Below are 65,622 nucleotides of genomic sequence, written 5' to 3'. Positions count from 1 at the left end.
CTTGAAAGAGGTTTTTTTGGTAAAGACAAAACAATTCACATAGTTAAGTTAAACATTCACGAGGTCTTGGTTTATGGTTTCGAGAGCGAACAAGGTTGTTTGCAAACCCCAAAACAAATAGAAACTGTTTTGAGCACCCCATACTTGTGCTAGATTGAAACTCAAAATCCTTTGAAAAAGGTTTTGCTTCACAAAAAATCAAGAATTTTAATTTGTAAGGAAAGGTGTGTGAAATGGTTTTGCATTAGAAAAGACATAATTTGAGTGTGAGCTCTATTTTTATATATTAATTATCTATATATAAAACATAGGTTTAAACTTCTTTCAACATATCCTTCCAAAATAGGGTTAGATTTTTTCTAAGAAAATTTCCAAATGACAAACAAATGCAAGTTTTCTTGCTTCAAGTTCCTTCACTATAGACCAAAACGTACAACTTGGTTCAGAAAGAGTTTGAAAACAATATTAATTCAAAAAAGGTTTTGGCTCAAAATCAAAAGCCTTCCATGATTTTGTTTTTGTTGTCACTCTTCTGAAATAATTTTTGAAACAAATATTTTGAGTCAAAATTGGAACAAGATAAGATGGGAAGTTTTACTTAAGTTGGGTATGATCTAAATGCAAGCACAAGTTAAAAAATTAAGAACTTCATATTTTTACTATCTAATAACTTAGTACAATAGTCTAGGATGTTACAGCGGACATAGGAATTTTGAGTGTCTCAAGGGGGTCTCCATCCGTGGTAGGAGTGGAAAATGCAGCAAAATCATCTCATTGTCATCCTAGAGTGTAAGTGGGTCACGAGATGGTCTTGTATTAAAATCAGTTTGGCCAGAAGCAGGGACGGATTAGGATGATGCAGAGGGTGGATTCCATCCGTCCCTCTACCAACATGAACATAGTATAGGCCCCCATAAGTTTTGGATATAGGTGGAGTAGAAGAAAACAAAGGGGAGAGAGAGAGAGAGAGAGAGAGGGAGAGAAGAAGAAGAAGAATTAAAAAAGGAAAAGAAAAAGAGGAGAGGTGGCTGATCCTCTCCTATATTATTAGGTTGCGTTCGCCACTGATAGAAAAGGTTTTTCAATAGACGAAAAACCCTATTCATCATCAGCATTTCATTATGGCACAAACTAAAAAAAAATTAGGTTGGGATCACGATTTTGCGCTCTTCCCTCCCTCGAACCAACATGGAAGCACAGCATATAACTTCTCTTAGGGCTTCTCCAGTGGGAAGAAAAAAGCGACTCAACATCCTACGTGTCACCAGAATGAGTCGGTTTATCTACTGGAGTATATCAACTCAGGAAGGAAAAACAGAAGAGTCGATGCAAACTTTTGCATCGGTTCATCTGCGGCCATCAACAATAAAAAAATTATTTCTTCATCCGACGAAGGGCCAAGGCTGGCTGGAATCCTCTTTGCTACTGTCCCATCGGAGGGCCCCATGTCCCTGCTCAAGTCGACTCACCACTGCACGATAATAAATCGACTTTTGGATACACCAATTGATCGTGTATGTGGCACTCTCTCTCCTAAATAAATCGACTCACCACTGCGGATGCTCTTAGCCTTTCCACTAGCTAGATTCTGATCTTATTGCTTTTGTGACGAGAGCATGCATTATACTATTTCTCACCATACATTAATTCCTCATGCGATATAAGATCATATGCAGGGCAATAGCCTTAATTTTGTTATAGGGGGCTATAGGGCATGGTGCAGCGTGCACTGTTCCGAGTTTATTGTATGTGAGATCCATTATTAACGAATCAGCTGGCGCCTTTTGAATTAACAAAACCTGACACGAAGCTGTTGTCTTTTGCAGGTAACCCTAGCATGCGTGCTCCGCCAGTAGTGCAGCTTTGCATATTTTACGTTGGTCTTTGGCCCCTTTTATCTTTGGCGTATGCTCGATGGGTCACTGACATTATGGGAGCAATTGAATCTGCTGATCCATGCACAGGTCAGGTTCAAATAGGCATGCTGATGTATGGGTTATGGAGTAAAATACGTACTACGTGCAGTGTTGTTAACTACACACACTAGAAAAACAATAAGTGATTTGAAAACACTAAAAGAGCATGCTTTGCACACCAGGCTTGAGATTATAAAATAACAGGCTTTTCACTAATACAAACAAGCCAATAGGGCAGGTATCTTTAGGCGTCCTGATGACTGCATACCGTTCCAAATAAAAAGTGAGTGATGGCACATGCGTCGGGTAGACAGATACAGCCCAGGGCCGTGTCTTATACGCTACAGCACGCCATTTGATTAGTACTATTAGCTCTGTTCCAATTTATAGATCATTTTAGTATTTCTAGATATACAATTTTTAGTATGTATTTAGGTGCATAGCAAAAGCTATGTATCTAGAAAAAAACAAAATGATCTACAATTTGTGAATAGAGTGTGGTATTAATTTTCTACAACAATTGCACAAAGCTTTGATCCATTATTAGTATAAATCAGAGGGCATAAAACTTCAAATGAAATCTTCCCGTCGCCTCCTTTGCTTTATATTAGAGGACATGGTCTAATCAAATGCTACTTTATTTGTGATTTTGATGATTGGAAAGACAACAGAATCAATTGGACTAAATGTTTATTAGCTTCTAGAGATGCAAGAAAAAACAAGTGTGCAAAAGTCTAGAGAAAAAAACAGAAAAAATAATGAACATTGGAATGATCGATAGTGACATAATTGAATACGCCACACAATTGGGAGTTAGTTTGATGATGAAAACAAAGTCATGACCATTGTGGATGGTCCAGTGATAGAGGAGAAAAGACGTTGACAATCACGAAACAATTAAAAGAACTAGGACTCTCGAAGCTACCGAGCACCAGATATATAGTATGGTGGTAAGTTTAATACATTTGACAATTTGGAGTTCATCCACTGACGAAAAGAGAGGAAACATTATGTAAACTGCAAGCTCGTATGATCCGTTGATGTATGAACATTTGCAATAGACAAATGACGTGGTAGAGTTTGCAATGGCTAGTTCAATAGATGTCACTCATCGTATGGTTTGGTGACACCAAAAATTAGCACCACAACTTTGATTAAAGCAGTTTATGCCAGACTTTGCCAATGGCTAGTTTTTGTTGGAGATGATATAAATACTCCATTCTGTTGAGCATTTGCAGGGTGTTTTAGTCTATTGAAGCCCAAAGAAGATAGTGCAAATGTAGAACACTAAGAGCTTAAAGTTTTTATCTAAGGCTTATGTAGGTGCTTAATGCATGATCTATAGCTTGTTTGGCCTCACATTGAGAGTTTGAGAGGCGGTGCTATGTGCACCTAGTAACATAATCTTGGTGTGCCGGACCCTTAGAGTCTTAGATGATTCGCTGGCAATATTGACAACCCTCTAAGTTTGGTGTAGAGTGTGCCATGGAGACACTATTTATGGGAGACAAGGAGACCTCTTTTGGGGGGGGGGGAGAAGCTCTATGGTGGATGTAATCTTTGTGTCTGGGAGAGTAGTTGGCAAACAAGTGGTAAGCCTCTTGGTGATTTGAGGTGTGCTTGATGTATTTGTTGGTCAGAGCCTAGATGGCGATGTGATCAGGAGGGTTTGGTGGTCGGTATGGTAACTCTTGTGGATCTCTAACTTGGACAGAGGGTTGCCTTTAGCTATCAATACCACCGGATATATCTCGTGCCTCAGAAGTTAAGAAACTATCACTGCCGGTTGATCACTACTACATACATGACTTTCACTACCGGCTGCATCACTGCTGATTTTTGGCTAAAACCGGCAGTGATAGGACCAACCAACATTGATATTCGGGTCTTCACTATTAGTTCATATTACTATTGATTTTAGCCAAGAACCGACAGTGATGTAATATTGGGTCATCATTGTTGGTTTTATCCAAGAACCGATCGTGGTATGCTATAAGAAAACTTCACATATGGTGTCCGATAAAGATGAACTTTATATCATAATTATAGTACTCGATGAGATCTACAACTTTGTAGTTAACTTTTAAATTTGAGATCATTTAGATATCCAAATATACACTACAAGATTGCATAGAGTAAATACCAAATGAGTACCATATGCTCCATAGTTATAATTGAGTGTGGAGTGGTAGTTAAGGATCTCGAATGCAGAAGCGCCTAAAACAAAAGTTATAGATCTCAAAAGGTTATACAACTTTGTTAATTACAACTTTTTTATTTGAAGTTATTCTGATGTCTCTCTATTTGATTCGCAAGATTTCATATAAGTTAAGATCAACTAAGGCCATATGTTCCATGGTCATAAGTAAGTATGTAGTAATATTTAAGGATCTCGGATGAAGTGACCAAAACAAAAGTTGTAGATCTAAAAAAGTTATACAACTTGTAGTTGACAATATTTTCATTTGAAATCATCTATCTAACGAAAATTACGTTTAATTTCTAAAATTTAAAATTTTCAAACAACCAACAATAGAGAAACACCTAAAACAAAAGTTGTAGATCTTAGAAAGTTATACAACTTTGTACTCCCTCCATCCCAAATTATAAGTCATTCCAAGAATCTTCAGAGTCAAAGCATTTCAAGTTTGACCAAATTTATATGGTAGATAATAACATTTATGATATCAACTAAATATCATTAGGTTCTTCATTAATATATTTTTATAATATATCTATTTGATGCCACAAAATTTTGTATTTTTTTATAATTTTGGTCAAACTTGAGATACTTTGACTCTCCAAGAAAACTTATTTAGACCGATCGAGCATTAATTATTGTATCTCTGTGAGCTTGCAATAGTGTAATCTAATCTATACTCTCTCCATCCTAAATACGTTTGACTTTTTTAACCCTAAATTTGTCCACTTATCTTATTAAAAAAAATATACAAACATAGTTAAATTTAAGTCATTCTTGTGAAGAACTTTTATTAATAAACCAAGCCACGACAAAAGAATTAATATTTTACATAAATTTTTGAATAAGACAAGTGGTTAAACTTGGTGTTAAAAAAGTCAAACGTCTTTTAATTTATTTAGGATAGATTGAGTAGATATTTAGTATATATGTATGCTTTTGTGTGCAGCATGTATACACATCTTCTGAATTAAAAAGAAAACACCTCCCGGTGCAGGGGCATGTGGTTCGGACGATAGAGTCATTATAAAGTACAGCTCCGTTCATCCGGCCGATATTACTTTCTCATAGAGATATCTTTTTTGTTTTGTTTTTTTTTACCTTCATCAGAATCGCCAGAGGTCGTCTGAGATGAATGTATGATCATCGTCATCGTCAATCATATCCTGTGTGACCTCTTCACTCGGCGGCATAACCGGGTGAGGGGACCCGTACATGAAATCATCCAAGGCCGGAACAATATCAGCACCACTGTTCCCCATCCCCATCGAAGACGCCGGCATCGATGGCAATGCATCCATGAAAGACCAATCAAGCGCCTCGTCGTCACCGCAGACGGCAGCTCCACTGCCGTAGTAAGTGGACGGCGGCATTGACAAGGTCGTCCTGTCACTGCTTGCTCCTCCCGCAGCTGCTGGCTGCGACGACGACGACGCCGCCGGCGACGCAACCGGCGGACTAGGCAGCAGCTGGTTAGCGTGCCTTGCAGCTTCTGCCTGGATCTGCTCAGGCGTCAGCATCGCGCCAGGGATGTGCCGGACGTTGGGCGGGGACTCGGGGAAGTTGAGCGACCCGGCCCGGGAGCCGCGGAGGCAGACGGCGGCGGCGTCGAACGCCCGCGCCGCCTTCTCCGCTGACGAGTAGGAGCCCAACCAGATCCTCTCGCGGCTGTTGGGCATCCGGATCTCCGACACCCACCGGCCCCATTTCCGGAAGCGCACGCCCTTGTAGCGCCGCTCCGCCGGCAGCCGCGGCGATCCCTCGCCGTCGCTGCGGCTTGCTCCAGCGCCATCGTCCATGGCTCGTGATGTATATATATATGTCTGGAAGTATACTTGCCAAGCTTAGCTTAGCTTGTGATCGAGTGGAAGAAGCTTGGACCTGGCGACAGAGAGATTTATAGCATAGCACATGATGGAACGCGGGATAGATGACTTAACCATCCGTGTGGCAGCAGATGGAAAAATTGGATAAGACACGCGCGACGGTAATGGTGGTCAACCCCAACCCCGCCAAGGCGCCATGGCCCATGGGTGAGAGGGGAGGGAGGTTGATGGGTGTATCAGTATCAGATAGTTTGGTACAGATACTAGAATATTATTGTACAGCTCAATATGTCAATGGGACGTATACGCGACTTTGACGAGCACGTTGTGAAAATGGAAGTGCTCAGCTGATGCAATTAATAATTGATAGCATGCTGCATGCTGCTTTTCACTGTCCAGTTTGTCTAATCGTCACATTAAAGCATATCTTTTATATATATATATATATATATATATATATATATATATATATATATATATATATATATAGACACACACACACACACCAATGCCTCGCCTACAGGACTGGAGTATTTATTTATTTAAATTTGCACACATCTAATGAGAAGTGCATAATTGCGAGCATGCCATGCATGTGAGCACCCTGAACTCGATCTAGAACTTGTCTGGTCAGTTAATTAAGTTGAAGGAAAATTTGCGAAGTTAAAAAGAATCTTACGGGACTGGAGTATATGCAAGTAATGAACTGTCTACAAAGAAAAAATACAAGTAATGGACAACATTGCAATAATCTAACATTGGAGAGACGACGGCATATATACAGTAGCTGGCAACTCCATAGTACGGTCACCAGATGAGTGAATTTGGAGTCTCAAACTTCTTTGTCAAGCAGTCAAAAAGTAAAATATAGGCCTAGACCCCAAAGATCAACTCGAGCTTCTCCTCAAATGATTTAGGTAAACTATCCATGAATCAGCATGTGAACATATGGTTGATGTATGCCCCATGTGGGAGTGATCAGTGATTGTCAAGAAGATAGAGCTTTTGTTAAGTGAGTATAGGACAAACTGAGGCATGCACTACCAGAATCCAGCTCTTATGGTTTGCCTGAGTGTTTTTTTGACACTCAACATTGTCAAAAAAACACTCACAAATCAACACCGGTCTTTTTTACACACTTTGTCCTTACTGATGTGCATCCGGAAAGAACTTCCTGATCGATCATCCATCTCTAAATTTCTCCAGGCAAAGCACACTTAACTTTAGAGTTCTTTGAAGATGAGCTTCTGGAAAAAAAAGTTGTAACTTATTGGTATGAGTATCCTATTAATCCTATTAAATCCTGGGCCGGGATGTTACAATAAAAAAAGTGTTGAATGACTTCTAGCTTACTACAAAAATAAGAAGTCAAATCACCACTCTACCTCTGTGATAGATTGTATTTTTCTTAGAATAACCCTCTTTTAAGTAATCAAAGAGATTTTTTGTCTTCATAGGTATATTTACTCACCAAACTATTAGTGAGACCCTAATCCCGCTATCAACTCATTCTTCATAAGAAATGTATACATAAAGTTCACATAGAAAACATCAATCTTATGTAGTTGCCAAACAAATACATTAGTATTTTATTTACATTGGCCACTCTAGCAACTAAATTATGATGACAGATCGAAATAAAATGGATCTTGCATGATTTTTTAACATCTAATTAAAAACCTACAAGATTTTTTTGAGGTCCCTACACTAGTAGAGAAAGCCGTTGTAGTCCTAGTTTCCAACCCCCTTTAGTCCCATTTATGGGAACTGAGACCATTTAATCGGGACTAAAGGTCTCTATTTTTATTCCTGGTTCAAAACCTACAAGATTTTGTGAGGTCCCTATAGCTCCTTTGTTTTGGATCGACAAAAAACAACTTAATTAAGAACTCAAATATAGCACTGCAAGTAGAATTTGTCATTTCAAAACTACAAAATCTATAATACCAAATCCAAGCAAAATGGATAGTGCTTATTATTTAGCATCTACTCCCTCCATCCTGTAATGCAGTGTATTTTAGTATTCAAATTTGTCCTCAAATATAATGCATTCTAGAGAACGAAAATCAATTTTGCATTAAATACTTTCTATTTATCAATCAATCAACATCAAACACATTTCACATTGATGATAGCGTCTGGTTAGAAAATAAAATAAGAATACATATGTCTTTTGTGTTCTCTCTTAATTTGTCCTAAAATTCCTAAGATGCACTATTACAGGACAGAGAGAATGTTTAAATGATTACAAAGATTTTTGGTGGTCACTGGATCCTTCTCTTTTTTGATCAATTAGAAAAGAGAAAAGGCAGCCAAAAATGTGTTGACTCGGTGTAACAGTCACGCTAATCAAGATGGTGTGTGTGACCGAACCCCATACCTAGTCATTTGTCATACCATATATAACTACTTTCTGAAAATTTAATTGACACGTGTTATTATTAAAATACTATTGTTTATTGTTAAAATAAAATTTCTGTTAGCTAGCTAGGGCAGAACTAAAATTAAAGCATCTTCGTTGTACTGTACCTTGACGTTCGATAGTTTGTCTTTGGCTTATGGCCGCACCATAAAAGCATTTATGCTGGATCACATACCATAGCAAAATATAAAACCTATTAAAATAACTAATCAGTGCAGCCTTTTTGTTGTTCATCTCTGTGTTTGTGTCCATAAAGCACCACACTTGGCATCTGTGGGTGCCAATTAAATTAAACACAGGGGCCAGACCAAACCCTAGCTAAATTGACTGCCCTCGCCCTGTGACACCATGGAAAGTGTGCGCTTAGATTTCTAGTAAATGATCATTTCAGGCATGTTTCGCAGTATTGACTAATTAAAGAAAGTACGACCTAAAGTTACATGGAGTACTTTCTAGTTAATTAAGTCGTTTTCATCTTCTAATAAGCTACGACATGCAGTCTAGTCTCCGTGTGTGTTGTGAAATGGAGTGGGTGTCACAAGAGGGTTCATGTGGTTCTTGCCTAACCTTTCATATATATATTTAAACCGACTTTAGCATGAATACCCAGTAAACTAAAGTCAGACAGATTGACTTGCTGTACTATCTATAAACAACGGAGAATGATAAATTTATCTGTTTTGAATTCTTAATCGTTTTGGCTTTTCTATATATGCATATATTTTTTACTATGTATCTAGATATATTGTATATCTAGGCGTATAGTAAAAGTTATATACTTAAAAAAACTCAAAACAACTTATAATTTGAAACAGAGGGAGTATTAGCATTCTAGAAGAAACAAGAAAATTGTAATTTGATCTACATCTAAAATTTTCTACAGAAGATATCCTATATAAATTTGAAAAAATATGTTGTGGTTAACATCACCCAGTCCTTGTGGTTACAAGAGCCTTAGTAGCATCTCAGGATCTGGATTCAACTCTCTATGGGAGCGAATATTTTAGGATTTAACGACGTTGTGCTTTCAGTGGTAGGCAACATTGCAATGGACAATGAAGCGTCTGTGGTGACTTTATCAATATCGAGGATTTGCTAGCCAATCTTTGAAGATACTCATAGGGTAAGGTTTGTGTGTGTGCATTTACAGGGTAAGTGTGCGTCCGTTGTAAGTGTCGGAGTTGTATTGTGTAATTCGCAAAAAAAGGCATAATCTTGATCGCATTGCGTAATTCGCAAAAAAGCATCACCACTAAAACCATCATTAGCGGACGCTTAGTCCTGGTGGTCCCAAATCTACCCTAGATTTTAACCAAAATTACTAGTACTAGTTAGATTTAGAAAGTTCAAGTTAAAAAAGTCCAACGTTCTATCCCTAAATTTTAACCAAAATTATTCATACTAGTTATATTTAGAGAGATCAAATTAAAAAAGTCCAACATTCTAAAGTACTCCGATCTTTAGAGTATTCCTTCTATAAACCGGTGATCACGTGCTAGGTCTAAATTATGCCTTAGATAATACCATATCGAATGCGAGATATTTTTGCTAGCCATACACTACTAGATTTAACGGGTCTGGTAGTTTCTGTAACCGCAATATCAAGACATACACTGTCCCTAGAAATAGGGCACAAAATGCAGTATTATGGGATGTTTAGTTCCTCTTCTATTCTAAAAACTTTTGGGTTTTGCTCCATTATTTTGCATAATGGAATTAACCACCATGCAAAAATTTTAGCAAAAAGTGGTCATTCTTCATTTTGGATTTTGGCCTCAAGAGGCAAAAAAAAAAGCCACAAAGAGGCTCTTATGAGGGCAATAAATTCTGCATTTTGGATGAAACTAAACATAACCTTGAAAATTTTGGGATTTTGCATTCCATCATTCCAAAGTAGTTGCATTTTGGGAAACTAAACACTATTTCTTGGAGTGGGACATCATTCATTCACACCCTCCCTCACGTGGTATTCTCTGCCATTCACATACTCCCTCAGTCCCTAAATATTAGACATGCACAAATTTCAAATTTCAAAGTTTATTATCTTTAACTATCAATTAGCCTAATTATATCAAAAGTTAGTATTACAAAAGTAGTTATATTAATACATATCTAAATCGTATAGAGAAAAATATGGTTGAAAACGGATTCAAATGCACCCATTTAATCCATATTTGGAACAAATACGAATATGGGTGTCTATATTACAAGTTTGAACATATATGAATTCAGATAATTCGTCAGATTTCAATGCGTGCATTTCCACCCCTAGGAGCATTGGAACTCCTAAGTGTAGATCCAATGGAAGGCAAGACAGCCAATTCATGATAATTGCAATAGCATAAGACAAAGGGTATGCATATTAATCTACTTAAAGTGTTGTTGATAGCTCCGTGGAGACCGGTTGCCATTGACCAGATAATAGTTAACTAGAGGATGAATTCTCAGTGGGGGCAGTTGTTTAGATATACACTTAAATCTAGCAATGTATGAAGGGTGCATGCAAAATCCAGTCAACCCTGAGAAAAACTAACCGGCAACGCTGCCTACGTCGGCATGCATGGTTCGTGCGCGACAGCAAAAAGTTATGTCTCCCACTTCTATTCAATTGCCAATCTTTACTTTACTTTTGCAGGTAGTATATACTCCTACGTCCTCGAGCATGTCAACTGTTATTTGGGCTCTGTCTTTATAGGCACCTTTGTTACTAAGGCCTCTCTCATTCTGTATATACTCCTCAAAGGTCCAAATGTCTAGAGGGGGTGAATAGCCTATTTAAATTTTCTACAAACTTCAACTAGATAAGTTGATTAGTAAAATAAATGGCGAAGCAATTCTAGCACTAGCTCAACTAAGCTATGCAAGCCACCTATACAAACTAGTACAAGGCTAAACACTAAAGCACAACAACAAGAGAAGGCTAGTTACACTCCTAAACAAGAAGACTAAACTAAACAAGCTAAACAACTAGCAAGTTATACAAATAAGTAAAAGAGTGGAGAGTGATTGTTATACCAACGTTGTACAGTAGAGATATATCCAATCAATCACTCACAGTCACAAGAGAATCCTCGGCAAGAGATGACACAAGATTTTTACCGAGGTTCACTTGCTTTCCGGCAAGCTACTCCTCGTTGTGGCGATACACCCACTTGATGGATCACGAGCTAATTGGCAATCCAAAGCCAAACCCTCAGCGGGTGCCGCACATCCACTCACAAGATGGGGATCCTCCAAGCCACGAGCAATCCACTAGAGTAACCAATTTGCGATCTCCCGCGGGGAAGGCTCAAGAACCCCTCACAAATCACTTGGTGAGGCTCGAAACAATCTCCAATCACGAGCTCAACACCACCGCTGCTCCAAGCTGTCTAGGGCATCGGGGAACACCCAAGAGTAACAAGAAATCCACAGCAAACTCAAGAATCAAGTGCCACTAAATGCAACTCTCAAAGCAATGCACTTGAATCTCACTCAATCTCACTAGGATTAGCAATCAAGCAAGGAGATGAGTGGAGGGAGTGTTCTCTAGCTCAAAGTATGCCTCAAGTATTCAAAAGTGCAAGAGTTCAGCTCCTAAAGCCGGCCACCATCTATTTATAAGCCCCCTCAAAGAACTAGCCGTTGGCCACTTTCACTGGGCTGAAATCGGGGGCACCGGACGCTACCAAGTGATCACCGAACGCTCGACCCCCAGCGTCCGGTGCTCAGGGATTGTCCACGTGTCCTTCTTGGATCTCGCGTGTCAGTTTCTAACGGCTACCTGCGAGACACCGGACGCTCTGTGGGTATACACCGGACGCGTCCGGTCCTCAACGAACTAAAACTCAGAGAAGTCTGCAAACTTGTAGGGTCATCGGACGTGAGCCATCGGACGCACCCTGAGCGTCCGGTGCTCACCGGACTTAAACTCAGAGAGGGTTGCCAAAACGCCCGCACACCGGACGCTGAGCACCGGACTCACTCCGGTGCGTCCGGTGCACTCTGCTACACCCGACAGTACACCGGACGCTAAAGGCCAGCGTCCGGTGCCTCCGCGCAGTGCGTCCGGTGAGTGTTTCTCAGTGAAAAACACTTCCGCGACTTCTCCAAATTTCCCACCGACGCAATAGAAAATATACACTTATTTTTCTCAAAAGCGCCGAATCCTGCCGAGCAAGCTCGGCGGGAGGGAGAGAGGAACCCAAACCCCTCTCTACCCTAGGAACTCCACCTCCTTTGCAAAGAGTGCCAACACCACCAAGTGTACACCACCAAAGTGCAAGTGTGTTAGCTTTTCACAAACATTTTCACCAAAGGAGTTAGGTTAGCACTTTAATAGATCCTAATGCATATGCTCAAGATATGGATCTAGTAGCACTTGATTCGAGAGAAGACCGTGATTTCCCCTCTTGATAGTCGGCTATCTATCCTAAACCCGGTCAATCAATTCTCTACTCATCTTAGACCGGCAAAAGTAAAACCCTATGTTTATACCTTTGCCTTGATCACTTTCTTCCTTGTTTATCATCATGATCTCCACATCAAGCTTCATCTCTTTGTAGTCATGTGACCACCTTTCCATGCCACCATGCACCTTCATCACATGTGTTGCTATGCCTAACTCAAATCACTTAAACACAAGACATTAGCAACTTGGTGTCATTAATTACCAAAACCAAACTTGAGCTTTCAACTCCTCAATTGTTTATATTCATCTCAAACTCAATCTATATATATATATATATGCGGATGAAATATTATTTTTTTTAAAAAAATATATTCCAACACACATATTGATTATTGATGTGGAAAGGAAGACAACCAACCAACCCTTACCAGTGGTGACTGTTTGGTGGCCAAAGGTATTGTCAAATGTTGGTATATAATCATATTTATCATAAGCAAATGGTATAATCATATTTATCATAAGTTAATGGTAAATCCATCTTTTGAATTTTATTGTTATTTATAGTAATGCAGATCCAAAACATTTGAAATTTTCTATGAATTACGCTATGAATGAGTAAAGTGAAGCAACACTAGTACATAAAATGTTTGTACTGACAACAGAAAACTCATATATTCTAGCAGTGTTTTTTTTGTCAGTGTGAAAGGCCAATGAAAATAGAGAATTTTCACATGTGTTACTGTTAGTTTAAGAACCACCAATAATACAAACGCACCTTCACTGGCGTACCATCAGTATTGGCATTGCCTTAGGCCAGTCTCAATGCATGTTTCATGTGAGTGTCATGCATATTAAATAGGGTGACACATAAACAAAATTGCTGACTTGACATGATCATTAAGGAGTTTCATCCCAATAAAACTCATATGGCTCGGTTACCTAGTTTATAATCTTGGTAACTGTACCATAAAACTATACATTGAGACTGGCCACCTGTCGGTGCAAATGATTTCATGACAATAAAAAAATTGGGTGGTGCTTGTCGGCAGTCCCCAACCGTGGGGTGCTTGTTCACCATGACCATCCGAAGGTGCACCGCTTGTTGTGAGCCCACACCAAAGCTCGCTCGCCGGTGCTAGGGCGCAGCCTGTGCTCGCGAACTGAACAGCTCTAGGCAGGCAAGGACATGGAAAACATAACACGAGAGAGATTATGAACACAAGTCAGAAACACAAGCCCGCACTTGGTTAATTGTGGTTTTTTATAAATGATTGCCACAATTTATAATATATTAAGAGAATATCCCGCATGTTACTGCAGAAATGCAGATTAGTGGATTGCATGATATGATAATGTAGACAAACAAAATACTTATATGTCTTGCTGACGTGGATATTATAATTGTATGCCTAGTTGATTTTAGTTGCGTGTGATAGTGCATTGTTTAGTTGGACAACTTGCATGTTGAGAAAAATATAATGACTTGCTGACGTGGACACTACAATTGCATAGACTAGTGGATTTTTAATTATGGCCTTGTTTAGTTCCCAAATTTTTTCTAAATTTTTTCAAGATTCCTCGTTACATCAAACCTTTGAACGCATGCATAAAGTATTAAATATAGATAAAAAATAACTAATTGTACAACTTGCCTGTAATTTACGAGACGTATCTTTTGAGCATAATTAATCTATGATTGGACAATAATTATTAAGTAGAAATAAAAGTGCTACATTAGTCAAATCTAAATTTTTTCAGTAACTAAACATATATAAGTGTTGTGTTTGTCTAGATAATCAGTCATTGAAGATAAAAAAAGATAATCAGTCATTGAAGATAAAAAAAAGATAATCAGTCATTAGAAGGGGACAATTTTGTTATTATTGCAAATGATGGCGTCAATCAATGGAGCACAATTTTGAAATGATAACAATTAAAGAGCATATAGAAAAATCTCTCTTAAACTCACTCTCTTGATTATTATTTATAAAGATATTTGAATAAAAATTGCTCTCGGTATCTTTTCACCCTCCAACAACTTCTTTGTATCCTGTGTGCATTCTCCATCTTTGTCTAGTGGGAAATCCAGAATAAAAGATGAGTATATTTGGAGATCTAATTAAAGAAACTATCAAAGAGCATTTTTTTCACCAATTTTTTTTTCAATTAGGATTTAGGAAGGGTATAAAAAAGTCATTGAGTTGCTATAAGGAAAGTAAAGAACTTCCATGACACTTAGGGAAGCAATATGATTTTTAGTTGCAATTAAAGAAGTTATTTTTTTTCTTGAGGTGGTCCATAATGCTGGTTTTATTTAATATAAGCTTTAGTGTTTTCTTGAAAATATAGTCAAAATATATGAAGCATATCGACTGCTAAAAACAGAATTTTCTTTTTATGTATATGCTACAATGTGAATACAAAATTGATCACCCTTTACTCCTCAAATACGTACTACTGCGCCTGTGTTCGTCATCAGCAATTAGCAAATCATGTACCCATGTAGTTGTTCATTCAGAACTTCCAGCATACATATAAGATATAAGTCATTTAATGGATTGTTTTTTAATAATTATATAGTACAATGTAGACACTTATAATGTATGCGTACTCATCTCTACAAAGACACGTACGTGTATCCTACTTTTTTTTTAGTAAATACTATGTACCCTACTGTCTAGTGGGTACTCTTAGAGTAACTCCAAGAGACTCTCTAAATCCTTCCTAAGTGCTAAGAACAGAAATTTTGATGAAAAGTTTTCCTTCAATAATTTGTCTAAATGGTTATGTAAATATAGCTATCTTCTATTCTAGATTTTTCGCTAGCCAAAACTAGAAGACGAGAATAACTCTGTAGAGTATGCATGAGAGATAGAAAAGTTGTTGGAGAGTGAAGAAATATAAAAAGTGATTTTTATAAAAATATTTATCTAAATAATGTTTTAAAGAATAAAATTTACAAAGACTCTTGGAGATGCTCTCATGGTGTTAAAAAAGGGGACAACTTTTATTTTAGGGGAAAAAAACGGAGTGAAATGGGCCGGCTCGCTTGAACAAGCCCAGGCCCAAGAAGGAATGGGTATACGACTGGGTCGCTTTGACTTGCGTAGCACACTCCCGACTCCCTAGCCTCCAGGGGCATCCGCAACCGCCGCGTCGTGCCGTCGCTGCCCTTCTGCGGTTCTGCCCAAGCCTCCGGAGGTTCTAGCGGAGCCGGCTCACTCTCCACGCGACACCGCCGCGGCCTCCAGCCGTCTATGGACGGCGAGGAGGCGCCCCTGGGCGCGCTCAACCTGGCCGAGTACGCCCCCGCCGGCGCCCGCACCGTCGACTGCTACAGGCGCATCCGCAAGATCGGCGAGGGCACCTACGGGTAAGCGAGCTGAACCGAAATCCCCTCGGCGGCACGCACGCTGGCCGGGCTAGAATTTCCCTTGCATTTTTGTGGTCTGTTCCGCCTGAATCGTTCGCCGCGCGCTGCAATTGCAGTAGATGTTGAGTGGCCGTGGGATGGGATCGTACGGCCGGCGGCGGAGTGATGATGATCCGTTCGGTCCGTGGTTGCACGATTCATGGCGTACTTGGAGGCAATTTTCGGCGGAGACTTTGTGTAGACCATCGCTTGTTGGTGGAGCAACCGTGCTTTTGTTGTTTCGTCCTAGATGCCATCAGTTATTGGGCATCATTAAAGCTTTACATTACTCAATTAGTTAGTTGCTTAGGGTTCCTTCGGTAGTGTTGGATAATATAGGTAGGTATTTCTGTCAGAATGCCTGAATTGTTAGGCAGGCGTATACATTAAGTTCTGATGTATAGCAACCATGGAAACTTTATCTATGTATATAATGCAGCTTGGTGATGTCCTTTTGTTTTAATCTGATGAAAGGGAAATCCCATAACATCTGGTACTAACTTGATTATATGCATTTTACCAGGAATTTCACTTATTTATGCTTACAACTCTGCTCTGTTGCATCAGCTTTTATCATTTTGGACATCCTGAGTCCTAATAGTGCCGTTTTCTCTAGTACGATACAATTTTCCCATGATAAGCTTTTACCTGTAGAAATCATATTTCTGGAATTCATATCTTGATATGTTGGAGCACATTAGGTCAGCAAAAAGATTTTCAACAAGTAGATAATCTGATAATCAAGATATGTTGCCACATTCCCCTGTTCAGCCAATGCTTTTCTAGAAAACAGCTTATGATGAAGAGTCCTATCTTATGAGATTTAGCTTTCATGCAACTCCATGTGGATAGCTCAGTATAGTATTTTGTGTGTATAGAAAAATGATGTTTTATGTGTTTGATCAGTAGTTCAGGTTCAGGATCAGGCACCGGTATGATCTTATGTTTTTGATTCTCCCCCTTCACTTGGCCATTCATTTGCTTTTTACTGGAACTAGAGTCAAATCTAGAGCTTGCTCCCTTTGGCCAAAAGAAAGAAACGTTCACTTTTAAAAGAATATATCATTGTTTATCCTATAATTTATAGCCTTTAATCTCTTTATTCTGGAAATATATTTAAGCATATGCACTGAAAATGTAAGATTTTGCACGATATTATTTCGCTTTTAGTTGGTAACTTAGTATTTGAATTTTGCGTTTTTCTTTTCTTTCTGTTTTGACTATTGTAATTGTAAAATACTCCCTCTGAGAGGGTCTGATACTCTGATTGTATTTAGTCATTCAGCCAGAATGTAAATAAAATAGAGCCTACCTTTTATTCTGTATCTAAAATGGTTAATAGGGGCAGATACTTCCATTGCAAATTTGATTATGCACACACAAGGTGTATGAAGATGCAAAAGATCAAACCTCTTGAGAATTTTTTTTGCATTCGTGTAGAATCAATAGAGCCATTAGGTATAGTCACTGGCAATAATTTATAGTCCTTTCTGAACCCCTACTTTTACTGAATCAGGTGGACTATAATGGTCTTCCATTATGTCTTAAGATCTTTGAAATAACCTGCTAAACAAGGCTCTTTGAAATAACAACGGTTAAATTTTCAGTCTTGATGTTCTTTCTTGTCCTTAGGATTATTTCATGATAAGAAAATGGAATGAAGGAGACCTCCTGCCATATTTTCATTAGTTTTATTTCCTTGCCATCTACATTGATCTGCCAGGGCATTTTACTACTACATGAATATCTATGGTCTATTTAACTAATTTGTCACTGTCGTGTCTTTTCCTAAAAATCTCAGCGAGGTATTTGAAGCTGTGGATATTATTACTGGGGAAAGAGCAGCACTTAAGAAAATAAAACTGGATGATGGCAAAGAAGGGGTAAGCTTTATGATCTCAACAAAGTTAATAATACTCAAGCACATTGTTTTGTGCGCGTTATAGACCCCTCTGAACTATTCAGTACCTCTGTAGTTTCCACGCCAAATCTTGCGTGAGATTAAACTATTAAAAAAGCTGGATCATGAGAACATCATCAGATTGAAAGAGATTGTAGTATCTCCTGGTAACAAATGTTCATCTAGTCTTTCTAGATATATAATAGAGTGCATTAGTATAATGACATTGCTTAACCATTTATTTAAAAATTTTCTCAGGTTCTGCACATGGAACAGGCGGATCAGGTATAGTATCACTCAGTTCTCTTTTGTTTGATTGCTTATTCTTTGTTAATGTAGCTCATGCTGATAGATTTATTATTTTCCCTGTTAATTGATTCTTACCTGCATATAATTTTATCCCGTGGACTGTGCAGATGATCACATCTATAGGGGAGATATCTACATGGTGTTTGAATACATGGACCATGATTTGAAGAAAGTATTGCACCATAGTGCCCCATCCCAAGTCAAGGTACTCAAGTGTACTCCTTCCATCCATAAATTTTCCGCACATTTCTCTTCACATTTTTTCTAGCAATCTAAGGCATGGTTTGCTTCCCTATGCATGTTTTTTGTTGTTTTCTTGTCAGTAGTGCCTCTGTTAACTCTAAGTTTGCTGCATGTTATTAGCAATGTTGGTTGCTGTGTTAGTCACTAGTAATCACATATGAATGTATGATGCTGCTTCATGATCCATTTCTAGGGGTGGAGTCAGTATTTGGGCATCATGGGGGTCATATCATATCACATATGCTTATACTGATTTTGGCTAGAACATAGACAAAGCAAATGAGTGCATGTTTTTCACTTTTGCAATACAAAGAAAGTTATCTGTCCTAAATAGCTCAAAACATAGCAGAACATAACAAGATAGCATATGTCACATTAGGATGTTCAGCAGCATGGGAGCTTGAAACAGTTAATTCAGTAGCTTGATCATTTGTCACATTATGATTTTCAGCAGAATGGGGGCTTGAAACAACTGCCTTATAAAGCTACAAATGGTCTTCAACCTCCTGTTCATCCTGGCCACACAATGAATCAAGTGATCAATTAAAGACAATAAAACTAATTATAAATTAAAGAGAAAAAAGGGATACATATAAGTTAGTTAACCCTAGCCCCACCCGATTAGTCTAATTATAAAGCATGTTGCAATTGGAAACTAAATTCATATGAAGGGAGTGTGAAGCATACCTTCTGGAATACTCCTACTGTCCTACATGAATTCACAGCCCTAGTGCTGCATTCCACTGCACACTGCAGCACGTGCTGCCCTGGCGAGTGAAGCGTAGGCATGTGAGTGGGGCCGCGGGGGTGAGTCGAAGAAAGGAGAGGAAGTTGAAGCGTCAGAGTCAAACAAAGTGGTGTGGAACAGCACAAATAGTTCCGCCTGGCTTGGTTGGGCTTATTCTCAATCCTCCATGGATGCGCCACAAATGTCAAGAAAACAGTAATACCATCATGGGAGACAAAGATTGATGTACTTATTGGCGACTTAGATGTCATCCCTAGTATCCATGGACAAGGGTGAAAAACAAGAAGCAACCATTGGATTCGGTGAGATGTTGTCCCAGACTCCATGGAATCTGAGATGACTAAGATGAAGCCCTCATGAGCGATGGCGAGGTCGTCCCTGTTTGCATGGACGGTGGTGAAGGCTGCAGAGCTTATGGGCTTATGCTGATGCACCAGTACAAGTGACCTCCTATATTTGTTATTTTGTTCTCATCCATGCATAAGTGGCAGGAATCTAATTTCTCATCCAAAACAGCAGTGGCCTCTAATCTTCCATTCAAATTTTCATTATGTTCCAGTTCGGATTAAATTTTCAGAAAAAAAACTTTTGTGGCAGGGCATAGCCTAGCTTGAGTTACCAGATCCCTTGCAGATGCCTTGATGTATTGTTATGTGCCTGTGCACTAAACATGCATGCAAGTGCCCATAAATTGATTAGGTGGTGGCATGCCATGAAAGAATGCATTTTACTTAAGGACTCGGGGAAATAAGTCATTTTGAGTGAATCCTTGATTTGGGCGCTGAAGAGAAACATATACAAGAATTACTGTAAAAATTATGGATTAACAGTGAGATATGTCATTAATCATTAGTGTGTTTCTTCAAATAACCAATTATTGATGCAAATTTTTATTTCTTCAGGTTTATATGGGGCAGCTGCTAAAAGGATTGCAGTACTGCCATGTCAACAATGTACTTCATCGGGATATCAAAGGTTTTCACTTTTTTAGATTTAACTTGAAATTTTGCATCTCTGGTCATTTGTGCCTTCGACCCCATTTTTTCTGACTATGTTTTGATCTCATATTTGCTTGTTTATTGAATTGTTTGTAGGGGCTAATCTTCTAATAACTGGTGGTAAGCTGTTAAAACTCGCAGATTTTGGCCTTGCAAGGCTGTTCACTAGAGATGGAACTTTAACAAATCATGTCATCACTTTATGGTACCGGTAAGTGGAATGGGGAAAAGAACATCATAACACATTGTTTGGGCCAAAACCTTTTTACCCCTTATACTAACACAACTTGTTCCATGAATATGTGCTGATGTGGACATCATTCATTACAAACTGTTCATAGACCCCCTGAGTTGCTTCTTGGTGCCACAAGTTACGCTGAACCTGTGGATATTTGGTCTGTTGGTTGCATATTTGCGGAATTTTTACTCAAGAAACCATTATTTCCTGGCAGATCCGAGGTATGATGCATACACTTCTGACTTCTCTCCTTTGTGCTCTTGCTCCTGGTGCTATTTTTCCTATAATAATTGAATTATTATTTACATGAAATTTGGTTTTGTGAACATTGAAAACATGATGAGTTCTTATGTTGTAAGCGAGGGATATCACGCGGGTTAGATTGATTGATTGCCTTGCCAAATGCCAAGTACAGGATACATGTATATAAACCACAGGGTGTGCCAGAGCTAGAGGCTGCAGTAACCCTAAGGTGCATGGGCCTTAGGCCAACCATGGCATAAACCTAACCAGCCTACTAACAGCCTGTCTAATAGGCATGATGCACAAATACAGCAATTTGTTCGTGTTTATCTATTTTATTACTGTTATATGATCCCTGTCTGTCCTACTTTGTTCTATTATGCATTTTCTGTTACGCTGATATTTTGTTAGGTGGACATATCTATGCTGTATATTTTCCCACTATTGTAAGGGGTTTAGTGCATATTGTACAGAACCTTGTCTTCCCCTTTGGGGACTGCAATACAATGTGAGTTTGCATTTCCTAGCATGTTAACAAATTGTGATGCTCATACTTGCACCATTAAAGACACACTCATTCCTGTGCTTCCAAATCTCCCAGGCCACCAGGGTAATGAGTGAATTAAGCTCTTTTTTTCATCTCCTTAGGCACATCCTTGATTGCCTGGTACCACCAACTTGAAAATTTCTAGTAGAAACCTGATGGAGCTTAACCCAATCTCTAAAGAATAATAAACCAGACCTATCTAGCGAAGACGCAAGAGATCAACAAATGCTGGGTGGACTCTCCTGCCTGATCACAAAGAGGACAGGCTGCTGGATGAGGGAGTCCTTTTTTTTGCTAGATGATCACCAGTCCAGCATTTATTGTTGGTTGCAGGCCAAATGAAGAACTTGCAATGTTGAGGAGCCCAGCTCTTCCAAATCTTTTCCATGGAGCAAAGCGAATGGAGCCAAGAAAGTAAGCATTATAGGCTGATTTGCTAGAATAAATACCAGACCTGCTGAGCTTCCATCAATGCTGATCTTCAACCCCTCTCGCAGCAACATATTATGAACCAAATCCCATAGCAAGAGGTACTCTCTCAGGACCAGGACAGAGAGTTAGAGAGTGTACCTTTAATATCTGAGACCCTACGGTAGGTCTCCAAAGCCTGCACAACCGTGTGCTGTTTTATGACTCTTAGGAATTGTTTTGAAAAGATTAGGTGCCAGCTGCCCAGCTCAGAAACTGTATTTCCTCGCAGCCACCTATCGGATCAGAACAGGATGCTTTCGCCATTACCATCTATGGATTCCACTGCAACCTTGAAAAGAACGTGAGCATTTTTAGGGATTTGAATAGGTAATCCTGCCCAAGGCGAGAACTGTCTGTCTTGTCAAGCCCAAAGCCACCTAATGCGCAGAGGCCATCCTAATTACTCCAGATCATGAATACCAAGCCCTCCATATTGTAGTGGCATTTTGACTCGATTCCAGGAAACCAGACAGTTTCCACCATTCGCTTTTTCTCGAAAAGTCAATTTTCTCTTGATTACTCAAGTCCATAGATGCATCTATTCATCTCTTATGACAAGATTATTTCCATCAAATAGCACATCTTTGAAAGAGGGATTTTATTTCTTTAGACCATCAGAGTTCAGTACTTTTTCTAATACCACCTTTAAGCAAATGTGGATGTTAGTAACTTAGTATTATGGTTTCATGTGTTATATTTTACTGTCAATTAGGATCTTGAACTTATTGAATTGATCTGTTGTATTTTTCTTACTTTTCCCAGTTTGTCCATTGACTTCTGTTTGTGTTGGATATCCTTCTAATAAAACACGCTAATGGCTATTTTGATGTTTTCACTTATAGTGAGCTCCTATAACTCTTTACTCATGAGCATGGCAACACATTTCTTTACAACATTTCCTCGAATATTGATGAGTAGTTTCAGATTATTGACATCATTCAACTTTTCTTATTTTGTTATGTTTATGCTTGAAACCTTGACAGAAGCTTGTGTTTTGTTTTAGCAAGAGCAGTTATTGAAAATATTTGAACTGTGTGGATCTCCAAACGAGGAAAACTGGCCAGGTGTTTCCAAGCTACCATTGTACAAGACTATGACTATCCGACCTGCGACTCCTACCAAACGAAGCCTGAGAGATATGCTGCAGAAGTAATCCACTGACTATATTTCTTACGTGTAGGTTTTTGGTGTGGTTACTGATCTTTTTTTGTATGTTTGAATTTAATATGTCGAAAAATTCTTTTCAGCTTTGACTGTCATGCTGTTGAATTGATTGAACGAATGTTGATCCTTAATCCTTCACAGGTATGTTGCTCTTATGTTTCACATGTCTATCTTTCAACATTTGCTTTGTTATCTGAGATTTGATATGAGGGATGCTGACTAATGCATAGTACTCCATACCAGCATATTCATGTCTAGTGGTTTTTTAGGTGGGTCAATGGACCTAATATGCGCATCTCAACTATTTTGGAAAATGCTGGAAATGGTCTAATAATCGGTGTCTGTCTTTGTTTGCAGAGGATTTCTGCACAAGATGCTCTTGCTGCGGCATACTTCAACAATTAAACTCATATGGGGGGAAAGAAGTATAGATTCGCTGTTCTCTGCGACTAAGTTTTGTTTACCATGTCAGAATGGGTCTGGGGATCTCATTGGTGTAAGTACTACCTGAAGACTGAAGTCTTGTTTCTCCTGCTGACAATGGATTAGGACTAGCAAGCAGTTTAACTTTGTCTGTTCTAGCTTTAAATATGATATATATAGATGTATTGTACTCATGGAAAACTGTATTTGACTATCAGTTAATAATAAGTAGTGATTCTTGGTATATTTTCATGACACAGTGTTTCATATCTGCCTCCAAACTATCTAACCTAATGCAAATCAGTCCCAGCATGCTTGTTGCTTCAACAGCTGAGGCATAAATGAAGAATGAATTGATCATATATATATATATATATATATATATATATATATATATATATATATATATCGTACTCCCGGGAGTAATTACTCCCATTTTCCATAAATCACATTACGTATGTATTCATACTTGTTTATCGGTTTGAGTATATTCATATACTTATATTAAGATACTCTAGATCTTACCATGCGAAAAAATTTTAAAGGAATTCATATTTTTTAATATATTACTAAAATGACACTACTATAGTATATATAATAAGTATAACCACATACTTTATGTATGCATGTATACTTAACATATATATACTATCTTAGATGGTTTAGTATGATCATATACTTCGTCTACATACACTTCATCGGGCTATATACGCCATAAATCTTGAGATATACACATGGGAGTAACTACTACCGGAGTAAAAAGGAATATATATATGATTTCTGCATAATGCCACTGTTAGTAATAAAGTAAACACGACCAGTTATTTGAATGATATGCATTCAGATTGTTGGCCTCAGTCTCTTGTATGCTTAGCATACAATGAATAGCTATGATCTATACATGTATATCTGCAGTAACCAATGTCTGTCTGAAAGCGCAAGACATATTTTTACCCTCCCATTTGGTTAACAAAAATTGTTTCTAACTACCCTCTGCTTTATACTATGTACAATTACATACTGTGAAGAGGATCAGTTTGCTTCTATGCAAAATTTGTGATTTTTTTGTATCTGTATCTTCTAGTACTAAAGAAATCAGGAGTACTTCTATTTTCCATCAGAAGTACTCCTTGTGGAAATCAAAGCGGGTTCCCGTTTTGTGGCTCATGTCAAGTGACAGTTTCTTCAGTTCTTTGGCAAGTGTAGGTCTCCCACAGTAAAATACCCCTGCATGCATAATATAAGCTCTCATGATCAGAATGTTAACACTTGATCGATGCTCAATGGTTTTTTCATGCCTTTCAGTGTGCTGAGAAAAAAAAATAATACATTGGGGTAAAATATTACCGACTGTAGAATTTGGGTGCTTGGACGCGATTCTTGTAAATACTTCTTTCCAGTTAGGTCTTGCAAAATGTGTCCTGACCTGAAACATGAACACGACTAATATGTTAACAAGCAAATCATGTTCATCAACATTCCCCAGATTATTTATTCATCCAATTCATGATACTCTGTTTGCTGAACCAAAGTGTGTTTACCCTTGTGCCTGACACTATGTCTACGCCATGCTTGGCGTGGTTCAGGGCCTGCACCATCGACAGCAGGGTCGTCCTTGCATCTCGCTCCTCATACACGCTTGTCAGATAGTTGTGCAGCTCAATGACACCCTGGTTAAACCATCAGGAAGACAGGAACCCCACCTTCGTCATGAGTACATTAACAACATCTGCAGGGAAAAAAGCACACAGAATGGCGGAGACATCACCTTCTTGTCCATTTCAGCGACCTCATTCATCACTCCCTTGAACCACTCGAATGACCCCGGCTCCCTTGTGACCCAGTAGAAGTGTGCGCAGCTTGTTCGGTATGCCCGCCTCTTGTTGCTGCTGCTCGCCGTTGACGCGCTCAAGCTGTTGGCGCTGTCCTCAGACCGGCTGGTCTCCATTGCCAGATCCTGAAAGGTTCAGACAAAGTGGCCGTCAGTTTCAGGCAAGCAAGAACTGAGTCAGCTGAAGAATGGATGGTACAAATGAGACGATACCATCAGCTCATCAGCCAGCTTGATGTTGTTCAGAAGATCTCTCAGGATGCTGATGAAAGGGGTTGCGCCGATCCCAAGGCCGACGAGGAGCAGCACGTCGTAGTTCCTGAAATCCTGCGCTGGGGCGCCGTAGGGGCCGTCAACCAGCAACCTTGGCGGACTGCATCAGACAGAGCCCAGAGGAGGCAAGACATTGCTCAGTTTTCATATTGATCAAGCAGCTCTCCAACAGGGGAGCAGACATGGCATGGATAATGCATGCATGGGGAAGAACCTCTTGTGCTCCACCGCGCCTAGCTCGCCGAAGGCAGCTCTTCGGGGCACGCATGGCGTGAAGTAGTTCTCGACGAAGATGCGCTTGAGCTCTTGTGTCCAGTCACCCCTGGTCTGAATGTGGACGCTGATGTAGTCGTCTCCAGGAGCTGAAGTGATGGAGAAAGGATGCCTGCCATGAGAAGAAACAGTATCAGAGATGAATGTAACAAAAAGGGGCAAGGGTGATGGAACAACTAGGCAAATGAAGAGCCAGGCATACCACTCAAATGGGGAGATTGTTGGACACTGCAGGAAGATGTACTGCCCACTTCTGTAGCGGAATCCATAGGGTTTCGACATGGTTATGGTCAAGACGTTCCCCGGTAGAAGGCACACCTGATCGAGTGAACCAGATTGCAGTAAGAACATGCAGATACTTTCCATCTCTTCCTACTACCAACCATCAGGTAAGTAGAGAACCCCATCCCATTTTCTTTGTTTAGATCATTCTTTTTGTGAGCATCTAGTTTGGTCTTGAAATTACTGACATGAAGTGACCTACTAGTTAGTGATGGGCAGTTGTTGTAAATGAGACAAGTGTTCAATTAAGCCTACATGACCCTATTACATATCCTAGTGCCAACATGACCTAGCACCATATCCTCAATCCTCATCATACTGGCCACATGCCAGAATATCCTTTATATGATGACTCTGATCTGAAAACCATCCATTCTCCCAACGGCAACGATGCTTTTGACAGTTTGCAAAAACAAGACACAAGACCAAGCCATACGCCGTTTGTCTTTTCGACCAACTGACGATGATGATACAATGTGATGGTTTGCTGTCAGCTAGCAAGGGTGCCGACTGATGCTTGTCATCCAGATTATGAGACAGATATATATGCAGGGGACAGAGGCTAGATTATCATACGCTACGCCTGGGTGATACCTGCTCTCGAAGCTTCAGATAATGAGGTGTTTAGATGTGGTCTATAGGATGTTAAGTTACCTTGAGGATCTTAACTGCGTAAGCCTTGGATCGGAAGGCCCGTAGCGTCCGTTCCCCGACGTAGAGCACCAGTGGCACAGAAATGTACATCCATGTCTGCATCACCGAAGAAATCACACTGTCAGCATCAATGGTGTTTTCTGTCTGCAATGTTGTAGTTCCATTAAAGAGAGAATGAAGCGGTTAACTCAAAAACACTTGGGCAGAATGTATCAACATAGCATCAGGTTTTCTGATTCTCGTCGACAGGTCAATTCAAGACCATCTTACTTAAATTGCATGCAGAGAAACATGTCTGGAAAAAAAAAGGGCTGCAGCAGGAAGCAGTGCTTACAGTGCTAACGATTGATTCCAGTACAACATCGTTTCAACTTTCAAGTTAAAAATGCTGTACAAATTAATGTGAACTGGACCAGACCAACAATCCAATGATCCAACCACTGAGTTTGGCAGCTGTCAGATTCCCCTGTGTTTGATCTGTTTCTTGTAACCACAGCATAGGAATGCCCATTCGGTGTCTTTCAATGGGCTAAAAAAATGGCTGTTGTAGAGCGGTGAGTGCAAGTTTGTATTTTTGCGCATTTCGATTTCAAGGAACAATTTTTGTCGAGCTAACTGCTACCACATCCGTGACACCTCAGCTTGGGCATCGTTGATTCCTTGTCCAGCCAACATGTGGGCATATGTGGCAATACTAGACGGAAACAAAAAATCAGGATTCATCAGAAATTTGCAGAGGACCAGATACAAAACAAAGGGCAACTTCACTAGTAAAGCTGTTTTTTTAGAAAATAGCTTCATGAGTGACTTTCTAGATGAAGCTAAGCTGTTTTAGAAAAAGTGTTTGGCAAAATAGTTTCACCAACTACTTCATGCATAGTTGAGAGAGAGAAATGAGAGAGAAGCTACAATAAGCTATTTTTTTCAGCTTCATCCAACTTATGTTTTTGTAAGAGGAGGGGAAAAACAGCTTCACCCATGAAACTGTTTTGGAAATAACTGTTTGACAAAAAAAAACAGCCCAAAGATATATAGGCGCAGCTCTCGGACAATGGTCTTGAAAAGGATGTTTAGGCCTTGTTTAGATGGTTTTTTTTTTGATTTCGCTACTGTAGCATTTTCGTTTGTTTGTGGCAAATATTGTCTAATTATAGACTAACTAGGATCAAAAGATTTGTCTCGTGATTTACAGGCAAACTGTGTAATTAATTTTTGTTTTCGTCTATATTTAATGCTTAATGCATGTGCCGCAAGATTCGATGTGATGAGGAATCTTGAAAACTTTTTAGTTTTTGGGTGAACTAAACAAGGCCTAAACGGATCAGGCTTGGCGCTAAAAGGATCCCGACACCCAAGTGATGATGTGGATTCGATCCCCATCATATCCACCAGTTGCTGAGACGTGTACACATGAAACGATCGACATGGCAACGCTCTCGCTGCTCTCTGGACTGGGACTGATCGAAAGCTGCTGGCTTGCGACATGGATCCTTTCATGAAATACTCCTATATTCATCAACTGGGGGGGGCGTACGTACGGTAGGGGAGCTCCTCTAGGTACGTGCCCGGGGCCTACGAAGCTGCCCGTGGCCACTGATGCGAACGTGCTTGATTGACAGGTACGCTTTGTTAATGCTATGTACTGTATGCAGATACGCTTGGGGCTCCGTCTTGGCTTTGACCTCAACGGACCACCAACCAGCACTGCCTGATGATGCCTGTGACCTGACCTGACCTGACCCTCCCAACATGCATGATGGAGCATGGCTACTAGCGATCCAAACATGTTGCCTCCTCATTTCGGCAAGAGTGTTGGCAAATAGCATGCGTGGCTGCAATAATCCAAGGCACCTATGACTTAGGGCCTGTTTAGATTGGGAACGAAATTTTTTGGGGTGTCACATCGAATGTGTCGGAAGGATGTCGGGAGGGGTTTTTAGAAACTAATAAAAAAACAAATTACATAGCTCGTCAGGAAACTGCAAGACAAATTTATTAAGCATAATTAATCTGTCATTAGCATATGTGGGTTACTGTAGCACTTAAGGCTAATCATGGAGTAACTAGGCTTAAAAGATTCGTCTCACAATTCTTAACTAAACTGTGTAATTAGTTTATTTTTTTATCTACATTTCATGTTCTATACATGTGTCCAAAGATTCGATGGGATGGATGAAAAAATTTTGGGTGGGAAACTAAACAGGCCCTTACTAAAGTTTTGGCCATATATATAGGCAAAATCTGGCATGACAGATTAGAGCATACAGCAAACAAATTAAAGCCCCAAACTATCTTTATCTCGCAAGTCATAAGCCAGCTCTGCAGAGCATATCAAATTGTCTCCCGTCCCCGTCCCGTATATGTGGGCACATTGATGCACATGTCACCCTCCTCTCTAGGTATAGGGAAAACAGTCTCAAACAGAGCAATGGTGGTGGCCTACCTTATTTTCTTCATCTCCAATTAATGTCCCTGACCCTACGTACTCGATCAATTACTGTACAAATGGGCATGCAAATGCAAATGCCTGCCTGCCTTGTGACAGTAATAACAGTACGCCGCCCGTTTCATCAAAAAAAAAAAAAACAGTACACCGCCCACGAGATCTTTCTCAACTCTGGCTTTTACCACGAGATCTTCATTCAGCTACATTTTGTATTTCCTTCTTATCTCAAAAACACACACACACACACACACACATGTTATGTTTCCTTGTCCGTGGTGCCCAAATACCCATCAACATGATTGATAACAGCCACGAATGCGACGGAATGGAAACGGATCAAAGCGAAAGAATCATCTCAGCGACAGAAACAGAAAGTGTGCGCACCTATGACCTATGACTATATTATATGATAACCACGCTGATGATATGAATAACCACGCACTGCTCATGTATTAGGAATTCAGGATTAGCTAGGACTAGGAGTAGTGATTTAGTTAGTTACGTACCGTCCTCTGGTACCACTTGTCGACGAGGAACACGAACCAGCCGTGGACGAGCAGCAGGAGGTAGACGACGATGAGCAGGTGGTGCGAGTACCAGAAGGCGTTGAAGCCGCCGGCGAGGTGGGCGAGCGGCCAGCACCACCGGCGGGCGGACCTGGCCGGCTTGACCTCCGCCTCCCGCTTCCGGAAGGGGCGCGTGGCGAGGGTGAAGGAGACGGCCATGAGCGTGACCATGACGATCCCGGTGACGCCCTCGGCGCCGGCGAGGAGGCCCCTGTAGCTGGGCTTGTCCCGCCCGAAGAAGCGCGCCACCAGCCGGTACTCGTCGGGCCCCGACGCGATCAGCCGCGGGAAGTCGCACGCCAGGTGGTTCCCCGCGTGCAGGCAGATCCCCACCGCGATCGCCAACGCGATCATCTGCCATATTCCATCATCATATCATGCATGGGTAATTCATTTTAATTAATTAGTTCGTCATCGTCATCACAGGTTAAAAACACTAAAACCATTCCCCTAATACATCTTTCTTTTTTTGAAGTCATGAAATACTAGTAATGATGCATGGTCAGGTGGTGATAGCACACCTTAAATTTTAAGACTTGATAAGGCATTGCACTGGCTAGCTACTTGCATAAAGCAAGCAAGCAAAGCAATCAAAGGCGTTACCAAAGGGTCAAACGTGAAATAAATTGCTGGACCCGGGGTATCTGATTCTCTCTTTGTGGCCTTGTTTAGTTTCTAAAATTTTCCAAAAGTTTTTCAAAACTCTTGTTACATCAAATCTTTGGACACATACATTAAAATATTAAATATAGATTTAAAAAATAACTAATTATATAGTTTACTTATAATTTGCAAGATGAATTTTTAAACTTAGTTAATTTGTAATTAAACAATAATTATCAAATACAAATAAAAGTGTTGTAGTATTGAAATCTAATATTTTTCACCAACTAAACAAGCTAGGTTCATGTGTCACCGGCTTCGTCAGCGAAGCAAAGCTGGGGCCTTGTTTAGATGCGAAAAGATTTTAGATTTCGCTACTGTAGTATTTTCATTTGTTTGTAGCAAATATTGTCCAATCATAGACTAACTAAGATCAAAAGATTCATCTCGCGATCTACAGTTAAACTGTGTAATTAGTTTTTATTTTCATCTATATTTAATGCTTCATGCATGTGCCGAAAGATTCGATGTGACATAGAATCTTGAAAATTATTTGATTTTTGGATGAACTAAACAATGCCCGGATCGAAATAAGGTGAATGCATGCACGTGTTGAATATGATATTGAAACAAATCAGCTTATACCGAAAACAAGACATGGATCGATGCTTTTCGACACGTTTGCCATAAGGACTCAACAGGGGTGCGCGTGGCCCCCCCACCTGGCAGTGGAAAACCTGTCGGTCCGGTGACTTCCACTTCCACGTCATCGGACCAGAAAACTTGACCAGGAGTCCCAGGACAAGACTGCTGCCGGGCCCATCGCGCGGAGACACGCGGATCTTCTGTGCCGTCATGTTCGTAGGCCTCTCAGCAAACCAGAGGAGCCAAGGAAAAAGGGCCCCACGGCGATCCCCAAAGTACGCGACGGCGCGAAAGGCCAAAAAAGCCGTGCGGCAAAGCCGCACGAGATCCAAGCCACCGCATGGCCCCACGCGGCAGCGGCCCAATCATTGACCGCGCCACGCGAACACGACGGTCCATGGACGGCGACGGACGCCGGCCGGCGCCTCGTCACCGACGGCGACCGCCTAACTCGTTTGGTTACCCGTGAGGGGCCCCACATGCCAGGAGCCCACGCATAGCAGCAGGGTAGAGTTCTCTGTTTTTTTTTTTATTACCTTGTGGAAGGCGATGCTGTCGTCGAAGGGGACGAAGAATCGCGCCCAGGTGGATCGGAGCCACGTCAGCGTGTTGCGGCAGACCGGGAGGAGCACGAGCGCCATGTTGAGCTTGAGCGTCTCGGCGGCGCCCTTGGCCGTCGGGAGGCAGTACCCCATCACCCGGAACGCCGCCGACCGCCGGTACTGCACGAACCGCCACGCGAACAGCGACGCCATGGCCGCGCACCACAGCGCCACCACCCACGCCCGCCGCCAGCGCTCCGCCGCCGCCACGCGCGCCCGCGCCGCCGCGCGACGCGGGCTCCACCTCCGCCGCTGCAGCTGCCACCGCGACGGCTGCGGCTGCGCCTGCTGCTGCTGCTGCTGCTGCCCACCAGCACCCGCGCCGGCGCCGGCGCTCAGGCCCTGGCTCCACTGCGCCGCGCTGCCGCTGCTCATCGGCCGGCTGTAGGTCATGTACGCGTCCCGCTGCAGGAGCAGCGCCTCCAGCTGCCACAGCTGCGTACGTGGCCAGTCAACAAAAGTACACCGTTGACACGTAGCCGTGGTGTATTTGTACGTATGTACGTATATCCGTACCTCTATGTAGCCGAGATTCTCCGGATCGAGCTCCTCCATGATCAAGGACGCGTACTCCTCAGCCTGCTCCTTGAGCTTCGACAGCTTGTTCGCCGACGCGCTCAGAACGATCAGCTGGAGAGAAAAAAAAAATGAAAACTTTTAGTTAAGCTGATCACACGCTGGAGGTCAAATCTATAATTACCTACCCGCACAGTAAAAGTTCATGCATAATTCACCCGACTGAGGTGATAGTTACAGCAGTATACAAGTAATTCAGTTGTTGACTAATTGATTCGCTCAACTTGATTTGATTACCTCTTGCACTTCCTCCCTCGTGATCCTGCCGTCCACGTTGGTGTCCACCCTGAAAGATTGAAATTGATTTGTTTCAGGCCAAGAACACAACCAGTTGCGACAGAAAAAAAACAGAGGAAGGAAATCAGTGCAGGATTGTGCGCGCACATGTCGAAGAAGATTTGGAGGCGCGCGTCGAAGCTCTGGTCGGAGATTTGCAGCCAGAACTCGTAGAGCTCGTCCTTGCTGATCCGCTCCAGGTTCTGCCGCCGCCGCCGCGCCAGCGCGTCGAAGATGCCCACCGCGAACTCCTTGGAGTCCACCATCCCTGCAACGCCAATGCCGTCAGCACGTCGTCGTGGCTGGGGGCGCGCGAGTGATCGGGCGGCCTCGTTCATGGACGAACGAACGAACGAACGCCACGTACCGATGCAGTCGCCGAAGTCGTCGCGGGCGAGGAGGCCGTCGGTGGCGAGCGCGTTGAAGCGCTCCTCCACGGCGCGCCAGAGCGCGGCGCCGCCGTCGGCGTCGGTGGTGGTGCGGCTGATGAACCGGAGGCCCTTGAGCGCGCGCCTGGCCCCGGACCGCGACCGGTTCAGGAGGCGCGCCTGGACGCGCCGCCGCTCGCGGGCCGCCAGCGCCGCCTCCCGCACCACCTGCTGGTCGGACAACGCCGCCGTCGCCGCCGCGGCCCCGGCCGCGGGCGGGGGACGACGCAGCGACGGCGATGGAGACGGCGACCGCAGCCACGCGAACTTCCTGCGGATCCGCGACGACGTCGACGAGCACCGGCTCAGGCTCCGCGGGCCGTCCGGCGTGTGCGCCTGCGGCCCCGCCGCGCCGGGCCCGGGCAGCGACGACGCGGTGGGGGTCCCGTACAGCGCGGCGGTGGTGGGCGTGACGCTGCGCACCACCATGGACTCCTCGTCCAGCTCCAGCATCACCTCCACGAGGTCGCTCTGGTCCGCGAGGAACGCCGGCAGCATTCCCCCGCCTCCCGCGGCGGACATGGACGTGGAGGCGGCGACGTACTCGTCGCTGTGCGCCGTGATGAAGGACTCATTGTCCGACACGTCGGTCTGGTCGTCGGCGAGGTAGTCCGCGATGCGGCGGCGCCACGTCCGCCGCCCGCTCCCCGACGACGACCCCCGCGACGGCGCCCACATGGCCGCGGCCGGCCCCCTACGCTACGCTTCTTTGGCACGCCTGCCCTGGCGGCGTGTGCATATCCCCCACGGCGGCCTGGAAGGCTGGAGCGCCGCTCTGCTTGCTGCTCTTGCTGAGGTGATCAGCTTGCTTGTCGCTGAGCAGCTGAGGGCGGGGCGAGCGGCAGGCAGGCAGGGCGATGTATATGCTCGGCGGCACTAGCGGTGGTTGGGATTCGGTGCGCCGAGTCGCGGACGCTTCCAAGATGAAAGTAGGCAAACGGTGGGTGTCGTGTGAGAATACACGGGCTTTGTTAGTGCAGCCACTGATGAAAGGTTCTTCTCTCGCCTCGCCTGCACGATTTTTTTTTAACTAATTTTCATTCGGTAATTTTTTGCGTATTCGCGCCAAATTCAGGCGACGAGACTGCATTGGCCAACATTCATCACCAAGACCTAGCGCTACAGGTAAAAGGTTCCATACCTATTTTTAGTCTTCTCCAACAATAAGACTTAAAAGGCAACACTCTCTGCAAATAGGTCTCGAGGAGAGAGGATACCCAAATTTGGGTTATGCCTCTTCTGATACCAAAATAGGTCTTCTGTATGGGTACTCTGGTTGGAGGCTATAGTTATTGTGTTGGAGACCCATTTTAGATTTGGGTTCCCAAATGAGTCTACTGTTGGAGACAGGGCGACCGAACTGGATACCGACTTTGATTATTGTTATATAATATATGTTCCTTGTTTTTATTTTAACAACTGAATTTGCAGTAATGAATTACAGGAGCCGGTGAGGCTAACGAACACTGAAATCGACCCGGGCAACTTGGACGATAATGATTACACCAATCTGTGCAGGCATTTGACATTTTACAAACAAATTAGTCCATATCTGCCACTCTAGATGCGGCCAGGCCATTTTGTTCTCTGAAAAAAAAAATAGTGCCATTTCAGGGTTGCTAGTTTGCTACAGCTGCTGCCATTTCTGTTCGCTTGACCGATAAATTATTACTAAAATTACTGTTTGCTGATTTTTTTGACAGAAAAAATTATTAAATAGCTGACAAATTCAACAGATAATCTCAAGCGAAGAACACGGAGGAAGAACACTGAGCACTGCTGGATCCTTTGAATTCTGGGCAAGTGCTGTCTGCCTGTCTGCAGGATCATCACACTGTGACGCCAAGATGCTGAGCAGCCACCAACCAGTGCTGCATGGGCTCTGAATCCAGCAGCAGCTAGCTACACTGGGCAGCTTCTTGGCTGCATCTGCACTGAAACTGCACGACGCCTGTAGCCTTGCCGGCAGGAGCGGCTGGAACTGGAGTGGGTTTCTGCTCCCAGCTCGGCATCCATAGGGTTAATGGCGTCCATATGTCGGAACAGGGTGGTGGGGTGGTGCAGTGATCGAGGACCAGTTTCGGCTGATCGAGACGCATCAACGTGTGATTTGTGGGAGATGAAACTGGTGAGATGTTCATATAATGCTAATGATTCGCGCAACTTTTTCACCCACCATGATTTTCGCCTTTGCATGCATTGCATTGCATTGGGGGCGGCTGGGGCTGACAGCGCCCAGTGTCTCTGTTATGAAAGTTGAAAGCCACGCCGTAACGGACTGATGCTAAATTGCTAACGAGTGACGAGGTAGCAAGTCAGGCAGCGTGAGGAGCACGGCTGCCGCCATGGCTGATAGCTCTCTGCTCGATCTCGACCTGTGCTTGTCTGCCATTAGCCTTTTTTTAAAAAAATAAAATAAAATTTGGTACCTGAATGAATGAAGAAATAAACTACGAGTCTTGTTTTCATCCATCTTGAAGGATGATATATAATAGCTTGGCCAATAGCGTTTGCCGCGTGTGTTTTCAAAGGCTGCAGATCGATGCTTGCCAACCTCATGCACAATCGATTAGTTGGGTCACACGAATCCTCTATCCATAGCAGGGGTAGTAGCGTTGTTTGCATGCATGCATGGCTCCTGTGGAGAGAAAATACGCATGACTTGATAACGGGATTACGGGCCTTTTCTCTCCAAAAAGATCAAAACATGCACGAACCATTTCACCGAACCTTTTTTTTTTCATTTTTCCCACATAAATAGGAAATTGCAGCGGTGCTCCTTCACAAGCTTTTCTTTGTTGAACAGGAGCACAAAGTATTTTTCATATATAGAGAGTAGTATTAGGCTCATTAATTAATTCGGATTTTGTGCGCTTTGCATGTGAACCTGAATTTAAAGCCCTAATCTATCCTGCTTTTTTCATGGCATGACAATCGTCATTCACGTGGTGATACAACACATGACTTCTTTAGTTGTTGCAACATGTTTATCTACCTCATATGAGGACCAAACTGAACATCTTGGCGTACGGTGGAGAGCTTTATAATCTTTGGAATGGAAGGACCCAAGAATTTTCCAGATGAACCCCTTCATTTATCGAATTATTTGCAAAGATAAGGACACACGAGATGCAGAGAGAGAGAAATCTACTAATAACACTCAGGGTCTGTTTGGTTTCTTGGCTTAATTGGAGCGAGGCTAGGCTAGACTTGTCCCCAGCAAGTCAACAGGGTTTGTTTGGTTGGTTTGCTCAGCTGGCCTGGTTTCTATAAGAGTTTGTTTGGTTGCTTGCTCTGGTTTCTATAAGAGTTTGTTTGGTTGCTTGCTCAGCTTTGCCTTACTGTCTTTGAAGCATTTTATCGAACAAATGGTGAGCTTCTTCGTCGACGTCGTCTGGCACGGCTGCAGCCTCCCTCGTGGTCGAAGCACTCCGCTGCGGCTTCGTCATCCTGCCCTCGTCACGGAGCGTCGTCGTGTACAGCACCACGCCGCCGCCCGTCGCGCCCGGAGGCCGCCGCTCGGGGCATCCCTCGAACGGGTCCCGCCGCTACCACCGCGGCGCCACGGTGCCGTCGCCCTTGCTCTCGCGGTCGCGCATCAGGAACGGGTTGTCCTTCACGACGCGTCGTCCCGCGAGCTCCGGCGGCGCGGGCTTGCTGCGGCTGATGTCTGGTAGGTCGCCGAGGGAGGACGGCGGCGGCACCTTCTTGCCAGTAGCGTCGGCGGCGGCACTGGATCTCGCCGTGCGGCGGCGGCGAGCGGAAGGGCGCCGGCCGAATCGAGCGCATACGGTGAAGAAACAGGCCGAATCGAGCGCATATGGAACCGAATCGAGCTCCGGCGGGCGGTCTGGTTCGTCTTTCATGGCGGACGTCGCGGGCGAGCGGCTTGGCCAAGCCAGGCCCCAGAAAAACGGTGCCACCATCCGTTTTCTGGGAGCCAGGCGTACGGTGGCCTCCGGAAGCCTGGCTACCGACCGAAAATGAGCAACCTCGTTTGAGCCCCAGCAGGCCTGTACAGGGATAGCCAGTCTACCAAACACTCTCTTAGTGAGTTTCAGACAATACATATAGATATGATAGTTATTTCTGTTCAATTAGAGAGAGTTATTAGCTACTAAAAATTAATAATATGATAACAAAAGAAAACTCACTATGTCTTGATACTAAATAGTAAGGACTAGCAATCTACTGATGATAAGGACTAGCAGACGTGATCTCTTGCGCGTATATATCCATATATGATATATGGACATGCATATCCAAAGTACACAGATTCCGTGCATGAACCAGCTACCATGATACATACGGACAGGTTCTAGTTTCTGTGCACAAGACAATGAGCTCAGTTGTACAGGACACCAGAGCTACGTAAGTGAGACTTTTGGGGTCCAGCATGGCATTATTCAGAGACTTGAGAGACCTCTTTTTAAGGAAAAAGTGTGTATAATACCCAGCTTTAATTTCTTGATATAGAGATATTTGCTTAATCCAGATGACCATGATTTACGCAATAGCAAGTTGCTTTTAGCAATTTATGTGTAGGTGTTTGATAGGAGGCACCATCACGGTTTTGTGGGTGTGGCGTGCGTCCATGGTGATCGATCTATGTACTATTTGTGCAACGTCGTCCTTGTAATAATATAAACAAAAACGAACAACGCTCATATATATACTACCTCAGGTCCATAAAAAGTGACATTTTCATTTTATCCCAAGTTAAACTATATATTTTTTTTGATAAAACAGAAATATAAACACATTTCGGCCACCAACACCTACGAATGAATGATTATAGCTCACACAAATAGATTTAAACCAAACACATCACCAAAAGACATTACGAGCGGCTTACATAATATAAACTGAAGTCGTGAAAGGGTCTCTAGCCTAGTGGTTAGAGTACCTAAGTAGCATCTAGCAGGCCTGAATTCGACTCCCCGTGGGAGTGAATTTAAACAGGTCCGCACTAAAACTTTTTTTAAAAAATAGGCTGGGGTTTCCCCTGCTGACTTCGGTCAAAAATATAAACTAAAGTCAAACTATGCTAAGTTTGATCAACTTTATAGAAAAAGAGTACTAACATTTATGATATCAACTATATATAATTTAAATATATATTAAATGATGAATTGAATAATACTTGTTTGATTAAATAGCATTATTTTTATATAAAGTTGGTCAAACTAGAAATACTTTGACAAAGCTAAAATGTCATTGTGCGGCAGGGATAACATCTTATTAGCTTTAAGTATACTCCATCCGTCCTAAAAAGAATGTAATTCTAGAACTCATATGTGTCCTAAAAAGAATGCAATTATAGCTTTATGAGTAGGTGCATTCACTAAGAAAAATATTCCCTATATATAGGTGTATATGATACAATAACTATAGAGTTTATACATGCGATCGTTTGTTTGTTCTATCAACATCGTGGAGAATAATAAAGAGTAGAGGTACATGTGTCTTCTTTGTTGTGGGTTATTCTCCTCGATATACGATAATTATATTCTTTTTAGGAGGAAGTGGGTATATGTAAGGCAAAGCACAACAAACAGGGTTTTCATTTTCCAAAAATACAACACTTTTGTTTAATTCTGAAGATAATAAATTTATTCGGGGACATATCCTTCACTTTATTAGTTTTTTTTCGAACCGAGGGACAGGGGCGGATCCCGGCCCTGGGCTAGGGGGATGTAGCCCGGGGTGTAGCCCAAATTTTTTATAAGTAGGTCTTCCGAAGCCTATAGAAATTCCTGACGTTCGGTCTAAAATAGCTCATCCTACAACCAGCCCGAGCAGTCCTTTACTAATTAGCCCCCCCCCCCCCCCTAAATGGTGATTCTAGGTCCGCCCCTACCGAGGGATATTCCCCATTTCTATTAGGCATAACGGAAATATATTATTTGTAAGATTGTAACAGAGCAAAAAAAAGTTAAAGCAGAGGGGCAGAAAACATAGTTGCACCTAAACATGCTAAACGGCCATTACATCCAACAGATAACAACTAGAACATGAGACTGCCTAGAAGTATCAAAAGGCCTAAGAACCATTGCTCCAAAATCTTCAGAGAACATGTTCGTCCACATCAGCAGACTTCTCCGGCTAGGATTCACTTTATTAGCTAACCTACTACTCATTTATCTATCTGACCCAAATAAATCAAAATTGTCCTAAGTTAAATTAATTTAAGTTTGACTAAATTTGTAGAAAAGAAAACTAATAGTTATGATATTGAATTAATATCATTAGATACATTATAAAATATATTTTCATAATATATTTATTTGGAGTCATAGAGGATGTTACTCTTTCTTATAAAGTTAGTTAAGCTTAAGATAGTTGACTTCGATGATTATAGGAATTAATTTATTTTAGAATAGAGGTAGTATATAAATATATTGGACTGTTTGTGAAGGACGCTTCTGGTGTATATATTACCGTTTTAAGTACAAATTATATATAGTCCCTTGGATCTAAGTGACATTTTGAATAGTATGTTGTAGGTAGCCAACCAATTTAAAACTTTGGTCGCAGTTATTTTCTATATGTTTGTTTAGTATATTTCAAACATAGAAGCCCGATTTGTCTAAAAGTAGCTTCGTAATATTTATCTTACTATATTTCAATAGTATATTGTTAGTACAACAAAATTTAAACCTGACGATGTATGTCTTTGGACTGTATTGGTGTTTAGAGCGTCACTGATTTGACACTAGAGGGTGCATATATGTTTTCCACTTTAAATAATTATGCATGCACAAACACACGAGTAGGTGTCTCTGTGGTCGCTCGCTCGCTCCAATGTAGGACGGCAACGTTCCAGGCCAAAACAGCAGTGGTCATGTATGATGTAACGCCTTCCAATATCCTATCACATACACGAGATAAGCATAGTATAATAGGCTCGCGAATGACGATCAGCAGATGCAAAAACTGGTATAGAAATACATGCATATGAACGGTGAGATGGTGGGCCGGGGAGGCAAAACGTCATGACCATCATGAAGCGGCAAGATTCCAGTGCAGATGGTCACCTGTAGACGACACAAGATTCGTCTCCATTCCTACCATGCTGATCAAGTGACATGTTGTGGAATTGTAGCGAACTGTTTTTCACGCCATGCATATTATTCTGGCCGATTAAGAGGGTTACGTTTATGGAGATCGTAGCGTCTCATTGATGGTTTTTACTAGTGCTCCCATACCTCAATTCCAAATTGTAAAATATTTTAGTTTTTTAGATACATTCTTCTCTATGTACTCCGTATATCTAAGTACATAGCAGAAGCTATGTGTCGGTGTCTGGACTCGTGGTTCAGACACTAACGAATAATATGAGTCTGCGTGTCCCTTAACCCAGATGGTGATGCAAGAAGAACACAAAGATTTATACAGGTTCAGGCTAAGTGTGCCCTACGTTCAGTGTGAGAGAGGAGTTTTATATTATCTTACACCCGAAGTGCTTGTAGTAGGGGTTACAAGTACGGTGCGAGAGAGGGAGCTTATCCCAGGTCTTGGCTTGTTGTGATGTGTGAGACTTGGCTCGTGCGTTGGGTTTGTATGGCGTGTGTTGCCCATGTCCCTCGATCTACTTGTCACCACAGAGTCACATTGATCATATCGTGATCCACAATAAGGCACAAAAAATTATTTAAAGCACAGATTGCATGTGGCATACATTTTTCTTCAATTCTAAACCATTAGATCATTATAAAAATTCAACGTTGCTTATCCATTTTCCTATTAATCTTGTAATTTCTAGTACATTTGGATGGCCAAATCATCTTATGATCTAATGGTTCATATTTTTTTGTTAATCTTGCCATTTTTATGCTCTCTCAATGAACGTAGCTAGGTTTCTTTAACATTATTATATAAATGTACTAGATATTATTGATTAGAATCTTAGAACCAGGTCGTTACTTAAAATTGAACAAAGAATGAGATTATGACAAGCCATCAATCTCCACCATCTGATGCGCAGCACCGCGGAGCTGCTTGCTTGTATCTGCCATCCACTAACTTTTACAACAATACATAAAAATGCCTGACGTCGTTGACATGTAATTGAAGATAGAATCTCGTCGGAGATGGTACCCTTTGCAATTTGAATTATTTTTTGTTTAGTGTTTCTAGAGTCAAGTTGATCGTATAAAATTAAGTTCAGAGCTTATAGCAAGTTGAAAGCTTGTCACTCATTGAGATGAAAAATTAGGAAAGAGAAAACAAGTGCAAATTTGGTGGGATTGAGTTAAAATTCTAAAATTCCCAGATTTGGAACTTTTTGGGCCGCAGTGCCTAGCTTTGTTTAAAGGCTAGTTTTATAGGTTCTTTTCTTTTAAAAAAGGCGGCAAAAAGTTTGCCGCAAATTTATTAGAAGATTAAAAAGAAGATAAATAACGGCTTAATTTTTGACTGGAGATCAGACTAAAAAAACAAGTCGAGATTATCCCACACACAACTTCGGTACAACGACCTTCATTTTAATGGCTAGTTGCATACTCACTTGATAAAAACATGAGGCATATAATCCTAATCATTAGCTTTTGCTAATCTGGATACCATTTCATGTAAACATTGTTTACAATTATATGTGGCCGTCTGGTTGGCACGCCTGCTCTGACCACACGTATCCTGACCCAAAAAAAAATCAAACAACAGACAAATTTCAGAAACGCCAAGCTCAGGCTTGCAAGCAAATGAGTAGTAGTTGGGCTCTTTGCAGGGTAGTGCTAGTCATAAGCCAACAGTGGTAAGCACCATAGATTAGGGAGGAGGCGGTCCCTAACCCTATCCGTAGTTATGTTTTCTGATGTGTGTTGGGTCAAGATAATGCTTGATTAGCCGGTTAATTGGAGAGCTTTGCTAGTGCCGATTCGTTCATCAGCTCATCTGCTCTGCATTTGCAAAACGAAGATTCCTATCGTTTGGGCGAGTTTGCGTTTGTCTCTGTACCGGCCGGCACCGCAACGCACTTGGCACTTTTTCCCCGATCCTTTTATTTAGCAGCTAACTTTTTTATGATATAGATCCCACTGGTGAATGACAAGCATTTCACTAGGCAGTGTGTGACGAGTGACCTATTGCATAATTCAGTTTATTTTTTGTTCTGAATATTGTTCTTGTTCTTTGACCTAAATGCATTCTGAATCATTATAGACTCAGAAAAAATATACAGTGCAGAAAATTTTAGTTCACATATGGCGTTAATCTCGCCCTTGATTGATCTGATGGAGACCACTCATGCATGAAACCGCGTCAAACGGATCTTGAAACTCTTCATAAAAGAAGTAAGAACAAAGACTTCCAGCACGCTAGGAAGAATAATCCACGACATTAGCTGAATCTAGCACTAGACTTATCAGTTACTACTAACTGCTGGTATTAGCATCGTTCTAACTCTCACAAAAAAAATCAAATCAAGCAGCCACATATTGATTCCAAGATCGTCGACTAATATTTAGGGATCGTGGTGGTTGTAGAAAAAACAGTTAGGCGATGCATTGGTGATGTGATGTCAATCGAAACCGACCGCAACTCTCGTAAAGGCAAGTGATCTTTTACCTCCTTTTTCTTCGAAATGATTTCATCTCTTTTTGTTGTTCTTTACTGGAAAAATACTTTTTGGAAGGTTTGTGATGAGAGTGGTTAGCAAGGGGGTTTAGAGAAAGACAAATCTTGGTTTGTACGTCTTGTTAGGTCTGTTTGTTCTTGCTTACTATGCCTCTAGAAGATCAGATGACACCAGTCAAGAAACCAACCACAAGCATTTGTAGCAGAGCATGTGTCATCCAGCCGAATGAAACGACGAGTGCAGTTGTTGCAGGACAATATATATAATTCATCGTTATGCATGCCACTAACTAAAAGCGAAAACAAATCTTACTGAGAACCACAGGGTTGATCTTTGCGTCAGACCTTTGATGCAAATTCTATTTTTTCTTTAATTACTTGGAGCAGACTCGACTGCGACAAATAAAAAAACAAGAAGAGCCGTATCGTATGGTGATAAACAAGGCCGGGGTTCTCAATTTCAGTATTAAAAAAATTCATCCACACAGAAATTACCAAATTCTGGAAATTCGACCAAACAATAAAAAATATGAATCTGGAATTATATAGCACATGTATTAATGTTGCAAAATTCTAGAACCTTCTTTTGTCCACCACCGAAACTACCAAAATTCGTGAAATTTTGGTGAAATTTCAACAAAATTTTGAACCCAATCAAGGGTGTAAAGACTATTTCAATGTGCTCCTTGAAGTGCCAAATAAAAGAAGTCATTGCTGGTTGCATGCAACCTTGAGGTCACTATGGTCATGCTCAACATGTACAAAGAAGTAAACATAACCCGTCAGAGACGGCAAGGAAGCAGCAGCAGCAGCTTGAGACGCCCCTGATATTATGCTAGGATGCATGAGTTGGACATTTACCAACCAATAAGGCTAGCTTGACGCATATATAGCGATGGTACAAGAGTACAACAAGGCCGCCACTAGCAGTCCATCTATCACAACTTGGTGTAGTCCGGCTCCGGCACACGGTTATTTTACATCTCCCATGAAAGAGTAGTTCTGTTGTTTACTAGCTAGCCGCGAAAAACAACAATAATTCGGTCGAAATGAAATTTGACTCTGACTGATGTGTCGTCGTAAGCTAGCGCTCTGAACATACATACAAACACGTAAGAGTAAGAAGGAAGGAAACGATCCAAGTTCATCGCGATCGTTGGCGGGTTGTTTTGATGGAGACGAAGAAGTAGGTAGATAAAAAAGTAGTGGCGAGGATGAACCCTAGGCCGTGACCGACAGCAATGTTGACATGTACACGTCACAACTCTCAACTTCCGCAAGTTGACACTTTGAGTAGTGCATCATATGCCGAACAGAACACACTGCGACAGGCAGAAGTGTTCGTCGTGCCCGTGATCGCTGCCGCTGCTTCTGTCCCAATATAATGGATGTCCAATTGTCCATATGTCCGTCCGACTGGCAGCTAGGCTGACTGTCCGCCGGTGAGTTGTTTATATATGCTCACTGACGACTGACGACTGAGCTCAGGATCTTGGCACGAACAAGTTGCAGATACATATTCCTCGTAGTGGAAGAAGCTAATTAACCAGCATGCAGTTCCCACATCGAATCAATCAATTAAAATTCAGCTGAGAGACTGCCAAAGATTGCGAAATTCGGCATGTGGTGTGGCAAACCAAATTCATGCACAGAGAGCCCGGCCGAAACTGATGATGATGATGATGCGGTGAGTGAGGAGGCTATAGAAATAGGAGGTAACGGGATGACCATCCTGGTTCCCGGTTCCGTGTTTATATAGATGAAGGGAAGAGCTCCCTTCGTGGCTGTACATGGAGATCGTTTACAATAAAGACTTGACTTAATCTACAAGCTCTTCTAGCCTATGCATGTATGGCGTCTATTCAATACTGCTGAATATTGTGCCATGTGTCATGCTTCTAACATATTCAACACACTAACATGCACCGCTAACACACACACTATTTTCAGCTACTATATTCTAACAGAGGCAAGAAGAAGCCATGCATGCGGGCAAGGACATCAGGCTGGACCGCTGGAGAGGCCCGGCCGGCCGGTAGGTGAAGCCGTGAGGGGGGCTCGCGCGTCGCGCGTCGATCGCCCGGCCGTCGGCGACAAAAAGGGATCGAAAGCGCTAGCGGCGAGCGCGGAAGAGACAACTGGATGCGGGGTGTGGTGTTGTGTTTTTCCTCCCTCCCCGCGGCCGGAGCCGGCGGGGACGACAGTGACGGTGACCAACCGCGCGCGCGCGCCATCGCTAGGGCTGGACGGCCTGGTCAGGCGACCATGATCTGGAGACTAGCTAGATCGAGAGTGTCCAGGTCCAGTCCAGCGACTCCATCTGCGGCGCGCGCGATGGAGATGAGAGGATCATTTGAGTGGAGACCGGGGGAGTGGAACGTGCACGTCGCGGTTGTTAACGCGGATGCGATTTTCGGTTCAACCACGGCTAACCAACGGGATTGTCCGTTTCCGGCGGCCGGCTCGCGCGGTGGTGGGGAAAAGGGGGCCCGGGTTTCTTGGTGTCAAAGAAAATTCGGCCCGGACGACATCTCAGGCCTTTGTTTAGATTTAAAAGATTTTGGATTTTGATATTGTAGTATTTTCGTTTTTATTGGACAAGTATTGTATAATCATAATAAAGTAAATAGGCCTGAAAGATTCGTCTTATGATTTACACTATGCAATTAGTTTTTATTTTTATTTATTTTTAATACTCCATATATGTACCGCAAGATTCGATGTGATAAAAAATCTTAAAAAAATTTTGGTTTTTAGGGCCTCACGAACTGAACTCGATCTCGGTTGTTTGGAATGGATTGTGTGGTCTCGTGGATCTCAGTCGGAGTCGACGACACAGGGGACATATACTCCGTCCGGTGGTGTATGTGTGGTAGAGATGAAAACGGATCGGATACGGACGGATATCATCGATATCATATTTGTTTTCATATTTTTGGTCGAATTCGGATTCGAATACGGATAATATCAATCCTGTCGGATAAGATATGATTGGATATCGACATCATAAATATACGATTTAAGTATTCAGATACAGATACGGTATCGGATGTTGAATATTCAGACTCGGATACGGACAGATCTAAACCCCTCTAAACGAATTCGGTCTAAATACGATCGGAAAATATCCGTACCATTTTCATCCCTAATGTGCCGCGTGAATAGGAGTGTGAAGAGAAACGTACCCATGCAACAGGAGACGCTGCCTGATTGTTGTACGTACTACGTATGACCTAGCAGCCAGCAGCCCTGCACCCGGCGAGGCGCCGACGACGCAGAACGAGAGACCACCGACGACCTCATCTTCACATGTGGGGTGGCGGGGTGGAGCGCACGGCAGGTGCGGCCGTGGCCGCAGCCGGCGCGTGCGTGCGGCTTTCTACGGTTTTTATTTTATGGGCTCCAACGCAGGAGGGCCGGATCGTTGCTTTCTATGGGCCACAGGGGTTCTAAAATTTTGGGGGGGCCCAGTGCTGCTGCGCCATGCAGGCCCGGGGCCATTTAGGGGGCGTTTGTGAGGGTGGCTCAGCTGGGCTCTGCGCTCTCCGGCTGCAAGTGTGCGTGTTTGTGCACTTGGCCCAGCACACAGCCCGGCCCCCTACAGCCAAAACAGCCCTCTCAGCCTGGCTCTAGAGATACGCTGGGGATGAGCGTTGTTTTGGAGCCAGGCTCCTCGCGGCGCACAGTAGGGGCAAGTGGGGGGCAAGATAGTTGTATTTGGTATTTGGCCCGGCTCTAACATGGTTCACAAACACAATCTCCTCTGGACCGGACCGTTTGCATGCAGCAAGACAAATATGGACTGTTGCAGTACTTGGACCTGGTCTAACGTGGCCTGGGCCTAGCGAGCAAGCCAGGCTGACCACGGCCACCCTCACAAACGCCCCCTTAACGAGCCTGCTTGGGTTGTGGGTGGCTGAGAATTGACATGATTAATTGCTGCTGTCATAGATCCAAGACTGACCTAGCGGGGGCAGCGTCGTAATGAGAGCGATAGTTGACAACTACGGAGGTATAGGTAGGAGCAGTCTTGTATGGAATGTAATATACGAGTGTCTTAATCACTTCCGTGTAAGCTGTAATCATTTCGCTTGAGATTTATTCGTCGAATCTGCCAATATTTTCAGCAGTGTTTTTCGGTCACAATAAATTAGCAAACAGTATTTTCAGTCATGGCTTATCAACCAAACGAACAAGCCGTGAGTGGACTTGTGGAATCTTTTAACTTCTCACTTGGGCTTTTGATCATCATATTGTTCACGTCACGACTCCGTCTAAGCCTCATTTGGTATGGCTTTTTCAACGGCTTCAGGAGTTGTTTGGAGCCATTTTCTACCAAATGAGGTAAAATAAAATGGTTCCACCATCGAATCCTCTAAAAACATGCTCTCACATAGCTTTGGGGTGCGAATGAGCTAAAAATAGTGGCTTCTCCCGGCTTCACCTCATCTTATGTGACGTTCTGTCAGAGTATATTTTAAGTAAGGAGCTATATTTTTCCAAACGATTTACCAAAACACCTCCAACTCCACCGATAAAGCTGTTTATGGAACTAAAACTCCAAAAACCAAGATCATTAATGAGGTGAAGTGGAGCCGTGCCAGACCCTTAAAAAAGACACTTAATATGGCTCTATGACCTTGCAGAGCTCAGCCGAATTGCGAACAACCAAGTTTGTTACAGATTCAGGGATGGGTCAGCCCATACCAAAAAAAAAGTGACCTAGGTCCCAACTCATACCCAAAGAAGCGAGCTCGTGCCCAGACGAGTTTTTTTTTTTTTAGGAAGCCATTTGGCGCACTTTATTGAGTTTGCAAGACAGTTACATCGTTCACCAAAGCTCCTAGCAGAAACCTAGGGGGTTCATCGACCCAATTACATGTAAGCTTCTCCGGAAGCGCTACTCTAGCTAATTCATGGGCTACACCATTTGCTTCACGATTACAATGTTCTAATGAAATAGAAACAAAATCAAGCCACATCAGTTCGCACGCCCAGACGAGTTACATGATCTTACAACATCACAAATGCTAAGACAATTGAAATTCTCATGAAGAAAGCTACGGATTTCCCAAAAAAAAGGGCCACCGCCAATGGACAAGTCCCTGGACGACGATGTAATAATAGCCTCTTTCAACTGAGTGGAATCAGTTTCGATCCCAATTTGGGATACGCCGAACGGCCGACATGTTCAGCCCAGCCCATGAAGACCCAAAGCAATAGCAAACAAGCAGTACAAAGGAATGAAGGTGCAGCCGGGTTCAGGCATCGAATGAACTAGAAATGTGTGCGGCGTTACCGTTTTATGTGGTTAGCTATGCGTCGTACGTGTGTCTATATGTTTTTATTTTTTTTCTTTCTGTGGCATACATTTTAAGTGCATTCATTTTGTTTGTTTACATACGTGAGATGATGTATTCATATATGTGAGTGTACGGAATGTCATATATATGGTGAAATATTTGGCTTCCTATATGTATGTCAGCGATTATTTGTTTTGGATTATTTTGTATTACGAGTTAGTATAAAATTAAAGGATTAGGAAAGAAGATTATGAAAAATGTATGAATTGATTTAGAGTTAAGGTGGGGAGAATTAGAAAGCGAAGATTGTGAAAAGGGGTATGAATTTATTTAGAGTTAATTTTGGGGAGATATTTTCAGTTCATATGCGATATGAGCAAAAAATTAATCACTGACATAAAATTATAGATGTATATATCTATCAAATAAAATACACTAAATCATATGATATTTTAAGTTAAATGCATAGATCTAGTCATAAGAAACTCAACAAAATTAGTTGGTATTTTTATGAAATTTTTATAATTTTTTATAAACTTTTGGAGATCTCTATTTCGAAACAAAATATTAAAATTAATAGGAAAATAAAAATAATATATGGCCGTATTCAGCCCACTTAGGTCCAGCAAGCTTGAGGCCAGCCCAGGCTAGATGCAGGTTGATATGAATTGATCTTTAATTTTAGTAAAGTTTGAGGACTATTTTGAATAAAAATCTGAGAGAGTGGTCTGGACGACGGGTTATATTTCAACAAAGTGTGAGGGTTTTTTTTGCAAAATAACAGAGAACGGCCCGATCTGGTCCGGCCGATCAGACGGTCGAGAATTGCGGGCGACGTGGTCACGTTGGCTGGCCTTCTTTTGGTGCACGAATCGTATTAAGGAGATTATCAGAAGTTCAAAACAGTCTTCTCCTACCTCAGTTCCTCTCCTCCTCTGGCCTGCCTCTCTCTCTCTCTAGGTCTAGAGCTTTGTCCCTTGCCTTGCCTAGTTCTCAATTCGTCCCTTCTCCACCTAGATTGCTCTGCTAAACTCGAGACCTCCCTTCCTCCGAGGTCGTGTAATCCGATTGTATCCCAACTGAGTACTGAGTGCTGTTTTATTTTATCTACGGAGAGGGTCGTCGTATCACAGTACCCGCCACGACGGCTTGGCCCTCATGATAAAGCCCCATGCGCCGAGCTTCAGAATTTCCGGTGGCGGCGGGAGAGCCATTTTCGGCTGCGTCAGGCTGTCGGAGCTGCATTCTAGGACTCGTTCTGACTGACCACCAAGTTTTCCAGCTCCAGCACTCTCCAACACAGCCTTGCAATTCAATGTCCCCAATCCTCATCAAAGCGGAAAACATACCGGACACCGCGGTATCCAGGCGTAGACAGGGAAAAGGTCCTCTGAATCAAAGTGCCACGCCACAGAGTCCTCACGGTCAGCATGCACCAGAGTCGCCAAAATGTTCACCACATCCTCATCATCCCATGAGACTTTGTTTGGATGTTGTCATATTCACTTTAATCCATCCATGTGTGTTAGTGTGGATTGGAATGGAATTTAGTTCAAATTCCACTCCAATCCACCTCAACACATATGAATTGATGTGAATACGACAACATCCAAACAAGGCCTAAAGGAGCACCGGGCCTTGTTTACTTCGTAATTTTTTTGCAAAATAGGAATAGTAGCACTTTCGTTTGTATTTGACAAATATTGTCCAATTATGGACTAACTGGGCTCAAAAGATTCGTCTCGTCAATTCCGACCAAACTGTGCAATTAGTTTTTATATTTTTATCTATATTTAATACTCCATGCATACATCTAAAAATTCGATGTGACGGGAAATCTAAAAAATTTTGCAAAATTTTTGGAACTAAACAAGCCTACACGCTCACATCACACTCAGCAGTAGGGATGAAAACGGATCGGATATGGACGGATATCACCGATATCATATTTGTTTTCATATTTCTGGTCGTATTCAGATACGAATACGGATAATGTCAATCATGTCGGATAAGATATGATTGGATGTCGACATCATAAATATACAATTTAAGTATTCGGATACGGTATCGGATGTTAAACATTCGGACTCGGATACGGACACATCTGAACCTCTCTAAACGAATTCGGTCGGAAAATATCCGTACCGTTTTCATCCCTACTCAGCGGTCTCAGTCGTAGCAGAGCGTGTGAACTCAACTCAGCAGGGGAAGAAAATAGCAAAAACGTAAAACTATGGAGACGCGGGGAATCGAACCCCGTGCCTCTCGCATGCGAAGCGAGCGCTCTACCATATGAGCTACGTCCCCTTCGATGCTGACAGGTGGTACGTAATTTGCTATATGTAAGGCCTCGGCAATTGCATCATGTACTGATCTATGAAGCTGTGGTGTGTATTTGGATGCAGTGACACAAGTTCAGGAAGTGTTATATCGGATGTCACACGTGGTGTCCAGATACTAAAAATAAAACAAACCACAAAAGTTGTAGTAATCCGCGAGATAATAATTTAATCAATCATTAGCACATGTTTACTGTAGCACCACATTATCAAAAATATGGACTAATTAATTTTTTTAAAAAAAATTGTAACGTAAAATAGTTTCAATTTGTGTATTTAGATTTGTATAAATAGTTTATATTTAGTACCCCATATATGCGTCTAAACATGCGATGAGACAACGACTAAAAGGTGTCGGGTGGTGCAACCAAACACGCGAGGGCGACATGATCCCAAGAAACGGCCCATACCTTGCCAACTTGTATTTGTATATTACTCTCGCTATCCTTGAAAACTTTAATTTCTAAAGTTATCTTAAGTCAAACTTTTTAAACTTTAACGAAATTTCTAAAAAAAAGTTAAAATTTATGATACCAAATTAGTACCATTACATTTATTTATAGAATAAATTTTAATAAGTTATTCATTTTATGTTATAGATATTGATGCTCTTGGTAGCATGGATTTTAGGAATTGAAAACTTTTCAAGAACAGAGACAAATATTAGAGGGAATAATAATGACGACAATGAAAGCAACGGTCTCATCACACTGATGATCTGCCGTTGGGTGCGTGCAATTACGGCCGTGGCCTCAATGTTCAACCAACCCAGGGGGGGATCGCCGTCGATCCATTCATCCATCCATCCATCCCGTCCAAACTTGCAGGCAGTACACCGAGACGTACGCGCGAGAGATGGAGGAGATGTCGTTGGTCCCGTCCCGGCCTCCGCTCGCGCACGAGACGCCAGAATTCCGCTCCACCGGACCGGGCACCAACCAGCCTGACTACCTGACCCTGCAGGACCAAGCTCTCACATGGAATGTTCCGGTCCCCGTTCCAATCCATGGACCATGATGCATGGCAGCCAATCCCTGCTACGGGGCGGATACACAGTACACAGGTGGTGTGCCACCACACGCTGACATGCATGCAGTGCGAGCGGACCAACCAGCTGCAGATCCATGTGTCTCCCCAGGGGTGGGGGTGGGGGATCACCCGGACAGGATCAGGCCACCACCTCACGCGGCTGCCGGGCGACGAGCGCGCTTTTGAGCACGGCCGGGCAATGGTCCCGGCGTTTTGTTTTGACCTACTAGCTACCGACTAAAAACTCAAAATTCTTCATCGTATCGAATCTTGTGGCATATGCATGAAATATTAAATATAGATTAAAAAAATAACTAATTGCACAGTTTATCTATAAAATCACAAGACGAATCTTTTAAGTCTAGCTACTCTATAATTAGATAATATTTATCAAATAAAAATAAAAATGCTACAGTGTCAAAACTCAAAAAAAATTTAGATCTAAACAAGACCCTAGATTGGCCTAGATTGTTGGTGCTTGCCGATCTGATCCACTGGGACGAGGGCATGGCACTTTTTTTTTGTAAAGATCAGGTGTCACCCGTGTCGATTTGACCCGATGACTAGGATCGGGGACCTCTGTGCATTGGCTTTGGCTCATTGGCTGGATAAGCGAATGATGACGAGAAAGAGACTGTAAGCTAGGATTGGTTGCTGGCAGGCCATATGCAGCGTACTACTCTTGGATGGCATAAAGTCCACGCACGCAGAGGTGAGGTACCCGCCGCCTTGTTTAGTTCCAAATTTTTTTTAAAATAGGAATAGTACTATTTTTGTTTGTATTTGACAAATATTATCCAAACATGTACTAACTAGACTCAAAAGATTCGTCTCGTCAATTCCGACCAAACTGTACAATTAGTTTTTATTTTCGTCTATATTTAATACTTCATGTATGCGTCTAAAGATTTGATGTGACAAAGAATCTGAAAAATTTTGCAAAATTTTCTGAGAACTAAACAAGGCCTAAGTTTTTGGATGGAATATGGCAAGTATTTCGTTACAGGCAGCAAGTTTTGGATCGATGGCAGAGAACGACAAGAGAGCAGCACAGCTGCCGAGTTGCGTCAACAGGCTTGGGCCTTGTTATCAAAAATTTTCAAGATTTTCTGTCACATCGAATCTTAGAACACATACATGAAGCATTAAATATAGATAAAAATAAAAACTAATTACACAGTTTACCTGTAGATCGCAAGAAGAATCTTTTGACCCTAGTTAGATTAGAGAATATTTGTCACAAACAAACGAAAGTGCTACAGTACCCGAAGCCAAAAATTTTTGCAAAGTGAACAAGGCCGGCTTCTCTTTGTCAAAAAAAAAAAAAACAGGCTTGGCTTCTCAATTCGGACTTGGGAAGTTGGAAGTCACCTAGAGAAACGCATTCACTGAATGAACAATGAAAAAAAAATACTGTCCATGGACCATCACTCTTTGTAATCCGTTATTGTTGCAGTTGGAACGCAAGATTTTCAGGCAAGCAGAAGAAAGCAGAGCCACATGCTTTGCATGGCACACACACACAAACACTAGTAGTAGGAGTAGTCTACAGTAAAAATAGTACTACTTGGGGTAATTACACTGAAGAGGAGGGTACGTAGAAAACAAAGCAGGCAGCCGTGCGAGCATGCCATGTCGAGAGTTCTTCCCCAGATCCAAGAACTAATGAAGAACACGCCTGTCGGCTAGGCCAAACTAGGATACATCGGCGCCCACTTCTAACCCCCCACGAACTGATCATCATCATCACCATCCTAATACAGAAGAACACAAACATACTGTATACAGAACACACGACGCTGCCTCATAGACCCGAGAAAGAAACCGCTATCTAGATTCCTCTGCACCGCATGCCCTCTGCTATCGGTTGCTTATTGGCGCTGGATTGGATTGGATTTGTTCTAGCTCAGCGGTCCAACGAACTGATCACCACCCTGCAAACCAAATCAGGGACAGGACAGGAGCTGTTTCAGGATTATATTCCCATTTATGAATCGTCAGGATTCAGAACCAGACATGTATGCATGGACTGTGATCTGTTTAATGCATCAAGGTGGTGGTAAAATTACAATTACAAGAAAATGAACTGAGCGTGGGCAGAGAACGACGAACCAGTCGTACACGGTGGGGCTCCTAGGTCCGACGGCGGGCTCCGGCCCATCGGAGACCTTGGTTTTCCGGCGGAACCTCCTCCAGCCGTCCGTCTTGGGCGTGGTAGCTGCACCACCAAACACACCACCAACAACAACAACAGAGGGTCAGGCATATGCTTTCATGCACAAGTTCTCATTGCTTTCTGATGAATGAACCCTTTGTCATCACGCACCAAACCCACCAACAAATGTCTCCTAGACCTGACAATCACACTGTACTCTCCCTCCCCACTGATGAATTCCCACGAATCATCATCTGTTAATCATGAAGGTATTACGCATCGACCTAAATCTTGCGGTGTTTACCAACTACTCCTGCTAGCGGCAGATCTGCGACGGCGTCGCGCTCAAGAAGGCGCAGGAAAAAAAAACATGAATAAAACGCCAAACTTTACACACTTTTTTCGTTCCTCCCATTTCATCGGAAGATCCAATCCTGCGCAGTAGTGCGCGGGGACGGCAGACCATATCAAAACAAAAAAAAAAACGATTTTTTTACCCCAAGAATGGGGCGAGCACCAAGAAGAAACAGAGGCGGGCGAGCCCACCTGTGGCGAACGGCGAGTCGGGCGTGGTGGCCGGGGAGGACGGGACGGAGGAGCTGTAGGACTCGGCGCGCGGCGAGGCGTCGACGGAGAGCGACGGCGGGCGGGCGATGGTGATGCTGCGCGTCACCGCCGGCGCCGGCGCGTCGGACGTGGCCGCGGCGGGAGCGGGGGCCGGCGGGAAGGACGACGAGGAGGAGGAGGAGGAGGAGGGGGAGAAGGAGGAGTACTTGCGGAGCCTGCCGAGGCCGGAGTCCGGCCGCGGGCCGGCCACCGTCTCGTCCCAGAGCTGGTCGAGGAGGCCCATTCTTCCCTGCCCGCACCAGACCAGACGGTCGGTCGATGCGATTGGTTGTGTGGTGGCCCTGCGGCGTGCGCGTCTTGGACGTATGCGCGCGCGCGTTGTCACGTCGCGAGGCGAGAGAGGGAGGAGGGAGGACCGGCGGGTTGGCTGCCTGGAGCAGTTGAGGCTCGGGCCGGGGCGGATGACGACGGTGTTAATCTCTCGGGAGTCGAGAACGGTGGGCTGGGGGAGGATTTTTATAGAGAAGCGTGGCCGTGTGGGCGTGAGAGGATTCAGGCGAGATAATTGGAGGGTGTGGGTGTAAATTTGGATAAGGGAAAAAAACTGGAACCGAGCTCATCTTCTTCTTTTCACCTCTCTCTCTCTCCTCGTTCTTGGCTCCGCTCCGTTACACACGGCTCGGCTGAGCCGGCTTCACATTTTATTCCTCACCAAAGAAAAACTTTTTGCGAGCTGGTTTTGCTTCACAGATCGACTCCATTCCGAGATCGTTTTGCAACGTGTCACTTGTCATTCGTCAGCCGAGCCGTTGCAATGAGCGAGGCTTCTTCCCGTGAATTCGGACCCCGGGGCACGCCGGAGCCGACCTGCGTTTCGCGCGGCCGTCGAGGGCTTGGACCGGAGCGGGGTGCGCGCGGCAAAATCGGAACGAGAGTTTTGACCGCGATCCATATCCGGGTGGCCCACCCCCGCCCGTGGCAGCGTCCACGTGTACTACTACAGGATAAGATCCGTAGGTCAGGGCCACTGTAACACGCCACCCCGTAGTGGGCCCGGCTTCCATCACGAACCTCGACGACCCCAGCTTTGCTTTCGCCTTTATACAAAAAAAAAAGAAGAAATCAAGAAGAGAAACGTACCAAAAACACGGAGCATCAAAGACAAAGCAAAACATCTCTACGCGATGAAGTCATGAAAACCTCTGGGAAAAAAAAGGAAACAAATACGTAGTCGATCGATGCATGTATATTAATCTATCTGATGTGTATTTAGAACGCAGGAGATGCGCGCGTTCCGAGCTGTCTACGTACGACCTAATTAAGCTTGATCATGTTGCCAAAATGAAAATGATTTTGGTTGGTCGAACACAAGCATGCATGCAAAGATGATGACCGTACTTGGTCTCCATTATTTTCTACATCTATAATGGGGGGAGCAGAAGAAGCACACTATGCTCGAGCTCGATCGAGCAGCTTTGTTTTTCCAGCTGAGTGATTGGTGAAGTGGGACCGAGGCCAAAGATGCTCAAATCAAATCGGCCGAGCATGCATGTGGACGACGGGCCCTAATGCACATGCACGCAGTGGCCCAATTAGGTACGGTTTTCCATCTTTTGTTTTGCTTTCGCTTCCAAAGAGTTGATTAGTTACAAATATATGGTGTCTGCTTGGACCTATTAGCGCGTCCATCGAATTAGGGCCTTATTTAGATCACCTCAAAAACCAAAACTTTTCAAGATTCTTCGTCATATCAAATCTTGCAACATATGCATGCATGGAACATTAAATATAGATAAAAACAAAAACTAATTGCATAGTTTGTTTGTAAATTGCGAGACGAATCTTTTAAGCCTAGTTACTCTATGATGGACAATTTTTGTCAAATAAAAACGAAAGTGCTATAATGTCAAAATCTAAATTTTTTTTGATTTAAACAAGGCCTAGGAAGCACCTGCTTATTATAATTAAGGCCTTGTTTAGTTCACCCTGAAAACCAAAAAGTTTTCAAGATTCCCCGTCACATCGAATCTTGTGGCACATGCATGAAACATTAAATATAGATGAAAACAAAAACTAATTGCACAGTTTAGCTGTAAATCACAAGACGAATTTTTTGATCCTAGTTAGTCCATGATTGGATAATATTTGTCACAAACAAACGAAAGTGCTACAGTACCGAAAACTTTTTACTTTTCGGAACTAAACAAGGCCTAAATGATGCAGCTGCCGAATTGTCCTTCTCTGTTGTTTGGTGAATGGGTCATAATGGTGTGGATGCACTATTAGTGGATGAACTAAAACGTCATTAGTCTGTTCGCTTGAGCTTATCAGTCAAATATATCAGTCATTCAATAATATTTTTCTCTCACAACAAATCAGCCAACAGTACTTTCTGCTATGTATACTAGAGAAGCATAGGATCGAAGCTAGTAAGTAGATGTACAAAGTATATATATGGATTGACTAGCTTCATGCCTTGATGAGCCTTCAATTTGATCGCTGCTTGCGGCACTGTACCGTATGCCGGCCTACCGTTTTGTCGTTCTTGCTGCTTTCAACTTATCTTACCTTCAACGGGGCAAAAGCAAAACAACTTAATTACCTTGTTCGTGTGGGGCTTCAGTGATGTGATCATGTAAAGCATGCTGGAATGTACTCCATCAAATTCTAAGTTAGTTTTGGCTTTTCTAGACATATAGTTTTTTTTGCTATATATAATGAGGAAAAATCAGAACGACTCATAATTCAGAATGAAGCGAGTGAAAAATTATCATGATCGTCTCACCTCGAAGTCTTGTGGTTATCGTCTGATTAAAATGGTTGAAGCTAATTGAGCCGTCGCGACCAAAAAAAAACACACGTGCTCCAGCGCGACGCCTCGGTCGATGCTAAGTCTAGAGCCTCCAATTATGAGCTTGCTATAATTAACCACCACTGATTACTAATTACAGAACGTTGCCGCTTACCTCCTCCATGTAAAAGACACATAGTTTAGGTTTGGTATACAGTACATGAGTTAAGTTGTCTTAGATTTAATAAGTTTATAGAAAATAATGTAGTGATGTTTATGACTTAAATACATTATGAAAATATTACACGGCAAATTTAATAATACTTTTTAGCGTGATGATTATTGATATCTTGTTCATATAAATTCAGTAAAGTTTAAAATATTTTGATGTAAAGGCTTATTGGTGAATTTTTTGGGTTTGGCTACTGTAGTACTTTTATTTGTTTTTAATAATTATTGTCCAACCATAGACTAACTACGCTCAAATAATTTATCTCACAAATTACAAATAAACTATACAATTATATATATATACTCTTACGGAGTAGAGAAAATTTACCCTATATATATAAGTGCTATTCTACACCCTAGGTGTAGAATACTCTAAAGATTCGATGTGACAGAGAATCTTAAAAATTTTTGGTACCTAAACGGGTATTTGGTTGGAGTTGTTAAAGTTTAATATGTACCGTAGCATTTTCATTTTATTTAACAATTAGTGTCCAATCATGGACTAATTAGGCTCAAAAAATTTGTCTCGCAAATTACTTCCTAGCCATGCTTTTAGTTTCGTAAATAGTCTACATGTGTCCAAACATTTGATGTGACAGACGATAAATTTTAACAAAAGTCCAAACGGGGCCTTAACAAGTTATAAAAGTCCACGCTAAAATTATACAACGCCGTTAGTCTATTGCGATGCGTCCCATCAAGATGTGATGGACGCAACTGCCTCATACGTAAACACGCATGGCCCACCACAAGTGGCAATATATAATTATTCAGGGTCATATAGAAACAGTTACTAGCAATTAGCATAGGCCGTTTATTAGTCCACACTGATATATATATAGCCAGTCTACACGACTGATAAGATCAAGGGCCTTGTGGCGGCGATCACAATCAGCCGTCGGGCCTACCTCCCTAACCTCAATTATTGTGGCTGCGGAGCTGAAGAACTTGCCGGTCACAAGCTGACGGCACAGCTCAGCAGCAGCCACCAGTGCACGACGTACACATACCACCAGAGTCCACAGCACTACAGCAGTGTCAGCGTCCGGGGCAGTGAGTGGCGTGTCCACGTCTGGGCGATCAGCTTATGCGTGTGCTGATAAGTGGTGCGGCTCGAGAGCAGCTACAAGGGTCGTCCAATGCAAATCACCGGTTGGAAATGGACGCTTGATTGGCTGGGGTTTTGCACTGGGTCGCCGTCGACTAGGACGACGATGTCGCCGGAAACCGATGTCCGATCCGGTGTATGGCCGGTACGGTGGATGATCTTATCATATCGTCCTCATCGAACCAACGCCTTTTATGAATGCGCTCACGTATCAAAACAAATCATACTGCAGCTTAATTACTAGAGGATCGGAGGATTATTTTCAGCAGGTAGAGTACGCGCGCTGAAGCATGCATTTTATTATGGCGCGATCACGCTGGCATATAGTAGGCGAGGAGCTGATACTCGATCATAACATCGCCACTTCGCCAGCATGCATGCCTAGCTAGCATGGCAATGTCAACGTTTGTCGTCATTAGCCTTTGCCGTACGTACCAGTCGATCTTGAATAATGAAGCAAAAGTAATAAGCGCCAGTTTGTAGCAGTAGACAATAGACATGCGGGACGAAGCTATGAAAAAATTTAGGGAGAATTGAACAATTAAAAGTATTATATCGATTTAGCTCTACTCTAACCCCTCACAATGAGAAAAAATATATTAACTTGAAGTAATATTATATTAAAAACGTCGATCAACGATTGTGGGGGTATAAACCCCTATACCCTCATGGGCCTATATGGGCCGCACCATCAGAGGTGGCTCGACCCACAGGATGAAGACATGCGGCGCACAACTGATCGGCGTGCACCGCAAGGCTACAAGATATTGTACCAAATAGGATACTTTGCTTGTAACTCTGTCCCTTCACGATATATAAGGAGGGGCAGGGGTCCCCTAGAGGACAAGTCATACATCATATTCTCTCAACACAAATCAATACAACCAGACGCAGGACGTAGGTATTACGCCAACTCGGCGGCCGAACCTGGATAAAAAGCTTGTCCGTGTCTTGCGTCACCATCGAGTTCGTAGTTTGCGCACCGTCTACCGATAAACTACTACCGTGGGTATACCCCAAGGTAGACTGCCGACTAGCTTTCGTCGACAGTGGCGCGCCAGGTAGGGGGTGTGCGTACAGCTCTCCCGACGAACAAGATGGCCATCATCCCCGACTTCGCGGTCATGGCGGGCGGCTTCATGTTCACCGTCAGCTTCAACAGCTTCACCACCACGACCGCGAAGGAGGCGTAGATCCAATCTGTGCCGATCACTTCTTCACCGACGTCGGCTGCAGCTCCAACCACGCTGGCTACGACTTCGACCACACCAGCAACGTTTCCGACCACGCCGACAACGCGTCGCACGCTTCCCTGCTACAAAGGGAGGCAGATCGACAACACTGACCTGCTCGGGCCATCGACCAAATTGTTTGGCCTACTTGCTCTGACCACCAGTCGCAATAATAATCGCCGCGAAGAACGACCCTATGACAACAGCGACCACCGTCATGACAAGTCGAAAAGCTCGAGGGCCACACAATTCTGTCACCACCGACCAGACTTTCGTCCAAAGATAAGTACACTTCTAATATTTTATTTATTTTTGGCATAATATTTATTATTATTCTTCAAAACAACTTTTTTAGCCGACTAGTTTTTTCTCCTACACGAGCTTTCCAGAGCCGGTACTGTCTCCGACTCCTCCCTACACGTGCACGAGATCCGGCCTCTGCGTTCCGGGTGGTCGGCAGTACCTCTCTGACGTGGCTGACAATCCTACGCGTGCCTAGGTTCCGCACCTCATGCTGATTGTTGGCTAGACCAGAGCTGGTACAAGCTCTAGGATGAATTAACAACTCGTGCTAATTTTATAACAAAAAATCTAAAACTTATCTCAGTACTGATTTTTTATCTAAAGTTTATTTATACATCATGTACTACCTATTTTTTATATTTATTTTTCAGGAGTTTGGCCCAGTCGACAAGCTACGCTCGGGGACTCGTCGACTATTCCTTACGCTGTGCCCGGGGACTGCTCCGACCACCGAGCACGTTTACGTTCCCAACCACGCTCGGGGACTTGTCGACTAGTCTCTATGCTGTGCTCGAAGACTGTGCCGACCACCGAGCACGTTTACGTCCCCAACCACGCTCGGGGACTCGTCCACCGGTCCCTACGCCGTGCTCGGGGACTGTGCCGACCACCGAGCACTATACGCTCGGGGACTGGTCGACCAGCTCACCAATTGAGAGTTTGGGGATTGCACCGACCACCGAGCACTATACGCTCGGGGACTGGTCGACCAGCTCACCAATTTGAGAGTTTGGGGATTGCACCGACCACCGAGCACTATACGCTCGGGGACTGGTCGACCAGCCCACCAATTTGAGAATTCGGGGACTGTACCGACCACCGAGCGTTATATGCTCGGGGACTGGTCGATTAGTCTATTCAATTGCAGACGAGCATGATATGCTCGGGGACTGGTAAATTCAATTTTTTAGACCTTGCTACAAGGCTCATACTTCGCCTTCCAGCAAGCTCGGGGACTACATCGGTACGATGCATCTGTCGATGCATCTCAGTTTTAGAATTTCTATGATTTTCTTTTTAGACCCTGGCACCACGTGCCTACGTCACCTACTACCAGGCTCGGGGACTAAGTGGGCACACTTCACCTTGCGGTGAATATGCTTGCTTTTTTGAGGTCTATACTTTTCAAAAAAGTAAAGTGGGCACACTTCACCAGGAAAGAAATCTTTTTTAATTAAGAGCACCATGCATTCTTCGAACAACCTGCTTCTTCGATGTCAATGTTGATCAACTGTCTTTTGAGTTGGTCAAAATACCGTTGCAACTGTTTGGGCGACTTTCCTACTTATTGAAGACGTCAAGCCTCACTGATCGAAGAAGCTCAAGACGGCGTGTTACATCACAATACATGGTGCTCGGGGACTAGCTGTGGGGGTATAAACCCCTATACCCTCATGGGCCTATATGGGCCGCACCATCAGAGGTGGCTCGACCCACAGGATGAAGACATGCGGCGCACAACTGATCGGCGTGCACCGCAAGGCTACAAGATATTGTACCAAATAGGATACTTTGCTTGTAACTCTGTCCCTTCAGGATATATAAGGAGGGGCAGGGGTCCCCTAGAGGACAAGTCATACATCATATTCTCTCAACACAAATCAATACAACCAGACGCAGGACGTAGGTATTACGCCAACTCGGCGGCCGAACCTGGATAAAAAGCTTGTCCGTGTCTTGCGTCACCATCGAGTTCGTAGTTTGCGCACCGTCTACCGATAAACTACTACCGTGGGTATACCCCAAGGTAGACTGCCGACTAGCTTTCGTCGACAACGATGAAATTTATAAAATATATATTAAAAACAAAGATTTTAGTTCACTCTACCTTATACTTTTTTTATCTAAAATTAAAAGGAGAGCACTAGGCCCCTAGGCCCACGGCTGCCTTGGTCCCTGGCAGGGACACACTTGCCGTGTGTGTGGTACGTCCAAGGGTAGACACGACGAGATGCCTGCATGTTCCCGTAGACACTTCACATGATCAGTCTGTTACAGTGGATATGTAATAGGAACAGTAGAAAGTAAAAGTGAATCGATATCTTTATTGATGAACAGTGAATGTATATATATACAAGCCCTCGATGGGGCAGTTTCCAGGGGCGAGTGGAAGGCCCCGCTCCCACGATGCCCCCTTCCACGATCGGGTGAGTGGAAGGAAGAACCGTCATTAGCAGTTGCTAATTATCCACTAATTGATCACAAAGAATATTAAGAATATTCTTAACACTCCCCCTGATCAATTATCTTCTTCAATTGTTCATCGTAATTGTCGCCATCATTTATCCTTCGAAAAAAACCCTATGGGAAAAACTTAGGAAACTTTGATATATCAGGTTAAAACTCCTTAAAAACCCAATGGGAAAAATAAAGGAGAAAACACCATGATAATCATTATAATCAATGTCTTAAAATATCATCTCCAAAAAACCCCTTATGGGAAAAACTGGATGATATGACATATATAAAATGCTGATATTGCCTCGTTAAAACTTTATATGAGAAAACTTTAAAGCAAAACTCATACAAAGAAAAGAGTGCAATATAATACAAATGAATCATTTATCAAGAGATACTCCCCCTGATTTCTGCAAGTCCCTAAGTCTTTTCATACCAATTCCTTCAACATATTTGTGAAACATAGAATATGGTAGAGACTTGGTGAATAAATCTGCTAGATTATCACATGACTTAGTTTGCAGAATCTCAATTTCCCCATTCTTTTGTAACTCATGGGGATAAAATAATTTTGGAGTAATATGCTTTGTTATGTTGCTCTTGATATATCCTGATTCCATTTGTACAACACAAGCAGCATTATCCTCAAAAATAATTGTTGGTGCATCAAGTGCACCAATTCCACATGATTTTAATATGTGGTCTACCATTCTGCGAAGCCATACACACTCACGTGATGCTTCATATAATGCTATAATTTCAGAATGGTTGGTGGAAGTAGACACTAATGTCTGCTTGGATGATTTCCAAGAAATTGCTGTTCCACCATTTAAAAATACAAAACCAGTTTGGGATTTACCATTATGGGGATCTGATAAATATCCAGCATCTGTATAACCCAATAAATTTTGATCTTGATTTTTGCTGTAAAATAATCCAAGATCCCTTGTACCATTGAGATACCTAAATATGGTCTTAACTCCAACCCAATGACGCTTGGTAGGAGTTGCACTGTGTCTTGCTAATAGGTTAACTGCAAAAGCAATATCCGGCCGGGTACTATTAGCAAGATACATAAGTGCTCCGATAGCACTTAGATATGGGACTTCAGGTCCCAAAATCTTTTCACCTTCCTCCCTAGGTCTGAAAGGATCTTTCTCTATGTCCAAAGACCTTACAACCATGGGGGTTTTACATGGGTATGCTTTATCCATATTGAATTTCTCCAACATTTTCTGGATATAGGCAGCTTTGTAAATAAAAATCCCAGATGAAAAATGCTCAAGTTGTAAACCTAAGCAAAATTTGGTTTGACCCAAATCTTTCATTTCGAACTCCGCTTTCAAATGATGACGTGCTTCATTAATATCTTGCTCATTGCCAATGATATTTATATCATCAACATATACAGATATAATGCAAAAACCCTTTTGGGATTTCTTAATGAAGACACATGGACAGTCATCATTATTTGTGTATCCTTTATGTGTAAGGAATTCACTTAACCGATTGTACCACATTCGGCCTGATTGTTTTAAGCCATATAATGACTTCTGCAATTTAACACAAAACATGTTGCGATTTGCCTCAGAATTTGGTATACTAATTCCATCAGGAACTTTCATGTATATCTCAGAATCCAATGACCCATATAAATATGCGGTCACTACGTCCATCAACTGCATAGATAGACGATTTTGTACTGCCAAAGATATTAAATATCGAAATGTTATGCCACTCATAACTGGAGAATATGTTTCATTGAAATCAACACCAGGTCTTTGCGTAAAACCTTGTGCTACAAGCCTTGCTTTATATCTCACCACTTCGTTGTTTTCATTCCGTTTCCGGACAAAAACCCATTTATATCCAACAGGACGGATACCAGGAGGTGTTGCCAAAACAGCCGAAAACACTTCCCTTTTTGAAAGCGAGGCTATCTCTGTTTCTATTGCATCCTTCCACTTGTTCCAGTCCGAGCGTTTCTTACACTCTACCATGGATTTTGGATCTGGATCACTTTGAAGGATTTCAGCAATTTGTTCAGAGAAATAAATGTCGACAATTGTAGCTTTACGATCATAGGACTCTCCAGTCTCTATATAATTAATGGCAATTTCATCTACCCTTGATGGATCATCATTATTTCCCAAAATGATTGATCTAGGGTTTCTTGATGTACCAACTTTAGTGTTTACACACATAAGTGGGTCAGGTAACATATCAAATCTTTCCAAAAGATATTGATTGGTCACTAGGTGTATATCAACAGAAAGTTGATCTTCGTTTACTACTTTCTTTTGTTTCTTATCTTGCACCTTGGAATTGCCTCTCCCCCTCTTGTTTCCAAGAGGGATTACATGAGTGGTTTTATTTGGTACCTCCACTCTTTCTGGCACATTCCTTGCAGGATAGAAAGATTTAACTACACCTTTATAGTTAGTAAACGCATCTGGCAGATTATTTGCAATATTTTGCAAATCAATAAGTCTCTGAACCTGAAGTTCAGTTTCCATAGTACGTGGATCAGAGGATGAAATGCCTTCCGCATTCCAATTAATTTCTCGGCATTCATTTTGGTACATTTCTCCCCCTAATGTCGGGAAATGATCCTCATTAAAAATACAATCAGCAAACCGGGCCGTAAATAGATCCCCTGTTAGAGGTTCTAAATACTTGGTGATCAACGGAGATCTAAATCCCACATAGATCCCCAATTTTCTATGTGGTCCCATAGCTGTTCGCTGAGGTGGTGAGATGGGTACATATACTGCGCACCCAAATTTACGCAAATATGAAATATTTGGAGGATCACCACGTACTAATTGTAAAGGGGAATTATCATGATATGCAGTTGGTCGTAGTTGGATTAATTCAGCAGCATGCAGTACTGCGTGACCCCAACACGAAGTAGGCAACTTGCAATTCATCAACATTGGTCTTGCAATGAGTTTGATTCTCTTTATTAAAGATTCAGCCAAACCATTTTGATTGTGGACATAGGGTACAGAATGCTGAACTTGAATTCCCATTGCCATACAATAATCATTGAAAGCATGGGATGAAAATTCGGCAGCATTGTCCATTCGAATTGTTTGAATTCGATGTTCAGGATAATGTGACTTCAACTGTATTAGTTGAGACATTATTTTAGCAAAGGCATGGTTTCGTGTCGATAAAAGACACACATGGGACCATCTTGTAGATGCATCTATTAATACCATGAAATACCTGAACGGTCCACATACAGGTTGAATCGGCCCACAAATATCCCCTTGAATTCGTTCAAGGAATTTTAGTGGTTCAGTTTTGATTTTAAGAGTTGATGGTCTTAAAATCAATTTCCCTGTAGCACATGCAGTGCATACAAAATCCGAAGATTGTGGGAATTTTGCTTTATGCAAATTGTGACCAAATGAATTGCCTATAATTTTTCTCATCATTCCAATTCCTGGATGACCAAGTCTATCATGCCATGTTTGGAATAAATCAACATTTTGAAAAATTATCTTGTATGCAACATGAGATATTGGTTTTATGTATGTATAGTACAATCCAGATTGGAGGGATGGAATTTTCTCACAAACTTGTTTGCCAAATCCAGTAAGTTTAGTAAAGAGAATAAATTCTTCTTTATTATCTACATGTGTTTCCACATGGAGACCATTCTTACGGATATCTCTATAGCTTAAAAGGGTACGAGTTGATTCAGGAAACAATAATGCATCCTCTATCATTAATTGTGTATCCATAGGGAGAACAATAGTGGCTCTACCTGAACCAACTATTAGAGCATCACTTCCAGCGATGGTCATAACATTTCCTTCTCTTTTCTTAAGAGTCTGGAAATATTTCATCTCCCTAAGAATAGTGTTTGTGGTTCCACTATCTACAAGACATAATTC

At 42.5% G+C, this 65,622-nt stretch overlaps 4 protein-coding genes and 1 non-coding gene across 6 annotated transcripts; 1 reads left to right on the top strand and 4 right to left on the bottom strand.

Moving 5' to 3' along the window:
* Positions 5,087 to 5,963, bottom strand: LOC8080636 (ethylene-responsive transcription factor ERF017). Its single transcript, XM_002444419.2, has one exon. It carries the CDS (start codon positions 5,913 to 5,915, stop codon positions 5,223 to 5,225), a length of 693 nt encoding a protein of 230 aa, XP_002444464.2. The 5' UTR covers positions 5,916 to 5,963; the 3' UTR covers positions 5,087 to 5,222.
* Positions 15,873 to 23,702, top strand: LOC8077891 (cyclin-dependent kinase C-3). Of its 2 annotated transcripts, none has more exons than XM_002445549.2 (11): positions 15,873 to 16,127; positions 17,968 to 18,049; positions 18,143 to 18,233; positions 18,325 to 18,351; positions 18,483 to 18,580; positions 20,269 to 20,341; positions 20,461 to 20,575; positions 20,706 to 20,823; positions 22,867 to 23,012; positions 23,111 to 23,168; positions 23,385 to 23,702. In XM_002445549.2, exons 1-11 carry the CDS (start codon positions 16,012 to 16,014, stop codon positions 23,430 to 23,432), a joined length of 972 nt encoding a protein of 323 aa, XP_002445594.1. In that variant the 5' UTR covers positions 15,873 to 16,011; the 3' UTR covers positions 23,433 to 23,702. The 2 variants fall into 2 exon arrangements, with proteins under 2 accessions (XP_002445594.1, XP_021320508.1); XM_021464833.1 differs by having other exon boundaries at positions 22,876 to 23,012; positions 23,385 to 23,691.
* Positions 24,207 to 33,840, bottom strand: LOC8077890 (respiratory burst oxidase homolog protein E). The gene is made up of 14 exons (XM_021464832.1): positions 32,845 to 33,840; positions 32,586 to 32,745; positions 32,439 to 32,487; positions 32,142 to 32,255; positions 31,560 to 32,060; positions 29,716 to 30,129; positions 26,764 to 26,859; positions 26,030 to 26,145; positions 25,769 to 25,939; positions 25,495 to 25,654; positions 25,219 to 25,407; positions 24,992 to 25,120; positions 24,798 to 24,876; positions 24,207 to 24,677 (listed from the first exon to the last, which is right to left on the bottom strand). The coding sequence occupies exons 1-14, from the start codon at positions 33,581 to 33,583 to the stop codon at positions 24,568 to 24,570; spliced, it is 3,027 nt and encodes a 1,008-aa protein (XP_021320507.1). The 5' UTR covers positions 33,584 to 33,840; the 3' UTR covers positions 24,207 to 24,567.
* TRNAA-CGC lies at positions 50,019 to 50,091 on the bottom strand. The gene has a single exon. It is a non-coding gene; the product is annotated as a tRNA-Ala (tRNA).
* On the bottom strand, positions 52,573 to 54,357 carry LOC110436755 (dormancy-associated protein homolog 3-like). Its single transcript, XM_021464199.1, has 3 exons — positions 53,854 to 54,357; positions 53,265 to 53,370; positions 52,573 to 53,086 (listed from the first exon to the last, which is right to left on the bottom strand). Exons 1-3 carry the CDS (start codon positions 54,155 to 54,157, stop codon positions 53,059 to 53,061), a joined length of 438 nt encoding a protein of 145 aa, XP_021319874.1. The 5' UTR covers positions 54,158 to 54,357; the 3' UTR covers positions 52,573 to 53,058.

Source organism: Sorghum bicolor, chromosome 7 (assembly GCF_000003195.3).
Source record: "Sorghum bicolor cultivar BTx623 chromosome 7, Sorghum_bicolor_NCBIv3, whole genome shotgun sequence".
Classification (NCBI taxonomy): domain Eukaryota; kingdom Viridiplantae; phylum Streptophyta; class Magnoliopsida; order Poales; family Poaceae; genus Sorghum; species Sorghum bicolor.
The sequence above is the reverse complement of the archived record's forward strand: the minus strand, read 5'-3'. Positions and strand labels throughout refer to the sequence as shown.

What these genes read in the sequence shown, in the direction of transcription:
- LOC110436755 (XM_021464199.1), bottom strand. Translation starts at nt 54,157, where the DNA reads ATGGGCCTCCTCGACCAGCTCTGGGACGAGACGGTGGCCGGCCCGCGG. An exon ending in CGACTCGCCGTTCGCCACAG is followed by an intron (nt 53,371 to 53,853) that starts GTGGGCTCGCCC and finishes TTGGTGGTGCAG; the next exon opens with CTACCACGCCCAAGACGGAC. An exon ending in AGCCCCACCGTGTACGACTG is followed by an intron (nt 53,087 to 53,264) that starts GTTCGTCGTTCT and finishes TTTGGTTTGCAG; the next exon opens with GGTGGTGATCAGTTCGTTGG.
- LOC8077890 (XM_021464832.1), bottom strand. Translation starts at nt 33,583, where the DNA reads ATGTGGGCGCCGTCGCGGGGGTCGTCGTCGGGGAGCGGGCGGCGGACG. An exon ending in AGAATCTCGGCTACATAGAG is followed by an intron (nt 32,061 to 32,141) that starts GTACGGATATAC and finishes CCACGTACGCAG; the next exon opens with CTGTGGCAGCTGGAGGCGCT. An exon ending in ACAGCATCGCCTTCCACAAG is followed by an intron (nt 30,130 to 31,559) that starts GTAATAAAAAAA and finishes GGAATATGGCAG; the next exon opens with ATGATCGCGTTGGCGATCGC.
- LOC8077891 (XM_002445549.2), top strand. Translation starts at nt 16,012, where the DNA reads ATGGACGGCGAGGAGGCGCCCCTGGGCGCGCTCAACCTGGCCGAGTAC. An exon ending in AGAGATTGTAGTATCTCCTG is followed by an intron (nt 18,234 to 18,324) that starts GTAACAAATGTT and finishes AAATTTTCTCAG; the next exon opens with GTTCTGCACATGGAACAGGC. An exon ending in GTGCCCCATCCCAAGTCAAG is followed by an intron (nt 18,581 to 20,268) that starts GTACTCAAGTGT and finishes TTATTTCTTCAG; the next exon opens with GTTTATATGGGGCAGCTGCT.
- LOC8080636 (XM_002444419.2), bottom strand. Translation starts at nt 5,915, where the DNA reads ATGGACGATGGCGCTGGAGCAAGCCGCAGCGACGGCGAGGGATCGCCG.